Source organism: Tamandua tetradactyla, chromosome 7, assembly GCF_023851605.1.
Source record: "Tamandua tetradactyla isolate mTamTet1 chromosome 7, mTamTet1.pri, whole genome shotgun sequence".
Taxonomy (NCBI): Eukaryota; Metazoa; Chordata; class Mammalia; order Pilosa; family Myrmecophagidae; genus Tamandua; species Tamandua tetradactyla.
Window position 1 is genome coordinate 27,155,372 of NC_135333.1, and position 72,089 is coordinate 27,227,460.

Here is a 72,089-nt window from a genome sequence, read left to right on the forward strand (position 1 = left end):
CATTTCACATACTATTCCATTCCCTGAACTTGCTCTTGGTCCGCTTACAATCCCTGCAGCAATCCTCCAAGCCAACTTCAAGGATTGCCTCCCTTGGGATTCTCTTTTTGATGAACTCCCAACCTAAGACCTGTCTTCCACTGTACACCAGGGCATTTCATATACGTTTCCATTATAAACTTTGGCATACAGTACTGTGCTTCTCAGGACAGAGCCTTTATCTTGCTGTTCACCTATTAGCACATAATGTCTTCACTCTACTACTGGGTAAATAGGTCTTGGATCTGACCTAAGCTAAGTTTCTCTCTGAGAGCTAAGACTAGGAAGACAGAACTGGCCTTTGACTATCAGACATGTAGCAGAGGAACACAGAAAAAGACAGGTTTTGGACTGTGCAACAAAACTATCTGCAATGATGGAAATAATATATTCCTTTGCTCTGAGAAGAGCCAAAGCAATAACATACCAGTGGCAATGAGTGTACCTAACATCAAAGTTTCAGTCTCTAATATCATTCTGCAATAAAAGGAACCACGGATTCTTGGAGAAACGGCTGATTCTAAGATTATTGCAGTAAATATACAAGATCAACCTGGAGAATCTTCCTGTGCCTGAAATGAAGGAAACGTATGTAAAAGAAACAAAACAAAGATCAATACTGGGCTATGCCAAAGAGACAAAGAATCTGACAGAAAGAGGCACAACCAATGGCCAAAGATGGAATAATGTGAGAAACAGAAGAAATAAAGTAGAATTTTATTATAACCCAAAGTACAAAATAAATGTCCATGAATCCATAGATGTAAATAAATTATTAGATAAATAAATGAGAGGAAAAATACACAATTCTCCTATCTAGAAAAGTCCAAATACTGTAGATATTTCATCCTAAAGGAAGGGGAGTGTAGCTCCCAAGTACTGAAGGTGGACTTCATATCATGACTTCCCCCCAAAGAATACAATATGAAAAAGTGGGGGTGGGGAGAGAGAAACTGACAGCAGAGAAACCTGACAAAGACTACTCAGCCAGGTCATCAAGCTTAACAGCAAAAGTGAAGTCATGTTGATAGTATGTACCCCTGCTATCATGTGGTAAGAATGGTGCTTTTCCTCTGTATTTTCCCTCCCCAAAATTTCTGAATCACACCAATCTAATTATTAAAACCATCAGAAAATTCCAAGTGTGAATATCAACAAAACTGACAAAACTTTCATTAGACCAACCAAGAAAAATTGAGAGAAGACTCAAATTACTAAAATCAGGAATGAAGAGGTAAAATTACCATAGGCCTTACCGAAATAAAAAGGATCATAAGGAAATACCAAGAACTTTATATACCAAGAAATTAGAAACTTTGATGGAGTAGACAAATTCCTAGAAAGTCATCAACTACCAAAACTGATTTTAAAAGATATAGAAAATCTGAAAAGACCTACAACAAGTAAAGAGATTGAATTAGTCATTTAAAAATTTCCCACAATGAAAAGTCCAGGCTCAGATGACTTCATGGATAAATTCGACCAAATGTTTAAAGAAAAATTAATACAAATTCTTCACAAACTCTTCAAACAGTAAAAGAGGAGGAACACTTGCCAATTCATTCCATGAAGCCACCGTTACCCTGATAGCACAGTCTAAGGCAACCCAAGAAAACTACAAACAAATATCTCTTATGAATAGTGATACATGTAAATACGCAACAGAATTCTAGTAAACTAAATCCAGCAATATATTGAAAAGGATTATTCACCATGACCAAGTGGTATTTATCCCAAGAATGCAATGTTGTATTATAATTAATATAATATAACGCATCAATAAATAAAGATCAAAAACCACATGATCATCTCAAAAAACAGAAAAATATGTAAACCACATGATAATCTCAAAATAAAATAGAAAAATATTTGACAAAGTCCGCCATCCTTTCATGATAACAGCACTCACAAGCTAGAAATTGAAAAGGACACCTTCAAACTGATAAAGAGTATCTACAAAAACCCACAATTAACATCTCGATGTTTTTCCCCCAAGATCTGAGCAAGACATAAAGCGATGTTCATTCTCATCACTTCTACTCAACATTGTACTGGAGGTTCTAGCCAGAGCAATTAGAAGTAAAAGTCATCTAAATTAGAAATGAAGAAAAAACTATGTCGATTTGCAGATAAGCATGATGTTTTCTATTGATAATCCTAAAGAATCCACTTAAAAAAAACTATGATAAATATACAAAATACAACTGTATTTCTATACATATGTAATGAATAATCCAAAACTGAAACTTAAAAAAAATTCACTACATAATAGCCTCAAAATCTTCTTAAAAATAAACTTAACAAAAAGAGAAAAATAAACTCAAAAGAAATGCAAAACAATACTCTTGAAACTACAAAACATTGTTAAAAGAAATTAAAGAACACTTAAATGAATGGAAACATTGTTCATGGTTTAGAAGACTTAATACTGTTAAGAAAGAAATACTCCCAAAATTTATCTATAGATTCAACAAAATTACTATCAAAATCCCAGCTTCTTTTTTTGCATAAATTGACAAGCTGGCCCTTAAATTCATATGGAAATTTAAAGGACCTGATATAGTCAAAACAATCTTAAATACAGAAGAACCAAGTTGGAGGACTCACACTTCCTGATATCAAAACTTAAAACAAAGCTACACCAATGAGGACAATGTGGTACTAACATGAAGATAAACATATAGTGAATGCAATAGAATTAAAAATTCAGAATAAATCCTTACAATTACAGTCAATTGATTTTTTGAGATGGATATCAATGAAATAATAGTCTTCAACAAGTGGTACTGGGACAAGTGGATATCTACATGCAAAAGAATGAAATTGAACTCCTTCCTTATACCATACCCCAAAAAATAATTCAAAATGGATCAAAGTGGCAAAGTCCAGTGAGAAAAATTATGGAACTACTAAACTTTACCACAGGGAAAACTCCAGATACTGTGCCAAACATTAGGGACACTCAAATAAATAGGCCTAGCCCTTGATCTTGAGGCTTTCTCTTGCAAAGCTTATGTATATAGAGGAGAAGTTTAGCTTACCTATAGGTATGCCTAAGAATCACCTCCAGAGGACCTTTTTTGTTGCTCAGGTGTGCCCTCTCTCTCTCTAAGCCCAACTCTGCAACTAAAACCACTGCCCTCCCTTCTACATGGGAGATGACATCCAGGGGTGAAAGTCTCCCTGGCAGTGTGGGAGATGACTCCCAGGGATGAGCCTGGTCCTGGCATCATGGGATCAACAATGCCATCCTGACCAAAAGGAGGAAAAGAAGTATAACAAATAAGGTATCAGTGCCTGAGAGAGTGCAAGTAGAGTTGAGAGGCTACTCTGGAGGTCACTCTTACACCTGCTTCAGTTAGACATTGCTACCTATCATAACTTGCCAAATCCCAACCAAAACCATTCCTGCCAACCCTAAAGAACACCTAGAGCATTATATAACATTCCACAAAGCTTCCATGCACTAGGGTAACTTTCCAGAAACCTACAACGTCCAGATGGATCCCTGGACCAGATAATGAAATGCAGAGGGGTCAGCCTTTCTAGAACATCAACTAGTTTCTTCCCCCATCCCATATTATTGACAGCCCCTTCCAAAATGAAAAAGTTCCAAATACCACCAAAGAGTGAGAGAAAGATTAAAGTTGATGGTAGAGTTATACACAGAAGTTTGGGTTTAACAAATGTGTATGAGTGCTGAATCATTGTACTGATATTTCTTTTAGTCTCCAGTATCTTAGAGCAGCTAGAAATAAGAACCTAAAATTGTGAAATTGTAACCCATACCAAACTCTGAAATCTGTTCTACAGCTAAGTATTTCAACATACTTTGAAATTTATTGCTTTTACGTATGTACACTATTTAAAAAGAAGGAGTAAAACAGAGAAGATAGGATTTAACAAATAAGTATGATTGCTGAATCATTATATTGATATTTCTGTTGGTCTCCATGTCTTAGAACAGCCAGAAGAAAAAATGAAAAATTGTGAAACCGTAACCCATACCAAACTTTAAGATCTGTTCTATAACTATTTGTTAAAATGTACTTGGAAATTTATTGCCTTTTTGTATATATGTTATATTTCACAATAAAAAATTTTTTAATTAAAATTTTTTTAAAAAGGATCAAAAACCTAAATGTAAAAGATATAACTATTAAACTCCTAGAAGAAAATATAGGAGTAAATTTTCATGACCTTCAGTTAGGCAAAGATTTACTAGATATGACACCAAAAGCACAAGTGACTGGAGGAAAACTAGATATATTGGACCTCATCAAAATTTAAAACAGTTGTTTGTAAAGGACACTGTTTTAGTTTGTAAGCTGCCAGAATGCAATATACCAGAAATGGACAGGCTTTTAAAAAGGGAATTTAGTAAGTTGCAAGTTTACAGTTCTAAGAACATAGAAATGTCCAAGCTAAGGCATCCAGAGAGAGATACCTTAACTCCAAAGAAAGGGCAAGTGAAGTTCGGGTTCCTCTCTGAGCTGAGACAGTGCATAGCGAAGCCTGCTAGCTTTCTCTTCTCATTTCAGGAGGCTTCCCTGGGGCATTTTCCTTCTGCAACTCCTAACTTCTCTGGCTGTGTGGGCTCTTTTGGCTCTTTCCAAAATGGTTTTCTCTTAAAGGGCTTCAGTAAGCAGCCCCACCTTGAATATGTGGAGACACATCTCCATGGATACTCCCTAATCACCCACAATTGGGTGGGTCACATCTCCATGGAAACAATAAAAAAGATCCTACCCAACAATACTGAATGGGGATTAAAGAAAATGGTTTTTCTGGGGTATACAACAATTTCAAACTGGAACAGACACCATTAATAAAACTGAAAAGCAATCCACAAAACAAGATAAAACATTAGGAAATTATATATCTGATAAATTTAGAATATATAAATAATTCTTACAACTCGTTTTTAAAAAGTCAAATAATCTCATTTTTTAATTGAGCAAACTGATCAAACTGAAAATATGTTCAGCATCATTAGCCAGCAGGAAACTGCTAGTTAAAACCACAATGAGATACCACATCACACCCACTAAGAGTGTTATAATAAAAAAAGAAAAAAAGAAGAAAGATAACAAATGTTGCCAAAGACAGAGAGAAATTGGAACCATTATTCATTAACAGTAGGAATATAAAATGGTGTAGCCATTTTCAGTTTGGCAGTTCCTCAAAAGAAATTATCATATGGCCCAGCTATTCCACTCCTAGCTACACACCCAAAAGAATCAAAAACATATGTTCAGGGGCGGGCCGCGGTGGCTCAGCGGGCAAGAGTGCTTGCCTGCCGTGCCGGAGGACCCCGGTTCGATTCCCGGCCCCAGCCCATGTAAAAAACAAACAAACAAACAAAATATAATAAAACAAGAAAATGTTTAAAAATGTTTCCCTTTCTTCCATCCTTCCTTCCTTCTCTGTCTTTCCTTCCTTTAAAAAAAAAAAAACATATGTTCACACAAAAATTTGAACATAAATATTTATAGCATTAATATTTATTATAGTCAGAAAGTAAAAACAACTCAAATGTCCACCAACTGTTAAATAAATGAAATGTGGTATGCCCATACAAATGGAGTATTATTTGGCAATAAAAAGAATAAAATATTGATACATTCTACAACATGAATGAACCTTAAAAACATTATGATAAGTGAAAGAAGCCAATCACGAATGACCACATTTATATGATTCCATATTTATGAAATGTCCAGAATATCTACAGAGGCAGAATGTAAATTCATGATTGCCTAGAGCTGGGGCATTCAGGGGGAAATGGGGAATAACTATTAGCAAGAATGGGCTTTCTTTTGGCGGAGAAGAAACTGTTCTGGGTCATTTCCAGGCCCATGGAACTCTTTTTGTCAAACACCAGGATTATCAAAAGGATATAAAATGTCAACTACCACATTGGCATAAATGTCAACTACCATATTGGCATAAATAGTGCCAAAACAGAGCTGCAAGAAGGAAAAAGTCGGAGTCCGGATGTCCTTTGAGTGTCTAATACACTATGTCCAAAAGTGAGTTTGAGTCCTTGATCTTGCAATTGGACAAGCCACCAAAGACCCTTTTGCTTAAGCAAGTTTGAGTTGGGGGTTCAGTCCATTGCAACCATAGGATCTTGACCAATGCAGTGGGTCTGAAGATAATGGGCTGGAACCAATAAAGACAGGTTAAAGGGCACCTTTATTCTAAGTCTTTCAGTTTCTATGGTGAAATACCATCTAAGTAACTCTTCTACCAATCTTTTCTAGGTTTAGTGACATCATTTCTTATAGCTGATATCAAGAAAAGGAAATCAATAGGTGCACCTCCCTTTCCAACCTACCTCCAGCAAACCAGATATGTTCTCCAGTGTGGCCACCATGTGGTATAGACAGCAGGGTCAAGACCCACCCCGCATTCTAGTGGCAGATCTTAAGACCCTTTCTTCTCTGGACTCACGCTTCAGGTTTGTTAGGCTTAAGGTACCTATTCTGGGTAAGGGTGGCAGCTCCATTGATCCTTACCCTTCCTTGAATGCATCATCATACTGAAACCTCATTTGGGGGTTAAAATCAGGATGCTTGAATGTAACTGCAAATCCAACACATGCTCCTCAATCTAGAGTTCTCCGTAATCAAAGTGGTATTTTATCCTTCACGTGCTTGACACCCATTTCTCCTCTTGTTCTGAACTCTGCAAGAGAATGGGATAGGAGTGGGGTGCAGAGAGGAAATCTAGGATGAAACTTAGGGACATTTCATGACAGAGGTCATGCTATGATCCTTTTAGTACACCTAGCCTATATGTGAAGGAAATGTTAAGGAAAGTGTGTCTTTTTAAAACTATAAAGCAGGGGTGGTGCAAGGGTAGTTCAGTGGTAGAATTCTTGCCTGCCATTCAGGAGACCCGGATTCGATTCCCAGCCCATGTACTTCCCAAAGCAAACAAAAAACAAACAAAATTCAACAAATGGTGCTGCAATAAGATACTCACATGGAAAAAGAATGAAATGTGACCCTGCCACACAGCATACAAAATGTGTATGTAACAGGGATCAAGAGCTAGCTTCTTAAAGGATAAGCTCCTCTTATTATTGTGGGCAGCAATGCAACCATATGTACAAGGACAGCAGAAATGACTTTGATACCTTTTCTTTTCCCTTGAATGATAGCAAAATTAAAACAAAAGGTGAATTTGCATTGTACCTTAAATAAACTATAGTGGAAAGCTGTCTCAGCCTCCAGGGATTCCTCTTGCCCCAAGTCTTGAAAGGAAGGTATCCTACCAAGAACTAGTCCATCTATCCCTCTGTTCAGTGAGAATGGTAATGTCTCCCATTTTTAAATGAGGTGGCCTGTAAAAATCAACTTCGTTAATGCTTCCAAAGTGCTGGGCAAGTACTGAGAATTGCAATGAGAGAATTTGAAAGACAGGAGTGAAGTCTAAGGAAGCAAGCCTTTCTTTTGCATGAATAACTTGTGCCATTATCTTAGTTTCTCAAGTAAGAATTTCTTCTGTAAATAATTCACAGTAATAGGCAGTGAACTAGCTGAGAGGGAAAGTGGTAAATTATTTACAGTGCTGGTGGAATGTGAAACCTAACACAATCTGGATAGAGAATTAGGGATGTGTTAAGGATAAATGAGACAAGTTCCTATCGAGGAGAGGATGGTAGCAAACAAACTCAATTATATCAGTACACTTCTTAAAAGGCTAAGACCTGCTGGGCTTAGCTCCCAGAACAGTTCAGTAGCCAGAGAACATAGTTCCAACAGCTAAAAGTAATTTCAAGCAGCATTTATTTGCATGTTTTGAGCCCATGTAGGAGACACATAACCTAAATATGTACACTGGGTGACTTGTCCACTCAGCAGCCCTCAAACATTGAATCTGCTCATAAGAGATCCTGTACAAGAGGTAGAGATGGGGAGAAGGGAGAGACAGAAATAAGCTAAGCCAGCTTGGGCCACAGTGGCTCAGCAGGCAGAGTTCTCACCTGCCATGCCAGAGACCCGGGCTTGATTCCCAAAGGCTGCCCATGCAAAAAATAATAATAATAATAAGCTAAGCCAGAATCCATTTTGGCAACCAGGAGAAGGTAAATAATCTGAGAACACTCAAGCACTAATAATTTTTATGCTTTCACATTGAAATAACGTATCCATGGCACTCTGATCATGACTTTACCTGCATCATGTAATTATAATTCTCCAAACAGCCTTGTTATCCAGGTATTATAATCATCCTTATTTCGTAGATGAGCAAACTGAGTTTCAGAGAAGTCAGGAAGCTTAGCTGAAGTCACACAGCTAAAATGTGAAAAGGCTGGGAAGCGAGAGTGGCTTCACCACTATGTTTATGAAAGCACACCAGCAGATCAATGAGCATTTTCCGGCAGTTCAAATATGCACAACCCTTTAAACCTTCTTTCTTTATTCCCATAAAGAGATCCAGACCCAGCGTTGCAGAGTGGGAACATCATAGGCTAGAATAACCGTGAGCCTGGCCAAATCATTCTATTACCAAACAGAGGCGGTGGATTCTTTTGCCCAATGTGCTCAAATGACCAATTGCTGAAGCACTGGGATTTCAAAGAGAGAAAAAGTGTACTGCTAGGCATGTAACAGGAGATCATATGGCCTACCGTTTCCCTGAACTGTAGTAATTCTGATAGTTTTACAACAATAAAAAATGGGCAGTTTTAGAATAATGAGCACAATGGCCCCAGATGATGTAATTAGAGGTGATTTAATGTTTGAGCACACATAGATTGATTACATGCTTAGTTCGCAGAACGTAGGTAAGAAAATGGCAGCCTTTATATGATGATGGATGTGATTTTTACGATGATAATGAGGTATATGTGACTTGTAGGTTAAAGTCTAAGCTACTGTGCATGTCATGCAGGCCCATTTTGATCAGATCCAGTCTTGGTTATCAAGGAAATTTTGGATTTGGGATGGGTTATTTCTGGACTGACCTAGGACCCTTCAATAACAAACATTAAGGACTGTCATTAGTGGACACAATCCTCTAAATTTGAAAACTGGATAAATGGGTATAAGTGAAGTTTAGTCACAAAGGTTTTGCAAACACGGACACAAGATAAAGGCTATACAATCATTATAAGAGATCAAGGCAGCTGGATTACAATTCAAAGATTTCAGGTATTTCCCTCTGTCTACTCCAATACACCAGAAAGCAAAAAAGAATATCTATGCAATAATTTAGTAATCGAAATCATCCTTTAAATCCTAATTTCTAGGTTAAAACCTGTCTCAGTTGTCTCTCAATCTTAAAGGATATCTGAGCAATGATTCTTTTAACTTCTTCAAGGCTGAAAAGGAGTATTGTCATTAAGGAAGCTGGTTGCTGTCCTCTGAGAAACTGGTATTTCTGGGTTTCAGAGCTTATCTGGTATTGGAACAATCTAGAGGTTTTAAGTCTCTGAAAAACAAAACTAATAAGTAAAATTTTACAGAGCCAGGATATCTTTCAGGGTTTCTAGGAATATTGATGGCTGGGGGTTGCTATACTGTCACAGTTTGCAGTATTTGGCTGAAACTTGCACACGAAAAATCTCCAGAATGACCTCTTGGCTTGATTTGAAATCTCTTAGCCATTGAAACTCTATTTCTTCTTCCCCTTTTAGTCAACTAATACCGCAATGCCAGAGCCAGTTTCATCACTGGGAGTCATATCTAACATTGCTAGGGATAGGCATAACCCTGAGATTCATGTCCCACAATGCCAGGGCCTGGTTTATATCCCTGAAATCATGCCACATGTAGCAGGGGGATGGTCAGAGTTTGGCTTAGAGAGAAAACACATTTGAGTAACAGCAGAGGTTCTCTGGCAATGATTCTTAGGCATTAATTATAAGTAGGTTCAGTTTGCTAATACAGAAATAAGTTTCACAAGGGTAAGCCTCAAGATTGAGGTGTAGGATTATTAAATTGGGAGCCCCTGTTGCTTAAGAAAATGTCAGGAATTCTCCAGGTGAGGAAGTTTAATATTTCCATTTTTTCTGGCACCTCAAGGGACTTTGCAAATACTGTTTCATTTTCTGCCCCGAATACTCTGAAATGAATCAGAGAAACCTGGCCCTGACATCACAGAATTAGTTCACCAAAAGGGGGAAAAGAAATAGAGTTTCAATGGCTAAAAATTTCAAATCAAGTCAAGAGGTCATTCTGGAGACTATTCTTATGCAAGTTTCAGCCAAATATTGCAAACTGCCACAGTATAGCAAACCTCAACTAACAGTATTCCTAGAAATCCTGAAAGACATCCTGGGCTCTATACAATTTTACATATTAAGTTTGTTTTTTAGAGGCTTAAAACCTCTGACTGTTCCAATGCCAGATAAGCTCTGAAACCCAACAGTACCTGTCTTTTCAAGGATATCACGAATCCGCTCAACAACACCCTTTTTTTTAACCTGAAGATTTTAGAAGAGTCCTTGCCCAGCTATCCCTCAAGATTGTGAGAAAATTATCAAATGAGAGGGAGGAGTTGCAACCAAGAAGCTAGGATTTAAGGGATGATTATAATTACTAAATCATTATATAAATATTCCTTTTAACTTTCTGGTATATTAAAATAGATAGATGGAAATACCTGAAATCTCTGAACTAGAATTCAGCTGCCCTGATATCTAACAATGATTGTAAAAGCCCTTATCTTGTGCTGTTACTCCCTGTATCTGGTCATTTTCTTAAAGTAATTTGTAGGGTAAAGGCCTAATGGTAATGAAGAATTTGAATCAGCCATTAACTAGTTCCAGCCCTTTACATTTGCAAATTGTATCCACCAGACTTTGCTGTTTGAAGGACAACTCTGCCTCCCTTCCTTTCAGGTCACATTTTTGAAATAACTTCCCTTTTCTGCTTAGAACTTGCTATTTGAAATTGTAATGACCTCATCCTCCCTTGTTAGAATCTATAAAAACTTTGGACACATAGACTATCTGATCTCCTGCTACATGCCTAGTAATAAACTCTTTCTGTCTTTGAAACCCTGGTGTCTCAGGAATTGGTTATTTGAGCACATGGCAAAAGAATCCACCACCTTTGTCTGGTAACAATTCAACCTCTCTAAGCCTGTTTCCTTGTGGTTTCATCCCACAAATATTTAATTGAGTGGTCACCTGCTGGGCAATTGGTTAAACTTAAAAAAATAAATAAATAAAGGCCTGCCGTCATGGAGCTTACATTCTTGTATACACAGTGAAAGAATGGAGACAGGGGAAAGAGTCATAAGCAAACAAATAAAATATATAGCATATGTCTTAGTTTCCTAGGGCTGTGTGGTAGTTAGATTCAGGTGTCAACTTGGCCAGGTGAAGGTGCCTAGTTCTATTGCTGTGGACATGAGCCAATGCCATGTGAACCTCATTTGTTGCTGATTACGTGTGCAGTTGGCTAGGAGGTGTGCCTGCTGCAATGAATGATGTTTGATTTAATTGGCTGGTGCTTAAATGAGAGAGCTCAGCGTAGCACAGCCGGAGCAGCTCAGCATACCTCATCTCAGCAGTAGCAGCTCAGCCCAAACCTTTGGAGATGCAGAAAGGAATCATCCTAGGGAAAGTTGTTGGAGAGGCCTGAAGAGAAGGCCAGCAGAGATCACCCTGTGCCTTCCCGCGTAAGAAAGAACCTCAGTTGAAAGTTAGCTGCCTTTCCTCTGAAGAACTATATGTTAACTAAATAATTCCCCTTTTATTGAAAGTCAATCCACCTCTGGTGTGTTGCATTCTGGCAGCTAGCCAGCTGGAACAGGCTACCATAACAGAGTGCCACAAACTGGGCGGCTTAAAACAACAGGAATTTATTGTCTCACAGTTCTGGAGGCCAGAAGTCCAAAATCAAGGTGTCAGCAGGGCCATGCTTCCTCTGAAATCCATGGACTGAGTCTGTCCCCTGCCCCTCTCCCATTTTCGGAAGTGGCTTACCAGCCCCCCATGGTGTTCTCCGCCTCAGTTGTCACATGGCCCTCTCGCCTCTGCCTAACTGTGTGTCCAAACATTAAGGGCAGTCTAATATGACCTCACTGAAGCCTGCCTGTTAGTCTGCCTATTTCCTCATTTTAACCTGCCTATTTCCCTCTTTTAACAACCCCATTTCCAAATAATGTCACATTATGAGCTACTGGATATTAGGACTTTGACATGTCTTTTTGGAGGTGGGCATAATTCAATCCATAACAATATATTAGAAGATGTTTCGTGGTGAAGACAGAAAGGAATCAGGGAAGAAGAAGAGGATGCGTGATGGACGGGTTCATTTTCAGGTAGCCAGAGAAAGCTACATTGACAAGGGGACATTTGAGCACAGTTTTGAAGAAGTGAGGGACAAACTATGCCGATGCTGAGGTGGGGAATAATGGGGGGCTGGGAAGACTTGGGGGGTGAATTCCAGGCAGAGGGAAGAGCAAGGACAAAGTACCAGAGAAGGGGAACTGTGAGATGGCAAGAGCTCAGCTGTGGGAGGAGCAGCAAGACCACAAAGGCTGGATGCAGCAGGGGAGTGAGGGAAGAGACAGACGAGTAGGAGAGCTGGTCAGAAAGGTGATGAGGGGCAGGGTGGATCCAGGAGGGCCCCAGTGAGTGAACGGAGGAAGCTGAGAGGGTGGAACTGGAGGGGGAGCAGAGGAGAGACCTGATCCAACTTAGATTTTGACAGACTGATCTTGGCTGTTATATGGTGAATACTTTTGACAGACAGGATTTCCTTTCTGCCAGGTTGAGACAACAGTGGGGAGGAAATTAAATGATGTCTGAAAAGCCGCCGGGACACAGTAGGGCCCAAGGAGTGAGAACTATGATGGCCGAGATCAGTACGAGGAGATCATTCAAAGGGCTGAAATTTCCAGAAAACTGGGATATGCCTTTGGGATTCTCTTGTCATAGCCCCAAACCTGAATAAGAAAAACAAAAAATCTGCAAAGCCCTGTTTCTGAAGAAATATATGAACTACAATAAAGTGAGTTTCCCCTTTAAGAAGGGAGCTGCCTTTAAACAGCAAATTGCTTGGCAGTCTGGAATTGTTTGGCAAAGAATAAGTCCCAAATCAGATTACATTTCTACTTCATTGCATTCTTTCTAACTCCCTAGACTTCTTGACACCGGAGAAAGAATACAAAAACAACCAAACAAACCAAAAGTCCTTTTGGCCTCAGATCTGGTTTCCCATTTGTTTCTCTCTAAGGAATGATTCACATTAGGGCCACTTTGCTGAGTTAGTTTCAGGTTTGTGAAACATTTTTAGCTAATTACTTAAGCCATAAAACAGTGACAGTGTGAAAATCAGTGCATATTCAAAATCTTATCAGCAGTAAACTACACTTCTTTCTATAGGAGCATTGTCTTCAGAGCTGGGAAAAGCTCATTGTTTCTCCTTCTGGTAGAGAACAATGATTTTTCTGATTTCTACACCTGCTGCACAGACCTGTTTAATAAAGTGATTTCTGACTGTTTTTCTGAAATCTAAACAAAATGCCAAGCTTTTTTGTTTTATTATTATTTTGGACACTGGGCAGTTAATGAAACTGGTGGTGGTAATATCATCGATCTTGAATTTTGGATCAATCCAAGATGCATCGTTCATTTATTCACTCACTCCACAAATATTCACCAACCATCTGCCATGTGACACCCAATATGTGAGCGTGAGAAGTACAAAGCAGAAGAAATGCAGCTCCTGCCCTCAAGCTGCTCCCAGCCCAGTGGATAGAGAATCGAGCCAACAGGCAATTCAACACCGCCAGAGGAGCAGCCCTCTTAGCAGGCTGTGCGTAGCATTGTGGGAATGAGTCAGGAAAATTTCACAGCAAAAGTGGCATTTGATATGAAGCTTTAAAGATGAATGGGTGCATTCTAGGCCAAAATAAAATAAAGACAGTGAACTGCTGTCCAGAATAAGGAACGACTTATAGACAGGAGGAAGCCCAGCCCATGGAGAGAGCTACAAATATTTCTGTACAGTTGTAGTCAGCTCATCCCTTTGGAGTACATACACAATATGAGATGGGCTCCATGCCCTCAGATGTCTGTTCCAGCCCAGAAAATCTGAAGCTTAGCCAATCACCGAACGCGTGTTGAGCTTTACCATGCCAGATGCTAAGAGTTCATCGAGTAAATAAGAATGAAGCATGGGAACTTCCTTCCAGAGGCTCATGGTCTTGTCTTCTAGGATGGACTTCTAGTAACGTAAAACAAAGGATTGTTTCCTGTTTGATAAACCTGAGACTTGCTTCTGCCCCCATACCAGCTTACCACTGGGCAATTTACTTATCCTCAGTCACCTCATTTGTAAAAAATGGGCCAGTATACTTACCCCAGGAGAGTGCTGAAAGGATCAAATGATAAAATACAAGAGAATATCTAACTTCACAGCCAGCACATGGCAGGTGTTCAGCAAATGTTAATTACACCTTATATTTGGAAAAGAAAGAATTTCATTTATTTTAATTGGAAATTAAGGAGAATTAACTCGGTGTGTTCTAGGGCTGGGAAGAGCAAGAGGTGGGGATAATTAATAATCCTTTTCTCTCCCACCCAGCTCTCTATTGGAGGGGAAGAGACACGTGAGGGGGGAAGTGACTAATACTGGACAACGGTCCAGACATTGGGGTGGAAGGGAGATCTGCTTTGCTCATCTTGTATCCCCAGCATCAAGAGTAGTGCCTGGCCAAAAGGAGGTGCTCCATAAATATGTTTTGAATGATGAATGATCAGTAAACTGGCATCCAGCTTAAGCCACCATACAAATATATGTAGTGCTGGAATTAACTAATGCATATGTCCAATGACCAGAAACCACCATGAGAAATGGTTGAAGGAAGGAATGATGCTTACATCTGTATAAGAAACGACTCAAGAAGATGTCATTTCTGTCACCAAATATTTAAAGCATCATCTCATGTATATGACAGAGTTGACTTGATGTGAGGGGCTCTAGAAAAATTGTTAAGAGCAACAGGAGCCATGTTACATGAATGTAGATTTTAACTCAGACCTGCTTTGGGACAGGTACTCCAATGGATGTTTCTTTTGAGGGTAACCTCAAATGTTACTGAATTGTCTGTCACTTTGTGTTTTAGTATAAGATCATGTGTTGGGCTCTCAAGCTTCAGATGGGCAAGTGGACACAATGTCCTTTCTACTCTGCATTTCTCTAGAGGACACTTGTAATTTTAGTCTGTGCTGTATCCCTCCCTTTGGGAAACTTCCCTTCCACCCTCCAAGTGATTCTGGTAACATTTCCAATCACCACTGAAAGAGAGGGCTTGACCTGAACTGTGACAATCAGCATCTCTTTCTAAGGAATTTGAATTGTAATCAAAGGTTCATGAAGCCAGAAGGTGTTTGATATTGGTCATTTGCTGGTATAAAACTAAGAAACCAGTTTCTACTGCTGAGATTTCCAGGTGTGCTCTGGTTCTTATCCCCTGCAAACTGGCTCTTCAGCAAGCCTTTAATTTTATGAGTTACCCAGCAGTGTTACCAGACAAAGGTCAGGGATTCTATGCCAGACATGCTCAATAACCAATTCCTGAGACACCAGGGTTTCAAAGAGAGAAAGAGTTTATTACTACATATATACTAGAAGAGCAGATGGCCTACCAGCCCAAAATCTGTCTCCCTGAACTGCAATAATTCGGGTGGTTTTATTAGAGAAAAGATGGTCAGGGTTTAGGATAATGAGCACCATGGCCCCAGGTGATATAATTAGAGGTGTTCTGATTATTGAGCATGTGCATGTTGATTACATGCTTAGTCACAGAACACATCGGAATGAGGTATAGGTGACTCGTAGATTAAAGTCTAAGATACTGCACATGTCAGTCGAACCCACTTTGGTTAGATCCAGCCTTGGTCATCAAGATAATTTGGGACTTGGGATGGGTTAGTTCTGGGCTGACCCAAGACCCTTCATTAACAAACATTAGGGGCTGTCTTTAGTGATTACAAGACTCTAAAATTGAAAAACTGGATAAATGGGTACAAATGAAGGTTAGTCACGAAGTTTTTACAATCACAGGAGCAAGAGATAAGGGTTATACAACCATTATCAGAGATCAAGGCTGCTGGATTATAATTCAGAGATTTCAGGTATTTCCCTGTCTACTCCAATATACCAGAAAACAAAAAGGAATATTTGTATCAAAATTGTCCCTTAAATCCTGGTTTCTCAGTGTAGTAGCCTTCCAGTAAGTCCCCTTAATCAGTTAAGCTGGTGGGTCAATCTCCATTGCTTGCAAAGAAAGAACCATTACAGGGAGTAGTTCTATGACTAATTCTGCAGCCCAGAGCCTGAAGCCCTCCTGGTCCTCTGCCAGAGAGATGCTACAGAGCAAAAGGAATTCAGCCTTCCCCAGCCACATACTCACGTGTCGTATGTCAACTGGGCAAACAGCACATCTGGAAAGGAGGCACATTGTGTATAATTTCTCTATAATTTCCTTCGCATCCAATCTCTCTCTCTCTCTTCCTCTCTACTTATAATCTACATTTTCAAATGAGAAGTGGAGTTATCTAATTTTAAAAGGTGCAGAATAAAAAGGGTAGTGTCAGAAGAAGAAAGGAAAAAAGAAAGAAAAGAGAGGGGAGAGGTTTTGGGTGCTTTCACAGAGCAATCTCCCCCATGAGTGGTCTATGCAACAGTTACATTGCAGCCTGCATCAAAGCAGAAGAAGGAGTTATAACAGAGAAGAGAGGATTTAACAACTGATAAGTATGACTGCTGAATCCCCAAATTGATATTTCATTTAGTCCTCAGTGCCTTGGAGCAGCTAAAAGGAAAAATCTGAAATTGTGGAATGGTAATGCATACTGTTCCAGCCTGCCAAAGCTGCCAGAATACAACACACCAGAGATGGACTGGTTTTTAATAAAAGGGGATTATTTAGTTAAAAAAAACATATAGTTCTTCAGAAGAAAGGCAACTAACTTTCAACTGAGGTTCTCTCTTACACAGGAAGGCACAGGGTGGTCTCTGCTGGCCTTCTCTCCTGGCTTCTGGGTTCCAACAGCTTTCCCCGGGGTGATTCCTTTCTGCATCTCCAAAGGTCTGGACTGATCTGCGAGTGCTGAGATGAAATCTGCTGAGCTGCTTGGGCTGTGCTGCATTGAACTCTCTTGTAGAGAGCCGCTTTCCGGGTTTGGCCTAGTGAACATGTTGCAGCCTGCTTTAGAGTTCCCCCCGCCCATCGAATGAGCCAAGATGGCGCCCGCATCCTGCTTCCGCCTATGACACATGTATCCGCTTCACCCATTCCCCCAATCACCCCTGCACACGTAGTAGCTGTTCATTGGGTATGATCTGTGTATATAAGAAGTTACCCGGGTAGAGTGGGGGAGACAACCCGCGGAGAGCCGTGCCTGACGGCCGCAAGGAGGTTGTCCCCCACGGGGTTTCTCCCTGTGTGGAAACTGTATTCGAAAATGAAAGCTTAACCCCAGTAAAGATTAGCACTCGAATCGACTGTGAGTATTGTGTCCGTGCCTGTTTCCTTTTCCTTCCCTCCCTCGGCGGCGGGGATAATCGGAAGCCAGACGGAACAGCGCCGGACACTCTCTCTTTTAAGCATCCCATGAATTAAATTAAACATCACTCATTGAGAAAGGCTCTCCCATTAGAGACTGCAGATGTAATAAGCCATAGATGAGTTTCAAAAATAATGATTCAAATCTTTACATATATATATATATATATATATATATATATATATATATGTTATATTTCACAATAAAAAATGTTTTTAAAAATGCAGCCTTAGCCAACTAAATACCAATTGCCAGCCTGTTAAAACATAACCATAAAAGCTAAACTTGCCCATCCTGGTTGTCTGTCTTAAAAGAAGTTATAAAAGACTGGTGCCACAGCTCCTCAATCATGATGCTCAAAATAAAAGTATTAATTTAGCAGAGACCACGTGGCAACCTTTGAAATTGCCCTGATATTACCCCTGAAACTAAATGGGAAGGGCCTATAAAAAGGGCTCTATATCTCAAAACTCCTCATATTAGTGAGGATAAGAAGAGAAGAGGGAAGAGGAGTTCTCAGAAGTTAAGCAAGTCATTCCCACATCCTAACCTTTCCTAACAAAGTCAGAAAAAGGAGTGCACATGGCAGGAGAAGTGCTGGGTTTGGATTAGGCAGGTCCATCCAGGTTCAATCTTGGGTCATCTACTGAGAGTGCAAGGCTGTAGAAGAGGTCAACGGTTGTGGGCAACTCCAAATTCCTTTACTTTCCTCTTCCCCATTGGCCTTCCTTTTCATCAGAACTGGTCTTGACCCTAGGAGACATGTGGGAATTTAAGGGGGTTGGTGTTTCTGGTTGTCACAACGATGGGGTCACTCATAGGTGGGTCTTTGGTGTACTAGATACCTTGCTCATATTCATTCCACACAACAAGAATTGGCCTACAACGCTCCAGTAAACTGGAAGACATTCCTGTAGGAAAAAAAAAAAGTTTACAATTATCTGGGCTGAGAACCGAACTTTCGTACACAAAACCCTATTTTACACGAATTATCCAGAAATACAACTACCACATAAACCAAATAGTGTATCAGTTTTGTTCAGAACTTGCCCAAGATTTGATAATGAATTCACAGAATAACATCCCCAGTTAGCAGGACAGCTGGCAGCATTTGAGCTGGCAAAACAACACTCCTGGATCCTATGTCCGTCAAATTCATGATTATTCTCTAAACAGGCATAAGCATCTGACTGCTTTTCATTCTCTGATATCATTTCAACTGATACATTGTTATTTTATTAAATAGTAAATGCATTATGTTTTATTAAGCATTGCTTTGCTTTTATATCTTTTTTATATTAGAGTTCAGACAGTATATTGATTTTTTTCTTAAATTTTGGGTTGGAGTAAATATATTAACAATAAATTTCAAAACAAAGAAGCATAATAAAATATTTCTAATGCAGAAGTGTCTTAGACTGGATTTCCTGGGAAAAGGGGTCTGAGATGGAAGAGTTCCCCTGGGATCAGTTGTAGGAGCGTGAGGGGCGTAGGATGGGAAAGAGGGAGAAGCTAGGCTGTGATGCAGTCACAACAGAGGTCTCAGCCCATCCCACAGGGAGCTCTGGTACTGGTATTGCCCTTCAGATTTATCCTGCCTTGAGACAAGGGGCAAGGGGCAGTCATTGGAGGCAGGCTGCCCCTGGGGACAGGGCATACTTAGGTGAGGTATTTATATCCAGCTGAAGGAAATTCTTGGAGAGGGACTCAGCAGAAACCTCAGCTACCCTACTCCTAGCAGCCTAGGAATTGAGAGCCCAATCTTCCTGCAGGAGGATCTGGGCAGAACCCCACAGCATCCACTACAGTCCACCTTGCTCTGTCCAGATATGCTTGTATCATATAATTAGTTTGCGGAACAGTTCTTCCATGATTCTGGTTGGTCTCCTTACCTGAGGGATCTTTAAAAAAGGGTGAACTGCTGCATCTGAACCTTCCACTTCAATTGATACTCATCATATCATCATCTCTCCTCATTATCTCCCCTCTCTACTGCCCATTAGAGATTGCACTCACCATTGGCTAGCATCTCTTCTGGTCTAAAAGAATTGTGCTCCATCTTTTCATAATATCATCTCTAAGCTATTTTATCAGTTCAAAAGATCATTTCATCACTCTAACTGGCAGATTCTAGGTGGTACACGATGTCATGTGACCAGTTTAGCTCGTGGTCATGGGACCCACACCGCACCTCCATTGCTATAAACTGGATTCTTTAGTCCAATGTAATATTATATAGGAATATCCTGATAATAGATAAAACTCTGGAAGCTCTTAGATAGTGGAGCTGGCTGAGGTCGAGCAGATAGGAAAGACAAACTTATGTAAGTGTAAATTAAGTTCAAAATGAATTGCAGCCCTTTACAAAGTAGAAGACTAATGTAATCAATTCACTGCCAAGTTGCTGGCTGGTTTTCTCAAGAAATGGTGCCATATCAGGTGACCAGCATTTGGTCCCTGTTGCTGGCAGACTGAACATTCAGCCAAGGGAAGAGCTTGACATTGGAGTGAGAGCCCATTGATAAGCCACTATCCCAGCCACTAAGGCTACACATGACTGTGTTCATTATACCAGCATTGGAGTGGTGGTAACAGGTTGGCTGGCATCGACTGTTCAAGTTGGTCTATCCATATGGTTACATCATGACTCTTCTGTGGTGAGTGCTATGTAACCCACTCAGAACTTCAGGGTTTCATGTCAACAATCAAAGAAATATTCCCAAAAGTAAAATATGTTCTCTCAAGAATCAAAAAAAAGGCCTACCAGGCATTTTGCTTCCTTTCTAGTAGAATGAAAAATCAAAAGGCAATATTTTGTCCTTACTTTAGAGAGGGTATCCTGGTATGCTCCAGATGATTAAATTCTTAAAGAGTTCACCCTAAAACTTTGTTAGGTTAACCTAACCTTCTGGGGTTCATTTGTCTCACTAAGGCTTCTAATGTACTTGCTACTTCTTGCTCATCCGGTCTGGTTAACATGAGTTTGTTGATCTGATGAACTAATACAATGTTCTGTGGATGACCCCACCCCAAGTCTCAGGGTCCCACTGTTTCCCAACCAGGGCCTGATTTTGGCACAGAAGACTTGCCTGGGATGAGAATTCAATCTTCTCTAGGGCCCTGATTGTTTTTTCTTTAGTAAGTTTTATAATCATTCCTCATCTTCTTCTACCTCCAGGTCCAGGGGGAAAAAAAGAACATCTTTATCTGCTACCAAGAAAGATCTCTGACTTTCACACTTCACCTTAAATTGATGACTGATCACCCTCACCTTAGTTGAAGGTAGAAATGCAATGCTTTAATGTCATTCTAAATCAAAGAAAAGTAAAATTAATGTATGTTAAATAAAAGGGTAGGAAAGGGTAGGTAAAACATTTATGTATATCTTCCATAGACCATATTACACCTCATATGCCTCATTCCATTTATTCCTCACAAAACAATCAAATGAGTTCATCATTGTTATCCATATTTTACAAAACTAAAAGGAAACTAGTGCTCAGAGAGATCAAATAAGAATCCCAAAGCCATATATCTAACAAGTGGTAGAACTGAGATATGTCAGGACTGTCTTCTATTTTAAAGCTCATGATCTTTCAACTATATGGCAGAACCTTCTAGATGTGATTCTTCCTAAGCAAGCAATTTAGTTTTTTATTTCTTGAAGGATGAATGATACCTTGATAGGCAGAGATACTCTGAAGATGACTGAATAGCAAAAGCAAAATTCAGAAGCACAAAAGAAAAACACAGTGTGATAGCTAGGCAGAGTGTAAGCAGGGATAGGAACTAAAGCATGCCTACTCTGAATCAAGAGTCCTGAATCCTTGCACACATTACGTACTCTAATCAGTTCCTTTATACAATGCATGTACCTTTTTAGACTATCTGTTCCATCAAGACCAAAACCATATCCAAGTGAAATACTAATGCATAAATCAACCCTGATTGATCCTGCCACTTACAAACTGTTTGACCTAGACAGAACATTCAATAAGACTTAATTTCTTCAGCAGCCAAATGAAGATACTAATTCCCACATGGTAGCCATTCAAAAAATCTTATGACAATAAAATTATCTCACCAACCCCATATTCCATTATTCTCATTTTACAGACAACCAAATGCTGACTCAGAGACATTAAATTGCCCAGGGTAGCCAGGCAGTAATTAGGGAGGGAGACGATTTGAAATTGGTTCTTCTTGATGCCAAAATTTATGCTAAACATGACCTTCATGGGCTCCATGGATAATAGCAGATTTTGAATGCCAAGCAAAGGAATTCTGTATGCCCTGCCGCAAAAAGGCTGTGGTATTTTTAAATTTAGTGACATAGAAGTTTCTGGAAAGAGGTCTATAATTTGGAGAAGAACATGTTCGTTGTGTGGTTATGGGCCACACAAGCTTTGAAAAGTCTTCTATTAGTGCAGCTCTATGTTGCAGAAATGCCCCACCTCATCCGCTCAAGGCTTTCTACTTACCTAATATTTGTTATGAGCCAGCAAACCATTCAGCCTCCTAATGGGAAACAAGACACTGTGACAGATGGCAGTGCCCAGGATGAGGAATAAGTTGTGCTTTTTGGCCAGTAAAACTAGCCAGGAAGCAGGGAAGTTGTCACTGGTGGTTTAAACCCAGCGTCCTTGGGTTTGTTTGTGATGTGGAACACAGGCAGCAGCTACATTTCCAACAAGACGTGTTATCTAATGGGAGCAGGAGACCCTCCCCAACCTCTCTTGATATGATACAGAAATCCAGTGACTCCAACTAACAATCATAGTCTTGCATGGCAGAATTATTCAAGGAGACTTCATTAAGATTGTATATGCCCTGATACGAAGGCACGTGGCATAAATGAATAGGAAAAAAAAGGGAACTGTCAGTTTTATGAGAGGACAGTGTTACAGATTGAGTTGCATTCCCCAAAAAGACATGTTGAAGTACTAAACCCAGGACCTCAGAATGTGACCTTACTTGTAAATACTGTCATTGCAGATTCAATTAGTTTAATTAAGATGAGGTGATGGTAGACTAGGGCAAGCTGTTAATCCAGTATGTCTGATGTCCTTATAAGAAGAAGAAAAGAGGCACAGAGACAGAAGGAAGACAGTCACATGAAGACAGAGGTAAGGATTGGAGTTATGCTGCCACAAGCCAAGAAACACCAACGATTGCCTACAACCACCAGAAGTTAGGAGAAATACATGGAACAGATTCTTCTCTAGCACCTTCACAGGGAGCATAGCCCCTCTAACACCTTGATTTCAGACCTCTAGCTTCCAGAGCTGTGAGAGAAGAAATTTCTGTTGTTTTAAGCCACCCAGTTTTGGCACTTTGTCATTGCAGCCCTAAGAAACCAATACAGATAGGGAACAGTTCAACTTTTCCACTGATCTGGTTGCCCTAAAGAAAAATTTGAAAGCACTTTTACTCATCTCACAGACCAGACAAAACCCAGAGCAGTGACTTAGCAAACTCCAGAGAAATCTGAAACTGGATGGACAGATCAGATTCTAGGTTGGTTTTCACTGAGGGCTTTGCAGATGTCAAGCTCTTTTATGTTTGGAGACCTTAACTCACATATCTCACAGGTAGACAGGCCAAAAAATGCACCCACATTCCACATTAATATAATTTACATATGACAACATAAAAATATAATTTACATATGACAATATAAGAATAGAGTTGTAATGGGTAAATTGACCTAATGTCATATTCTCCATATATTTAACTAAATAGATATCAATTTTATTGAACAGTGTTATTTTACTATTTGTGTACTAACAATTGTTTTTCAGATCTCAAATATTTTTGAAGGCTCCTAAAATGCTTGTATACCTAGGCTTTGTGCTCATTGCACCAAATGGAAAGATCAGCTCTTCCATTTAGTAACAGGACCCTGGGAAAGTCACCCATTTAAGCCTTAGTTGTTTCATCCATAATACTGGGAGAGTGTGACATCTACCTTACACTGTTGCTATGAAAGGTCCTATATGGAGTAAAGGCATAGTACAAAAGAGTCATGCAACAAAATATGTCTTTGATTTAACTCTGAGAGTCCTTAGAAAACCAAAAAGGAATTGAGTGGGGAGAAAAGGGCCACCACTAACTTTGTAGTCTAGATATATGATAAAGATTCTGCAAGACCATTTGTCTGTGACACCTCATTTAGCACACACACCCCTCCCAGTATTATCACCATGGCACAAATGGGGGCAAAATGTCATGACAAGATTGGTCCAGGTGGATACAGAGCTGGGAGGTAGAGGTAGTAAAAGTTCAAGGAAGAGGCATTTTTGGAGAATAAGAAATGAGAGGAAGTTGAGTTTCTCTCTCACATCCTTGCCCCAGAACTGTGAAGGCTAAATTTCCATCTCTGTGGCAATGAAGAAGCAAGAAGCGGGAATTTCAAAATGTAGAGAGAGCTGAGGGTTATGCAAGAGTTCGTGTCTTTGGAGGGTCAATGGGCAGAAGTGCATTTCAACTTCAGCTCACACTCTCTCTGCTTCGTATGGCAGATTCAGAGGTGCAAACTGAACAGATGGTCCTGAGCTCAGCAGAAGACCTGTGACTTTTCCAGTGATGGATCACAGGTAGAAAGTAGCAAAAGAATAAAAAGGTTTGGGAAGAAAAAATGAGAGCCTAAAAATATACATATAGGCCTCTTTCTCATTAATATAGTGGCTACCTAGAACAGGAAAAAATTTTCCAGATGCTTTGTCAACTTGAGTCTACCAAGACACATGATCACCCACCTAGATGACTGAGCATCAGCTAGGATAAGTGACCTACACAAGTGATAGTCAAGATCAAGATCAGGGCGGGCCACAGTGGCTCAACAGGCAGAGTTCTTGCCTGCCATGCCAGAGACCTGGGTTTGATTCCCGGTACCTGCCCATGTAAAAAAATATATATATATGTCAAAGAAAGGGAGGGTGACTTATAGTTAGTGTACACATGCCATGTACTCCATATAATCCTTGTTTCCAGTTAGGGGATACAGAGTCTCAATAATTTTTGCAATTTGTTCAAGGTCATAAAACTGATAGATGGTAGAACCAGGGTTTGAACCTAGATCTGTCTGATTTCCAGATCCAAGTTCTAAAAAGTGTAAACAAAAGTTTATACTTTTTAGAAAATTATCTTAAGGTAGCCATGGGGCCTAAGCTCTATATTAAGTACTTAGCACTCGTTGATACTCTTGATCCTCTGCAAACACTATGAATTAAGTATTATATCTTCCAGTTTATAGATGTGATGATAGAGGTTTGAAATGTGTTTTAACTTGCCGAAACTCATACAGCTAGTAAGTGGCGGTATGGCGATTTGAACCCATGGCTGTTGACTTTAAACCCTATGTTGTTTCCACTCTAGAGAATATCCTTCTCATTTCCCTGAAGCAAGCCACATTATCTGATGCCCACCCAACTAAGTATCTATTTAAGTCAGAGTTCTGTGCAAGTAACAAGCAAGGTAAAACCCCAGGAACTTCTGAGGGAAGCAATGCAGGGTGCACTTAATTCATCCCCATTAAAATGCATGCATTTTTGAATTCTAACTTTTCAAAACTCTAAAAAGGTACATTGCACTGTCCTCCATGCTGATCTAGTAAGTGAGTTTCCATCAACATTAACTGAACAGAATAGAAGGTACTGGTAACTTCCAGCCTTAATGACAAAGCTATAATTGCATCCCTGGGCCAGACAGCTGCCAGCTTCCTGAGAAGATGATGTCTTTTAAGTTTTAAGGAAGCTTTGTTTAAAAATAAACCCAAAGAAAGTCTTGGTTCCACTCACTCTCATTACCTTGTCCAATGGGGGAGGAGAAGGCAAAGAAATTGTAATTGATCCAGGCATCTGCTAAATTAAATAACACAGGCATGCAGCTTTCACAGACATGCTAGAGGAGAGCCATAATTCAATATGAGTGGGTAAAAATGAACCAACAGAAATAGACTGCAACATACCAGTCAAGGTCATAAATAAAGCCAGAACCTCACATTAATGGACATGGCATGGGATATGAATTTTGATCCAAAAATCTGAGAGGCAGAAGAAGGCAAGGAGCATCTCTTGACTTGTTTTTGAGTGATGGCTTAGAAATGGTTCATAACAACCATGAATTTCAATTTGTCTTAGTAATTCTGTCCAGAGCAGAACCTAATAAGGCAGTAATCAGGACATCAGACTGCAGGAAACTTTGGAAGATTATGAGCAAATTATATGGATGCCAATCAATAAGTGGATAATCGTGAATGTCTTGGTCATGCACAGGAGGCTGTCCACCCCAAGATGAGCAGGGGCACTTAGGAAAGCGGGTTGTTAACTGGAAGTAAACCCAATGAAGATGAACAAAGAAAGGAGAGAGAAATGGAATGAGAAGGAATGTACTGGGGAAAAATATTTTCAATGTCTTTAGTAATAGTAACATCATGATGATTTTATAATCCCACCCTCATAAGCAGATGTATTCCAAAAAGCACTATGGCAAATGGCTGAGAAATAGAGAGGCTCCAGGATCCCTTTTCCATCTGGGCCTGGCGCCTACTGCTGTCTAGGAACTCACCTACTTTCCCGTCACTTTTAAAAGTGCCATCACCCACTCTGTCCTCAGGGGAGGTGCTCTCCCAAGGTTTCGTTGTAGAGTGGGACACAGGTTACTCAGCACTCTTCTACCAGGCTGCCTCTGAAAGAAATCCCATAGGCCTTTTTCGTTTTTGTTTTATGACTTTTACCATTGCCCTCCAAAGGGAAATGGGAGATAAAAAGTAAAAAATTAAAAACAAAACTGGGAGTAGTTTAACAAGTTTTGGAGAGTTCTTACCACTAAAGTTCTTGGCCAGAGATAACTGGAGGGTTTATCCAGTTACTGTCCCTCCAGTTACTGTCTCCACTGTAGGGTGGAGACAGTAAGGGCTGTGCAATGTAGTGTAAGAAGTTCCAGTTCTGGGGCAAGGCGGACAGGGTCTGAATCCCACCTCCGACCCCTGTTAATGGGGTGCCCATTTAACACTTCTGAACCTCATTTTCTGATCTGTAAAATACAGAAAATATTCTTCCAGGATGATTGTTTTTAGGATTTAAGATTATAATCAATATGATATATATGTATGTGTGCACACACGTGCACTTGTGTATATATATGAAGATTTGCGTGTGTTTACAGATCACATTCATAACATATACATGAGATGGTAGGTGTTAAATTAGTGGTAGTTACTGCTATGTTTCTCACCGGAAAATCCACTAGGTTTTTCTGCCCTGTTATTCTCCTTGGGGTGAACTCAACAAGTTTTCCCTTTTTTCAAAATTTACCTGAAAGTGACAAGCCAACTAGTACATTCATTCCTGACAACTCTTTTTCAGGTCTTTAAATGTAACTCTACCAGCATAACCTTGAGAAAAACATCAGACAATCCCAAATCAAGGGCATTCCATGAAATACCCAGCTACTACTCTCCAATACTGTCAAGGTCATCAAAAAGGAAAGTCCAAGAAATGGTCACCGACCTGAGGAGACTAAGGAGACAAGATGACAAAATGCAACATGGAATCCTGGATGGCATCCTACAACAGAAAAAAAGGGCATTAGGGAAAAACAAACAAAGTTCAAGCAGTGTGTAGTTAATAGTAATGTACCAATGTGATTTCTTAGTTGTGGCTAACGTACAATAGTAATGTTGGCCATTACTAATGGGAGAAATTGGACGAGAGTGATTTGGGAACTCTCTGTACTATCTTTGCAACTTTTCTGAGAATCTAGAGCTAGTCTAAAATAAAAAGGTTATTTAAATAAAAAAATTAACTCTAGCAGAGCATTAGTTGCCCCCAGATAAAGTGGATAATTTGAGTCATTTGTAAGTATAATTAACAATTACTGAGCACTACCATGGCTCAGAGTTGTAATAAACATACTTCCTGGCATCATTTCATTTAATCCTCCCAATCAACCTTTGTGATAGGCACTGATGCCCAAAAAGAGTGGCCAGGAGGATCTCTAAGAAGGGACTTACTTAATATTCATATAATATTTCCTTATAATATGACAGCAGTTCATAAGTCCGAAATATTTCCTCATGAGAAAAATATTATAAGAACAGAAGGCTTCTAGATATGGTAGTCCAAGTTGGTTTGTTGCTCCCCTCAACTCCCCAAATATAAAAATGCAAGATAAATATATAATAACAAAAATAGTTTAATATATATTTAACATGGGAGGGAAACAGGAAATTCTCAGTTTCTATGAAAAGGAACAAATCAGTCAAATTCTAAACTTTAAGAGTTTGAGTTAATGCTATAGTGGGCCAATGGCTTCCACCCCAGAAATAAGCCTAGGAGTTTGGAAGGTAAAACCTAGTGTTCAGAGATAGAACTTAGAACCTTGAAAGCTTTGGCACTCTGAAAAAAAAACAGGTCCAGCCAGGGAGGCATCAAGGAAGAACACCTTCTAAGAGAGAAAGATTTCCCTGTAGAAAATCACAAGTCCAAGTTGACTCCAGAGGTGGCTGTGAGGTCAGAATTTAAACTTCTCACAGGGTAAGGGAATCCCAAGCAAAGAAATTAAGGTGAAAACTAGACTTGAAACAGTGAAACCTCTGAGTCTTAAAAGAAACAAACTCAGGACTACTTTATATGGATACTTTTATGTCTAAGGACACAGTGTATTTCCAACCAAAAAATTAAACTGAACAAAAACACAACCAAACCTAGCAATCTATTTTGCCACATTAACAAATTAAAGGAAAAAGAAATTTGATCATAACAATAAATGGTAAAAACAAAATGCTACAGTTACACCAATGCATGAAAGAAAAAAATAAGTGCTGGCAAATCAGGATTATAAAACGACTTTCTTAAGCTCATAAAGGGTATATATAAAATGCTATAGCAAATCTGAACATTAATGATGAAGTTTCTTTTTAAAGTCTAGGATAAAGTATTATCTTGGGAAGTCTCAGTCAGCACAATAAGAATAAAAAAATAAGTATCAGATATGAGGATTAGAAAGGAAAGAAGACAAAAAAGATCATAATTCAAAGAAATAACTGTCTACATTAAAAAAATAAGATAATCAATAGACATAAAAAATATGATAATCAATAGACATATTTTTAGAACTAACTAGAGTTCAGCAATATTGCTAATTAAAAGGTCAACATACAAAAATGGAAGTTGCAAATGCAGTTTTACAAAAAACTACCAAGCTATACTTCAGAGTGGTTGTACCATTTTACATGGGCAATGTTTGAGTGATCCAGTTTCTCTGCATCCTTGCAGGATCTGTTGTTGTCACTCTTTTATTTTACGCATTCTGGTGTGGTGTGTGTGTGTGTGTGTGTGTATAGTTTTAATTTGCATTTCCCTAAAGGCTAATGATGTTAGACATCTTTATATGTAGTTATTTGCTGTCCCTGTGTCCTCTTCAGTAAAATGTCTGTTCATGTCTTCTGCCCATTTTCTAATGAAATTGTTTGCTTTACTGTTGAGTTTTGAGGGTTCTTTTTAAATTCTAGAAACTAGTCCTTGTTGGATATGGGGTTGGCAAATACTTTCTTCCAGTCTGTAACTTACCTTTTCACTTTCTTAACAGAGTCTTTCACAATACTTTTTGTATTTTTAATCTTTATGAGGTTCAATTTATCAGTTTTTCCTTTTATGAATAATGCTCTTAGTGTCAAGACTAAAAATTCTTCACCTAGCTCTAGCTTTCAAAGATTTTCTCCTATGTTTTCTTCTCTAATTATTAGAGTTTTTATATTTTATAATTAAGTCCATAGCACATGTTTAGCTAACTTTCATATGAGGTGAAATGTTTAGGTCGAGGTTCACTTTTTTTACCTATGGATATTCAACTTCTCCAGCACCATTTGTTGAGCCGAATATTTCTCCATTGAACTGGAAAGACAAAGGAGCCAAAATAGTTTAAACAATTTTGAAAAAAAAAATTTAAGTTACCCTTGGCCCAATGTCAAGATGGTTATAGTAATTAAGACAATGTGGTCCTGGTGGAGGGATAGAAACATAGATCAATGGAATATATTAGAGGACCCATAAATAACCACATTCAAAGTATGGCAGGCTAACTTTTAACAAAGGTGCAAAAGCAATTCAATGACAACAAGGCAAATGAATCTCAACCTAAGCCTCATACTTTATTCAAAAACTTACTCAAAATGGATCAAAGATTTAAATGTAAACTGTAAATATATAAAACGCAAAAGAAAACATAGCAGAAAATCCTCAGTACCTAAGGCTTGACAAAGAATTCTTCAACATGACACCAAAAATATGATCCATAAAAGGAAATGTGCGTCAATTAGACCTCACCAATAATAAAAACTTGCTCTGAGGCAGACCTGTTAAGAGGTTATAAAGAGAAGCTACAGACTGGGAGAAAATATTTGCCAAACTACATACTTTACAAAAGACTTATATCTAATATTTTAAAACAATAGTAAAATATATCAAAACTCAACAGTAAAAAATGAACAATCCAATTAGAAAATGAGTAAAATATCAACAGACATTTCACAGACAAGAAAATTTGGATGTCAAATAACTACCTGAAGAGATGTGCAACATTATTAACCATTAAGGAAATGCAAATTAAAACCACGGTGAGAGATTATTACACACCTATTAGAACAACTAAAATTAAAAAATAATGATAGTAAAAAAATACTGGCAAGGATGCAGAGAAACTAGATCTCTCATGTTGCTAATGGGGATGTAAAATGGTACAGCCACTTTGGAAAATGGTTTGACAGTTTCTTAAAAGTCTGGTGCTGTAAGTGTGTAAAATATAAACATCCATTATGGGGATTGAATTGTGGACCCCAGTTTGGAGGTGTTTTTGGTCTGCATTGTGGTGGATGAGGACAAATGGTAAATAGATCATTTCAAGATCTTACTTCAGTTAAGGTGTGGCCCAACTAAATCAAGCCGGGCTTTAATATGGATCACTACAGTTCTTTATAAGCAGAGTGAAAGCCAGAAGAAGAGAAGTCATGGGAGCAGCCAGAAGCTGGAAGGCAATGGAACCAGAAAGAGGAAGAAAATGCCACCGTGCGCATTGCCATATAACCGAAAAAACAAGGCATCTCAAGCAGTACCAGCAACCAGCCCTAGAAAACCACAGACTTTTGGGGAAAAAACATCACCTTGATGACACCTTGATTTTGGAATTCTCCAAGCCTCAAAACAGTGAGCCAATAAATTACTGCTGCTAAGGCAACCCATTGCATGGTATTTGTTTGGGCAGCTGTGAAATCAAAGCAATATACTACAACCCAGCAATTGCAGTCAAGGAAAGTTTTATCCCAGGAAAAAAATGAAAGTATGCCCACACAAAAATCCTCACACAAATGTTCATAGAAGCTTTATTCGTAATAGCCCCAAACTGTAAACACTCAAAATGTCCCTTAATGGGAGAATAGTTGAACAAACTGTGGTGTATCCATACCATGCAATGCTATTCAGCAATAAAATGAAATGAACTATCTTTGTTTTTACACACAAGCAACTTGAATGGATCTCAAGGGCATTATGCTTAATAAAAATGGCAATCTCAAAAGGTCACATCTGTATGATCCCATGTATACAGTGTAATATTCTCAAAATGACAGAAATACGGAGATGAAAAACAGATTAGTGGTTTCCAGGGGTTGGGGATTTGGGGATGGTGTTAGGAAAAGGGGTGGCATGAGAGAGATCTCCTTGGTGATGGAATAATTTCATGTCTTGATTGCATTGGTGGTTTTGCAAATCCACACATGGTACAAAATGGCATAGAACTATGTGCACACATTGTACCAATGTCAATTTTGGTTTTGGTATTGTGCTATGGTTATGTGAAATGTAATTATTGAGGGAGATGGACTTCCTGTGAATCTATAGTTATTTCAAAATACAAACTTAAAAAAAGAGAGACTATGGCAATTAATATCTCTTTTCTAGTATGCAAAATGCACTCAACTAATGTATTGTTATTATAACAGCAATGTTATGGTAATCAAATGCACAGTCAGCAACATAAAGGGTAAATTTACTTTTCTTCTGGCTTAGGAGATATTGGGGTTAACTAGAAGCAGAATGGTAAATCTGAGTGCTCAGTCACATATCACAGATACTGAAAGCAGCATGGTTAAGTGGAAGTGGCACTGAGGTTAGACCCCATGGACCAGCTTCTCCACCTGCTTCCTGGGTATCTCTTGGGCAATGCAATTCCTAGCAATATCGTCACTGTGGATGCCTTGCTCATTTCTGAAACCTCAGCACCCAGCACAGCATCTGGCACCAAATGGGGTCGCAATATATAATTGTCAAATCGAAGGTCCTTGATCTCTCTGAACCTCCATTCTTCCTAGTGAAAAATTACTTTTTTCTTGATTTTTCTGGTTGCCACCTGTTGCCCCCCAAGAAATTGGCATTTTCAAAAGCCACATTTACATATGAAATTGGCAAGATTAACACACTTATTTGTCTATTGAGAAAAGCAAGTAGAGTCACAATTCTGTATAAATGACAAAGGAAGTAATTTGGCCACAGCTGTTTTTAGTGTGCAAATGGGGTTTCTGACCCACACTCAGCAAGCCAGACCTTTGTATTTTGGCTAACACTCACCACTTCCTCCTGGGAAGGCTTTGTAAGTCACTGCTGATTTTAACCACTATTCACTAACCATCTAGCCAGAGACTGATCAGACCTTGGGTTCTTTTTCTCGTTTGGGTCCTTTCCTCTCCTAATACTTTCTCAACTCTTCTATTTCTTTATCTTCCACCTAAAAACGATATTGATTTCTTACAGGAATCAGAACCAGAAAACTAGAACAATCTTCAGACCTTCAATCTCATTAAACATACAAGGAATGGAGGCCTGGACATCAACATGGTTTGCCCAAATTCACTCTTCCAATCAATGGCAGAGCTGGAAATTCAATCTGGGTCCCCCGCAAACATTCTGTTATAACTATCAAAATGTCTGCATGTGCTGCCTCGGCATCCATGTTACTTTGGCTAAGCCACCTGCCTCCACACTGACCTTTAGCCTCGGTGATAAGCAGCTTCCAACCCTGGGACATAAACTCCCCCAGACCCCAGCCTGCATTTGTGGCTACCACCACACACTTCACCAAAAACACACACGCAGCTGACCCCAAATAATAAGTCAATCATCCCCACCACCTCAGACCCCGGGTCCCCAGCCTCTTTCCCTTTTGGCTGGTGTTTGCTTTAAACTAACCACCCTTGACTCCCACCAGAAATCTACCAACCACCACCCCTAAACCACAGTAAAGGCACAAAGGCCCCTCTTGCTCTGCCTGAGTGCTCCCTGCCTGCAAGTTGAGCCACAGGAACTGATCACACTTCCAGTCGACCCCTCATGGCCCCACTCTCTCCCTGGGACCTGAGACTAAAAACCTATCCTTTCTCATGAGTTACACCCTTGGTTTCCCATTGTGTTATACCTGACCTCCACCCAGGCCCAAATTTAAAATCCAACTTGACTAATTCAGAGCACAGTTCATGTACAATGAACTCTCTTGGGGAATTTCAGAGCCAAGATGCTCATCTGGGAAGTGATTATGTTCATCTTAAAAAGTTGAAAAGACACTAAGCTCAGCTCCTGGCAACCTTTCTTTGACGTGGGAAGAGGTAAAATTGACCAGTGTAATATGGTGCACACATTAAATCTGCACTGCTCTGTGTTTTGAATGCTCACTCCAAGTTCTAAAGAAAGTTGGAGGGAGACAATTCTGTTTATACTACAATATAAATCACTTTTAAGTACACATATAATAATTATATTGACAAAATAATGAAAATTAAAAGTTTTGACAGTTCCCACTGTGAGTAAAAATATGAGGACACTTTCAATCACTAGTGATGTACAAATTAGCACATCTTCTTTTAGAGAACAATCAAGTAAAACTAAAAGTGGATATAATTATAGATCTAACAATGCACATAGGACCTGTATGCTGAAAACTACAAAAGACTGATAAAAGAAATCAAAGATTCAAGTACATAAAAAGATATATTATATATATATGGATCAGAAGACTCAAAAATAGTAAACATGTCAGTTTGTTCCAAATAGATATATAAATTTAACACAAATCCATTCAAAATCCCAACAGGACTTTTATAGATAGATAAGCTGATTCAAAATGTATATAGAAAGGCAATGAAACTAGAACAGCTAAAACAATTTTGCAAGTGAAAAATAAAGTTGAATAATTTAAATATCTAATTTTAAGACTTATGTTAAAGTTACAGTAATCTAGAGAATGTTGTACTGACAAAGAAAAAGACATAGATCAATGGAACAGAATAGAGAGTCCAGAAATAGGCCCACACAAATATGGATAATTAATTTTTCAAAAACATGCAAAAGCAATTCAATGGTATGTGTTTCAACAAATGGTTCTGGAATAGCTGAATATCCATATGCAAAAAAGTGAACTTCCATCCATACCTCACTCTATATGCAAAAATTATCTCAAAATGGAGCACAGTTCTAAATATAAAACATAAAACTATAAAACATTTAGGAGAAAACATTGAAGAAAGTCTTTATGACCTGGAGTTAGGCAAAGAATTATTAGATAGGATACTAAAAGCATGATCCATGAAAGATAAAAAAGTATAAACTGGACAAAAATGCAACCCATAAAAGACAAAAACATTGTGACTTGGACTTCATCAAAATTAAAAACAATTACTCTGCAAAAGACATTGTTTTGTTAAAGGTCAAAAAAAAAAGCTACAGATTCCTGGGAGAAAATATTTGCAAATCACTTATAAAGTACTTTTAATACTTAATAAGAAAACAAACACCCAATTAAAAAATAGGCAGAAGACTAGAATGGACATTTCACCCAAAAGGATGTACTGATAACAAAATACATTTGAAAAGATGCTCAACATCATTAGTCACAAGGGAAATGCAAAAACCACAGTGAGCTATCACTATACACCTACTAGAAAAAATAAATTTTAAAATATTGATATCAAATACTGATAAGGATGCATAGAAACTAAAACTCCCATATATTACTTATGAGATGCAAAATCCTGAAAGTGGTTTTGCAATTTCTTATAAAGTCAAATGTATATTACCATATGTCCTAGTAATCCCACTTCTGGGTATTTGCCCTAGAGAAATAAAAACTTATGTTCATGCAAAAGCTGTACACAAATGTATACAGCTTCTTTATTCATCATCTTCCCAAACTGAAAACAAGCCAAATGTCATTCAGTAGCTGAATGAATAAACATATTGTGTGCCGTCCAATGGTCTATCACTTAGGAATACAAAGGAATGAACTACTGGCACATACAACAATTTGTGTGACTCTCAGAAACATTGTACTGAGGGAGAGAAGTAAACCTCAAAAAGCTACATGCTGAATGACTTCATTTCTATGACCATCTTGAATAGACAAAAGTGTAGTGATGGAGAAAAAATATGTGGTTGCTAAATGTTAGAAGTGCAGAGTAGGTGTGACTACAAATGGGTAGCAGAAGGTGGTTTGTGGGGATTGGTGGGACTGTTTGCATCCTAACTGTAGTGGTGGTTTTATGAATCTATAAATGCATTAAAAGTCACAGCATTGTACTTCAAAAAAAGACAATTTTACTACACAAAAATCTAAAAAATAAACTACAGATAGCATGTCATTAATGGATCTAGGCAATGATCATCAAAAAATAATAGGTAACTTCATAAGGATGACCAGGCTATTGATTCTAGAACCCTATCACTAAGCTAGGGGGAAGAGGGATAGATGTGGAAAGGGGCAAGTCAAAGGAATAAAAAGACACATTGACTTTATATTGTTCCACATACCATCAATATGCAAAGAAATGGAATGGAATGATATCTACAAAATCCTGAGAAAAGAAATAATATTCACTTTACAAATTGTCATGCAAATATAAAAGCAAAAGAGATATTTAAGAGCTTCTTTTCTCCTTTATTATTCTGCAATTATATATAATAAGTCTTGGCATATGTGATAGTTAAATTCATGTGTCAGTTGATTCAATCTATGGCTGATTACATCTGCAATCAATAAAGAAAATTGCCTTCAGCAATGAAAGAAGTCTTATCCAATCTATTGAAGGCCTTAACAGGAGAATTGGTGATTTCAACAATCAGAAAGAAGAATTTCTATCTCTTTTTCAGCTAGCCAGCTTCTCCTGCAAAATTCACCCAAACCTTTATCAGAGTTTCCAACTTGCAGCCTGCCTGTGAAATTCAAACTTGCAATCCCTGCAATCACACAAGCCAATTCCTATAATAAATCTCATAATATTTGCATATATAGATATATCTATCTATCTATCTACGGTTGATTCTATTCCTACAGAAAGCCCTAATTAATATTGCATAACTTCTTTTTTTTTTTCATTCTCAGCATTCTGGGTGTAAATTCCCAGAATTTACAGAATTCATGTCTTTCATAAATTCTGGGAAGCTCTCAACCATGAACTCTTCAAATGTTGCTTCTCTTACATCCTCTCTATCCTTTCCTATTAGATATCCATTGAACCTTCTCACACAAACCTTTTCTATTAATTTCTATCTAATATATATGTTTTCTCTCTTTACCTTTGCATGATGCAATATGGATAATTTCCTCACAATTAGCTCCCATTTACCAATTCTTTCTTCAACTGGGTCTAATCTGCTGTAAATCAACTACAGATTACTTTTTCATTTATCATTCTTTTTCATTACTATAAGTTCTAGTCTGCTCTTTTTCAAATCTACCAGAACTTTTAAGAATATTCATTTTTTTCATTTTCTAATTTTCTTTTATAGCTTTAATCAGTTAAAATATATTTATTTATAATTGTTGCCATACAAAAAAAAATCAATTATAAAGTCTGTAATGAGCTAACTAGATTGTTGTGTCTGATGACTTACTCTCCTTTGGTGTCTTGTTCCTTTGTATATTTTGCAGTTTTTTATTGTGAAATCTTCATTGGGACTTTGTGGGAATACTATGCTTTCTGTTTGGAGACTTACTTCTCAAAAAATGCCCTTATGTATCACAAAATTAGCACTTCACCAGACTACTTAAATAATTTCTCAGTTTGGGAATTCCTAGAGCACATAGGAAATAGTCTCATGTAGGTTAATCCTAAATGAGAACAGACCTATGATTACAGCTTCTTCAGGAAGCATTTCCCTACCAAGAACAAAAACTAAGACAGGCATTTTCCTTATCTCCTTAGGCTGGTGAGAAAACTTTTCTAATATACACTTTAACTGAGGATGCAGCCATTTGAGGGTCCTGGCTTGAGTAGCTGTTTCATTTCCAGCCAACCATCTCAGGGAGCCAAAGGCACATCTTTTATTTTTCCATGGCCCTTAAAATTTATTATTAAGCCCTAATTCCTCTTAGTAATGGGAACTAGAAAAGAAAAACAAGGCTGCTTCCCACTGTGGTTTCAGTTCCCTCTTCGTTTTGGCCCCATAGTTAAACTTTATATTCTTTTAAACTAACAATGCCTTTAAAGGCTGTCTATTTCATCCAATATACTAAAAGATTTGTAATGTCAAGTTTTTCAGATAATTTTATCTATTAAATTGTTAGAAATGTAAATTACCAAACAATATCAAATATAAAATTATTTAGTAAATTCAATACTTTTTAGCTCTTCTTTAAAAAAATCACAATATCAAATATACATATATCAATATCAAATATATATATATATATAGTGTGTGTGTGTGTGTGTGCGTGCATGTCAGTGTACATAAATAGATAGAAGATGCCTACAAATGTATATGCCATAATCTTATTTGGGGGGAAGATAATGGGAAGCCAAGGAGTAGTGAGAAAGGCAATATACATATAAAACATATGTGTGTGAAAGAGAGAAGGAACTTTCCTCTGACCCTTTAGCTGGGTGATAAAGCCTTTTGCATTTATATGAGCCACGCATTTATGTTTTAGCCATAGTGACAGGAAAAAAGCATTTATTTACCTGAGTTCTTATTAGAACACACACTTTCTTGTTTAGAAAAATGCCTTAATATGTATTTGCAATAGAAAATGAAATCCTCAATCAAACCTTTAAATAAGGGATGACACTGCTCTGCATTAGAAAAAGAGGAATTTGGACTTCCTGAGCAAACCCAAGGAGCAATCCGTATGTGTAAAACAGGCATCATAGATACCTCGTAAAGTTGCTTGAGACTTTAGAATAATGCAGCGATTTTTAAACTTTGGTGCACACTAGAATAATCTGGATTTCTTGTGAAAACACGAATTTCAAGGCAAAACCATAGGGACAGAAAATAGATCCATGGTTTCCAGGTGGAGGTGGGGGTCGGCTACAAAGGGGAGTTTTGGGGCATTATGACAGGATTCTATATCTTGATCATGGTCATGATTATAAGATGGTATGAGTTTACTAAAAATCATAGAAATGTACACTAAAAAGTTTTTAATTTTGCAGTATGTAAATTACATCTCAATGAAAAAAATGTAAGATACATACGTACATACACAAGCACACATTATGACTTTACCTTCAGTGAAGTTCTGCAATGGGGCATGAGAATTACATTCCTAACAAGTTCCCAGGTGATGCTGATGCTACTAGTCCGGTGTACCTCATTTTGAAAGCCACTGAGCTGGCCCAGGGTAGCTAAGCATTGTCATTATTCTTGTTGTTTTTTGCATGTACTGTTCCCTGTGCCTGTAGTGCTGTTCCCCCGAATATCCACAGGACACTTCCTCACTGCTTCAGGTGCATCTTTTCAGTAAGGCCGACCTGCAACCTCATCTCCCAGAGTCTTCTTACCCCTTTGTGACCCATTTCCCTCCATAGCTTATTAACTGCTAGTAGACTGCATATTTTACTTATTTTTCTTGTTTTCTCATTATCTACTCAACTAAAATATAAGCTCTGCAAAGACAGGGATTATTGTGTGCTATTTCACTACCCTGCCTCCAGTGCCCACAATCTTAGGGTTCAAAAACTTTCTTGGTTAATGATGGAATTATTATTAGCATATTAGTACTACTACTAATAATAATAATAACTCATCTGCCTCCATTTTTTACCCTTGGAATATGGTCCTTGATCTTCATCTCTCCTCGTATTTAAAGGAAGTCCCTCACAAAAGAATACAACACTGGAAAAGAATTGTGGCCTTGCGTGTCTAGCAATACTGAACAATGCAACATTTGTGAGCTTTGGTTTCCTCACCTATAAAATGTGAAAAGTAATACCTCTCTCACCAATAGAGCTAGTGGGTCTAGTTGTTCTAGAGGGAGAGGTACATGTCTGGTGCCCAACAGTTGGAAATGACTCTTGTTGGGCCTCCTTGGACTCCTGGAGCTGGAACTGTGCCAATTTGGGCTAACTGGACCTCCCAGTGTTTGTTTCTCAGCCTGAGTGCAGGGTTTAAATGGAGATGGAAAACCCCTTCCTCCTATCCCCACAAACAATATGTAAAAGAGGTTCCCTTCCCTTCAGTATTATTGAGCAAATTATTCCCTTCTCTGGGCCTCAGGATTTTCACAAATAGCAATGGGTTAAATAACCACTGCTTTAGAGATTGAGTCTTGTAGGAATTCAACAAAATAAGAATGAAAGCACCCAGCACCCTGTAGATCTCCAATAAAGGTTGGTGGGCCCAATGCTGCCTCAGACACATCTTTAGAGGTACTGAGATCCTCGGATGAGCTTCAAAATCTCATGCCAAGGTGGAGGCCAGACCTTGCAGTGGTTCAACTCAGAGGAAGAGGCTGTCCCCTCCCGAGAAGTTCCGATTTTACATCTGTGCTGAGAACTTAGCCCCTAAAGGATCTGCCGGGACACCTGCTCTTCCCCACCTCCTTGCCTGTTATGGGGAGGCCATGCAGCTGTGCAGCTCATCAGAACCAGAGCTTTTCCTTGCTGAATTTTATCACTAGAGCTCTGGGACCTTCTTAAAATACAACTCTGATACTTTGGGGCAATTTAATTTAAATGCCACTGCATTGCTCAGTCTTTTCTTTTCTGCTGGGTGCCTGCAGATTCTTGATGAGCTGAAGCAACATCAAGTAACCCATCATGCCAAGCATGTGGTGCCTCAATGTCTCCTGCAGATTGGGTTCCTTTGTAAATTGAGAGACAGTTAGCTAGCTTCTTTTCCTGCAACACCTTCATTTCTGCTCCAGGGTTTGTCAATCCCACAACTCAAACAATGAAATCAAGTGTCAAAAAAATCCAGCCCAAAGAAAAGAGCAGATGCTGATTTTCTTTTCAACACACATAAGACTTCCACCCAATCTAGGTTCTTTTTTCCTGATCCAAGCTGTTATGGGTTTTCTGGCAAACAGGAGACAATTGGGAGGATATCAAAAATGCAAAATGATTAAACAATGGTGGTGGGGTATGTATGTGTAGGTGCATTCCCTGCCAGACACAGCCCACAGCCACCACTGAGAGCTCTGCAGGGACTGTTAAAACCAGTCTGCCTGGTTATTTTTTATGAGATTGTCGGCTGTACTTACATGTGTAGGTATATATAGTCACTGTTGTCCCTCACAGCTGAAGACGTAGCTGCTAACAAAGTTATTTCCCAAGCAGGCGAATTAAGATATTGGTAATAATGATGCGCTGGGAGGCAGATCTGAGCTGCCCCTCGGGCTTCCTGGCTCAGAACAAAGCAGACCTGCAGCCAGGCCCTCATAAGTTCCTCCAGCTCTCAGCCCACACCAAGACTGTTTTCTTCCCTAAAGCCTCCTTTGCTTCCTCAGACCATGGGAGGGACTGTGTATTTGCTTTCTCACCCACAGAAGGAGAAATAAAACCAAACATTAAGTTCCAGGTATTTCAGGACCTTTTTATAATTGGGCCTTTGCCTTCCTTAATGCTTTGACCCAACAGTATTTGCTGCTTATACAGAGACAGAGGAGCAGAGAACAGTCTGACTTGCATTTGTCTTTCCCTCTCTTCTCCCTGATCTTTTTCCTTTTTTTTAAACTTCCTGCACCCCCCTTTCTCACCTTTCTTATATGATGTCGCCCCCTCCCCATCAAACTTCCTGCTCCGCCCAGGCTCACTGGCCGCACAGACCTGTCTCCTTCCACCAGACACATGGGTCCTGGTTTCCTGGCTCCTCTCTAGCCCCATCTCCATCCATGTCCATTATTGTTTTGGGGAGGAGTTTCTGAGGACTACAAGCCTGAGAATTCTCCTAATTGCATGGCAGGCCCCACCAGCTACTCCACAAGATACACCAGTGGTCCAAGAATCTACCGCCTCCTCAGACTCAAGTCCTCTGGGCCCTTTGGCACTTGGTGCTCCAGCAATACTGCCTGTGCTGGTCTGAATCTGTGGTGGACCCCAGAAAAGCCATGCCCTTTGATCCTCATTCAATATTACTGACTGGGTGGGAGCATTTTGATTGTTTCCATGAAGATGTGACCCACCCAGTTGTGGGTGGTAACTTTTGATTAGATGATCTCTGTGGAGGTGTGTCTCCATCCACTGAAAGTGGAGTTGCTTGCTGGAATCCTTTAAAAGAGGAAACATTTTGGAGAGAGTCCCTTCTGGTAGAGCCACATGAAAGCCAGCAGATGCCACTGTGCTCACCATGTGCCCTTCCAGCTGAGAGAGAAACGTTGAACTTCGTTGGCCTTCTTGAACCAAGGTATCTTTCCCCGGATGCCTTAAATTGGACATTTCTATAGACTTGTTTTAATTGAGGCATTTTCTCAGCCTTAGAACTGTAAACTAGCAACTTATTAAATTCCCCTTGTTAAAAGCCATTCCGTTTCTGGTATGTTGCATTCCGGCAGCTAGCAAACTAGAACAGTGCCCTTCTTGTCACGGACTTCCCTGCACCTCTCTGGGCCCTGCGTGAGCTGTACCCATACCTCATAATGTTCTGCCTGTCTCTGTTCCTTGCCTTTAAAGCCTTCTCTGACATCATCCCTTCCCCTTAGTCTAGGTTAGGGAATTCTCTTCTTTGCTCTAAAACAAGGGTCAACAAACTATGGCCCATAGCCCAAATCTGGGCTGCCCTGTTTCTATAAATAAAATCTGGTTGAAATGCAGCCACACCTATTGGTTTCCATATTTGCTAGCTGTTTTCACACTATTAGCAGAGTATTCACGACAGAGGCAGTATGCCCACAAAATCTAAAGTATTTACTATCTGGCCTTTTGCAGAAAAAATTTGTTGACCCCTGCCTTAAAACTCTCTGACTTCATGCAGGCCACACTGCATGGAAGGCTTCCTTTACATATCCATCCCTCCATTAGACCATAAAATTCTTGAATCAATGACTTAGCTGATCCATTTTTCAGCATAGCATGGTAGTTAATTGCCAGACTCTGAAGTCAGACTGATTAAGTTAGGTATTGTAGCTTTGCCACTTACTAGCTATGTGATATTAAGCAAGTCACTTCAACTCCCCATCAGTTTCCTCATCCATAAAAGGAGGTTAATAACAATACCCACCTCATAAGCTAGTTAAGAGTATTAAGTAAGTTAAATGTAAATTTCTTATTACAATAATGGCATACAGAATGTACCATATAAATATTAACCATTAACATCAATATTATTATTCCTTGGCCCTAAAAGATAGTAAGAACTCAAGGGATATGTTTGAACTATTCTGTCTTGATGATGCCAATGGAAAATCAGCAAATCAGAGAACTGTCTAGGACTAACATTTATAGCTCTTATCCTGAAGACCGTGTTATCACTGGCTACCACTCTGTTCATTAGGATTGGTTTATTCCCTTTCTTTCCCTCACTTTCCCTCATAGTCAGTCAAATCCTGCCAACACTAATATTTGCCAAAACATATGCCAAATCAAGTTACATCCCTCCAGAGTTGATACCATCCTGGTCAAAGTCATTGTGATCTTTGGCCAATACAGAAGGCTTTGTATCAGTTAGCTTTTGCTGTGTAACAAACCACCCTAACTTAATGGCTTAAAACAAAACCAGTTATTTAGCCTACTATTCTGTGGATCAGCAAATCAGGCTGGTCTCAGCTGGGTTGTTCTTTTATCTTTACTGAGCTCACTTATGCATCTCCAGTAAGCTGTTGAATTTGGCTTGGGGTTTGCTAACTTGGGATTGCTCATCTCTGTTCTAAACCCCATTCTGTTTGACCAAAGCAAGTCACAAGGCCAGCACAGAGTCAAGCAGTGGAAGCAGACCCCACCTTCTGATGGTAAGAGAAGGAAAATCAAGCTGTAAGAGCCTGTATGCTGGGAAGGGAATAATCATGGCCATATGCGCAAGCAAGTGACCACAACTTCCTCAGTGGTCTCCCTGTTCTGCCTTAATTTCTATGTCCATCCAGGCTCTCCACAGAAGTCAGAGTGACTTTATAAAATGTAAATCAGATTGGGTCATCCTCATGCATGAAATCTTCAATGGCTTTCCATTGCTCTCAGATTCCCTACCATGGCCCACAAAGCACACTTTTACCTCTTTCCTCAATCCCTTCTCAGCTGCTCAATCTGCTCAACTTTACCAGACTTCCCTGCTTCTCCAACAGGCCTAGCCCACCCCAGTCTTAGCACCCGAGGTCTGGCTTTGCTGTCTGTATCAAGGGTTCTTCCTTCGTTCCCACCTGGTTGGCTCCTTCTTGTCCCTAGAATTTCAATGTAAATACTTTCTCTTCAGAGATGATCACCCATTTAAAGAAGCCACCCTAAAATCTCTCTATCACATCACCTTGTTTTATGGATTAAATTGTGCCCCCCAGAAAAGACATGTTGAAGTCCTAACCCCCCACTCGTGAGAATGTGAACACATATGTAAATCAGAGCTTTGAAATTCTGTTCAGTTAAGATGAGGTCAAACTGGATTAAGATGGGCCTTTAATGAGAGGAAATTTGGACACCATAAGAGAAAGACAGAGACATAGAGAGAAATGGCCTTGTGATGGAGGCAGAGGTTGAGTTATACCATAAGCCAAGGAACATCATGGACTGCCAGCTACCACCAGAACCCTGTAGACCTGAGAGTCAGCCTGGCCTACCAACACCTTGATTTCAGACTTCTGACCTCCAGGATGATGAGACAATATATTTCTGTTGTTTAAGCCAACCGTCTTTGGTACTCTCTTACAAAAGCCCCAGCAAACAAACACATCTTATTTTACTCTTTGCATAGCATTATTATATTCTCTGGTGTATTCTTACAGATTCATTCTTTCTTTCTCTCTCGTCCCTTAAAATGGAAGCTCTATGAGCACAGGGGCCACCTCTAGTTTGCTTATAGGCTCAGAGTCTGAAATTGCTCCCAGTTCACAATAAATTCTTAATAAGTACTTATATAAAGGGTAAATTTACTGAATCGTAGGATATGCCAGACTTTGAATTAAACACTTTATTTTTATTATCTTATGTAATTTCCACAGCAACTCCATGAAGTTAATATTTTTCATCCCAGTTTTACAGTTGAAGAAATCAAAACTCAGAAGAGTTAATGTTCTTTTTAAACTGCAAAATATTATTAGAACTAACCATTAACTTTTCTCAGCTGCTAAACACTTACTTCTTACAGTGTATTTCCCTTATGATGGTCTGTTTGCTTGTTTTGTTCTCTTTTGTACATTAGTGCACAGAATTGGATCAAACTTAATACTTGGTCCCTGATGCTGTTTCTTTGAGGTGTCCACTTTCCTGTTGACTTCAGGAGGTCAGCCTCTTAAAAGTGGAGGTGGTGTTCATATACCACTGATTCACTGTCTCCCCATACTCTAGGTTTAGGTTCTTTGTGACATGGGGGTATGAAATGTGTCGTTAGAGATAATGTATAGTTTAGAAAATTAACGAATGTTCGAGACACAAGGGTACACTGGAGGCCATCTCAACATTATCCCTGACACTACAGATGGAGTAGCAGGAGCCTGAGGTATGGGCAGTGACTTTACCAAGGCCACCCAGTAGGTTCTGCTATTTACAGCCGATAATGCCAAGGTCAGGTCTTTCATCTCTTAATTGGGTTCTTTCATTCTTTGATGTTTCTTTCATTTTCCAAAGAAAGTAGAGACAACCAAAGGGCCAAAGGCAAATATTGAGTTGTTTTAAGTATTTTTTCCTTTTACCCCCATGGAAATACTCAATGTCCTTGAAATTTATTCTGATGCCAAGTAATGAGCACCTCTGTGCAATCAAAGTACTTTAAAGCTATCAGATCTGAAAGCTTTCCAACCAACAGAGAACATCCCCATTTTGTGTTAAATGCATTTGCACAGTCCCTTCACACACACCCTAAATCACAGATGGCACTGTGATTATTGCCAAGTTCCCACTATACTGGCATCTCCTAGATTTATTCACTTCTTTTCACCCTGCCCCCCCACTGCTACCCTAATTCAAGATGCTACCTCGCCCTCCAACTGGTCTCCACACCTACTTTGCTTCTTTTCCCCCTTTCCCTCCCCACACAGCAGACAGGGCAATTACCACCATGCCTCTGTTTAAAGTCTTCCATTGACTTTCTGCTCCAAAAATAGTTAAAATATCCTGGTGCAGCCCTGGAAACCATACAAGCTGATCCCCTCTCTATACTGGAGGAAACCATACAAGCTGATCCCCTCTCTATACTGGAGCCACCATTCTCATCACTCCTCCTCTCCACTTTCTAGTTACAGGAACCTGCCTTTACTCTTCATGTATGCTGCTTCTTCCAGGCTGTCCCTTCTATCTAGAACCATAGACACCCTTCACTCCAGTTCCCCACATCTAAAGATCCCTATCCAACCTTCTGCCCTTAGCTAAGTATCACTTCCTCTGGATCAGTCCCTCTACTATCTCTAAGCATTTCATGTGGAGGATCTACCATAACAAGCATTTATGTCCATGATTATCTGCTTAATGTCTGTCTCCTATATTAGACTGTAATTAGTTTGCGGGCACCAACCCTGGATCTTATGCTAATCACTGTACTCCCAGAACCTAACACTCTTCCTGGCACACAGAAGACATTTAATAACTATTTCTGGAGTAAGGAAAGAGAGAATGGGAGGGAGAGAGAGAGGGAAGGAGGAATGCCTCTGTTTGGAGGCATTTCTATTACTGCGATCTGCTCATTTGACAGGAGCAACGGGTTCAAAGCCCAATCAGAATGAGGAGAATGGGAAGAGCCCAGCAGGTAGACAGTAATGCCTGGTGGTTATAGCAAGGATCTAGGGCCACTGACTCTCTGGGTTATGACTGAGCTTGGTTTCAATCTCTGTAAAAAAAGAAATCATCATTATCATCATCATGCTTTAGAACTTTCAGAAGATTAGAATGTTTCTGGAACAGAGTAAGAGCTCCACAAGTATTAGTTATTATGGTTAGTATTATAATGCATCAGGATATCAATAGCAAAGGATCATTTTTCTAAATGAGCAAAGAGCACAGTGGAAATATTTCCACAAAAGATTGGGAAAATCTCTCAATCTCCAGGGGCAAGCAGCAGTCAAGCCCTCAGGTCACCTTGGGACCCAGACACTCTGCTTAATCAGAATTCCACCTTCCTTGTCTTCACTGTCTCTGCCCATCTTCTGCCTCTTAAGTACTTGCTTAGTAACTGCATTCTGTCCAGCAAGTAGATGTGGGATGTGTACCTTCCAAATCACTCCACAGTGTCTCATCTCATCCTGTTCCTTCTCTCCTTCCTAACTACCCATGCCATTGCCAATTAAGCAGATCTTTTCCTGAAGACTCTCAAGTCTCCAGGAGTAGGGTAGAAATACTGCTCTTATTTCTAAATCTAGAGCACTGTTTTTCCACCTCCACCAAAGACACACTCCTTGTTTTCTTCTCCCCTTTCCCATTTCCCTAAACTGCTCTTTTCACCTCAACCTCACCCCTCCCTTTCTGGTACTTTGAACTTCAGGATTCCAAATCCATGTGGACAAGGTGCATGAGTGATCTTAGTTGTGTGATGTCCCCTTACTGTACCCCAGTTCGCTTTTCTGGAATGTGAGGCTGCCAAGCAAATAGAACTGGTTTCTCACATAGTGGTTATGAGCATGAAATAAGATAACCTGCATAAATTGCTAAGTCTAATGTTCCTCACATAGTAGATGCTCAACAAATGCCTATTCCTATTTAGGTGTAAGTATTTTCTAAGGTGCAAGTCAGTAATTAGGCCAGACAAGGAACAGAATATTTAAAATTGGGGCTCCTTGACGAATCTGTTTAATCCCTATCTGTGACTCTGGCATGGTTTCTGGCAGTTTGCTGCACCAGGACTAAGGAATTCTCACAGTTCGAAGCTGTTATGCACCCCAGAAAAGCCATGCTCTTTTAACCAAATCTTGTGGGGGTAGATCAACTGTTGATTAGGTTGTTTCCATGGAGATGTGGCCCCACCCATTCAAGATGGGTCTTAATCCATTTATTGGAGTCCTTTAAAAAAGCCCAGAGAGTTTAGAGACGCTAAGAAGAAAATGTTCCAGCAGAAGTCAGAAGGACCCCCAGATAGCTGAGAGAGCCATTTTTGAAACCAACCCAGGAAAGAAGGGCCATCAGATGCCACCATGTGTCTTCCCATGTGACAGAGGAACCCAGAGGCAATCAGCCTTTCTTCAGTGAAGGTATTCTCTTTTTGATGCCTTAATTTGGACATTTCCATGGCCTTAGAATTGTAACTTATAATGTATTAAATCCTCTTTGTAAAAGCCAGTCCATTTCTGGTATACTGCATTCTGACAGCTTTAGCAAACTGAAATAACCCTCTACATCACCCCCATCCACACCAATCTCAATAAGATTATTTGATAAAAACGCACAGGGAGAGGAACCTTGTAAAGCTCAACTTTGCACCTGGGCCATGGCCTGAAAACTAGCAGACAGATAAAAGATTGTCTCATAATCATCCCGAGGTTAACTGGTGCCTCTACAGTTACGTAGAATGGATCATGACCCTCACTCCAGACTTAGCAACTAGGCTGTGTAATTATCTCCTAAGACAGAGACTAATACCCTGGGAAAAGATTTTTGTCACCTCCTTGGTGAGGAGTAATAAGGAGTTCCTTACAGAACTTAACAGGAAAGCATTTAGGGTCTGTGGCAAAGAAGTCAACCAACCTAAACTGAAAATCAGCCCCACAGTATCCTCTTTTCAAACTGTGCATTCTGTCATTCCCAATAAACCCTGTTTATATTGCTCTCATTAAAATCTGACTTTAGAAAGACCACTCTGGGTGAATTTGTAAATAGCTACCTCGACAGGGTAGAGTCTACCTCTTAGATGCAAGAAGGGGCCTGAATGGACCACATCAGACATGAAATGCTATGCCAATCAAATCGATAGCCATCATCATTTACTGTGTGATACATTTGCTCAAGAACAATGTCTACAGGAGGCAGGAAATCAGTGAATTTAATAAACCAAACCTTCTCCCTCTCACCGAATCATCCATTCTTTTCTTCCCTTCCTTTGCCCACTCTCCTGCCAATTCTTTATACACTGTTTACTAATTTGTCTACTGCACATAGAAACTGGCAAACCAGAAAGTTTCGTTTGCAACAGAGAGATTTCCTTTTGTGTGCAATTCTGTCCCCTCCCTTAACCCTCCTGCTTTCCCCTGACACACACACACACACACACACATACTTACCTCTCACCTTCTGAAGTCTGTGGACTTTCAAAGCAGCCATTTCCACATAAGACTATTTACCAAAGCAAAGTGGAGCAAACTCACACCACAAATTGGAGAAATCCTGTTGATCTCCTCAAAAGTCACATTATTGGGCAACAAAAAGAGGTTCATTAAAACAATGGAATATCCCAATGCAGCTAATGTGCTTCCTCCTGTTCTAACAAGCTCATGAATAATAGATGAAGGGAGTTTCATCTGTTTTAATTAATTTTGTCTTGAAATAATTTCGATCCAGTAAGAAATTAGCAGGCAATTAAACCTCATTGGTCTAACTGGACAAAACTATGCCAATGTTCTTGGCTGAAAAAACAAGCAGGACAGGAACAAGGGTTCTAGTTTGCACTCCCAAACCAGAACACCAAAAAGTAGCTTCACCAATGCCCGTGAGACCACAACTTGGTTCCCCACACTGATCTCATAATTTAATTTAAATTTCCACAACAGGCAGCAATTTCAGCATCTATATATCAGGAAATTCTTGAGGGAGGTTCCAAATGCATAGCAAGATTGCTTTTGCTTTTGCTGTGCTTTGTTATTTGAAACCTCCAAATAATTTATGAGAAGTTACTATGTGCTAAGCCATAGGATATAATAGCAATTACGGACTGTAATACTTGGGCACATATAATAAACACATTTGGTTCTAAGAAATGATAACAGTTTGTTAGGTACACGAGTTTAGCAGATTCTTGGTCCCATTATCCACTCAGCAATTACATAGAGTGTTATAATAATAGTTTATCTTAAAATAGTGCATTTCTTCTCAGGATCTTGGCGTGCTTAAGGAGCACATTTTTCTTAACCCTTACTATGCCCTTCAGAATCAGGAAGATATAAGTATTGTTAAAATTGCTTTGAAAGCAAAGATACTAAGGTTTATAGATGTGGATAATTGCAGAATTAGATGTAGCTTTAAAAGACATTTACTCCAGCCATCTATCTGGTACTTGAATTCCACCAGTCCCTTCTTAAACACCTCTAGTGATGGAGGACGCATTCCTGCATGAAGTTGCTTTATTCCATCTTTCAATAATGTGAGTATCAGACTGGTCTGAAATTTATCCCCAGTAGATGAAGACTATTGCTACTTGGCATTCTCTTCCACACAGCACCTATTCTCTAATTCTCTAGATTTTCCCATCTCCTCCTTCCCTCACAACCCCTCCAGTCAATCTTCATGAAATGGCCCCGAGCTCTTCACCATCTCAGTCATTCTCCTTGGAATCAGCTTCAAGGAACAGTGCAACGCATTAGTGGAAAGTATCGGCTTGGATACTTTCAGCAGAGCTGAAGCTCAGTTCTGAGTATCTGACAGTAGTTGCATGCTTAACCCTCTGAGTCTCAACATGCTCATCTGTACAATGTGGCTAATAATGCCAACCTTATAGGACCATTAGGAAGATTCAATAGGATGATGTAGGAAGAATATTTAGCATAGGTCCCAGCACATTTAAGTACTCACTAAATGGTAATTGAATAACAATTATGCTTAATTCATGAACAGCACATATAAACACATTCTGTACTAACTCATTTGCACATCTCAACATGTCATGAGATTTGTTACTATTCCTGTTTTATAGATGAAGCAACTCATGCACAGAGAGGTTACATAACTTGCTCAAAGTCACAAGGCCAGTGGGAGTTAGAGCCAGGACTTAAACCTAATGTATAGCTTCAGGGTCCATATTGGTAGCCATGTCTGTCTTAAATTATGGTCCCCCAAACCAAATGCTTTTCAAATGTTTTATCCAAGCAGAACAGCAGAGCAGGATCCTAACCTCCTCCCTGCATAGCTCAAGATCATATTATTTTTCTTTCTTCATTTGGGCTTTCATTTACTCAGAGCTCCCCTTCAGTGTTCTCACTGCAACTTATTGCTCAGCCTTGACTCCCTAATTCTTTGTTTGTTCCGCTGCTTTGTGAACACAAGTGCAAAACTTAAACTTTAGCCTTTTAAAATGCCTTCTAATTAAATTTGTTCCAAAATTCTAATATGCCGACATCTTCCAGGATCCTGACTCTCTCATTCAACACATTTTCTTTCCTCCCAACTTGAGGTCTTTCACACATTTGCCTTTAGACTTCATTCCAGACACTGATAAAAATATCAGGTCGGACAGGGCACCCTGCCATTAGAGTCTTCTCTCCAAGATGGCACCAATCCATTAATCAGTACCATCTGGGCAAGAATCAGTCCTGGACAAATATAATATGATTCACAATTTCTTAAAGACCATGGCTTTTCTTCTTATGTTATTTAATCTTTTCTTTTTATCTCAGCTAATTTTGGTCAGTAAAACATGTAAAGTCAGATTCATAATCAAACTGTATAACTAAGGGTGCCTCCTGTTTGGGACTTAGTCTACCCATCTGCAAAATGGGGAGGAAATTAAATCGGTCATGTCCAAGAACACTTGCAGCTCTAACACGCTGGGAAAATACCAGGGTGTGCCAGAAGTCAGCAGAGTCTGGACTTGGCCTTTCTCACAAGTCTTAAACCCTGTCACTCTTCTTTTATATAGTGTAACCTTCCAGCCAACTACAAAATTCTTATAACCCCATGATCACTTTCTCTGATATTTCCTACTACCATGATTTTTGCCCCCGTTGTTTCCTTTGCCCACCCTGCTTTCACTTGTCCAGTTGGTGACGTCCTTGTTATCTTTCATAACCAACTCACATCAACAAATGGTTCTGGAACAACTGACTATGTCCACATGTAAAAAGAGAACTTAGATCCATACCTCACACCATGTAAAAATTTAACTCAACATAGATCGCACACATAAATGCAAAACATCAAAATATGAAAATTCTAAGGGAAAACATAGGGGAAAATTCTATGACCTTGGATTAGGCAAATATTTCTTAGTTTTGCCACCAAAAGCATAATATATTTAAAATAATGATAAAAACTGGTGATAAATTGGACCTTGTCAAAATTAAGAACATTGCTTTTCAAAAGACTCTCTTAAGAGAATGAGAAGACATGTCACGAACTGGGAGAAGGTCTGCAAATAACCTACCTGATAAAGGACTTGTATCAATGAATAAAGAACTCCCAACTCAATAACAAGAAAACAAACAACCCAATTTTTAAAATGGGCAAAAAATTTGAACAGACGGTTCACCAAAAAGCACAATAAAAAGATGTTCAATATTATCACAAATTAAAACCACAGTGAGATACTAGTACAATCTTATTAAAATGCTTAAAATTCAAAAAAGATTGACCATACCACTAATTGGTGAGCATGTAGAAGAACCGGGACTTTCATGCACTCTTTTGAGGATTGTAAAATGGTATCATTACTTAAAGAATTAAATAAGCAATGCCATAGGATGCAGCCATTTCATTCCTAGGTATTAACCAAAGAGAAATGAAAACATGCATTCAAAAAAAAGACTTGTACACTAATGTTCATAGTAACTTTAACTGTAAAATTCGAAAGTATAAACAAACCCAAATGCTCAATGGGCAATGGCTAAACAAATAGTCGTGTAGCCATACGATGAAATATTATTCAGTAATAAAAAAGGATGAATTATTCACTTATGTAGTAACAGGAATGAATTACAAAATAATTTTGCTGGGAGAAAAAAATCCAGACTAAAAAAGTACATACTTTATGGTTGCATTTGTACATAATCCTAGAAAATGCACACCATCCTGTAGGACACAAGCAGATCAGCGGCTGCCTGCAGCTGCCACCCCATTACTTCACTCCCCTTTATAGACAAGCTCCCTAAAAGAATTGTCTATATTCACTGCCTCCGATTCCTCTCCTTCCATTCTCTCTTTTTCTTATAGCAATTATGCTTTTATTCCTATCAGTTCTGTATATCAGCCCTTATCAAGGCCATCAGACACTTTCTCATTTTTAACTCCAACTGTCAATTTTCAATCCTTATGTTTTCCATTTAAAGGCCATCTTTTATATAACTTGCAACTCTCCTTCCTTGAAACAATTGTTTCACCTGGCTTCTGGAAAAAGTTATTGCCTGGTTTTCCTCTTATCTCACCAACCACTTCTTATTCTCCCTTCATGACTCCTCCTCACTTCTCCACCGATATTGTTGGAATGCTCTAGGACCCACCAATCAGACCCAGTCTTCTCTTCCTAAAAATCACCTATTCACTGAAGATTCCCAAAGTTAAATGTCCATCACAAACTTCACCCTTCTCGAAACGCATACATCCAAATGCCTAGTCAATATCTTCACTTGGATATCTAGAAGAACATCACAAACTTAACCAGTCCAAAACCAGTTTCTCTGTTTTTAATAGTCATTTAAAATATACATTTTAAAATATTCATTTAAAAAACAGATATTTACTAAACATCTGCTATGTCATGCATAGTTCTACATCCTTGAGATTGAATAAAACAGATAACAGTCCCTACCCTCTTGCAGTTTACATTCTAATACAGGGAACTGATATTCTCAATAAACAGCAAATTTGGAGATATACATGACACATCTCGTTCTCTCATACCTCATCAGAATGTCCTATTAATTCAATCTTCAAAATATATCCAAAATCTTCACCCTGCTCACCAGCACCACTGCAACAACCTAGTCCAAGCCACCGTCTTTTTCTCCCAGATTATCACAGTAACCTCCTAACTGCTCACCCTGCCGCAATCCTTCTGCCTTTCAGAGTTTTCTACAAATGGCACCTACAATGATCCCTTTAAGACCTAAGTCATATCCTGGCACTCGTTTTCTGGATACCCCCAGGGTCTCCCTCCCTACCTCAGAGTAAAAGCAAAGGGCTTTACTGTAGTGCCTGACCTGGCCCAACCTGATCTCTTCCTTCCCTCCCCCTAATATTTCCAACTACCGATCTACCCTCCCCTGCTCTGCTGAACCTGCACTGGCCTTCTTTCTATTTCTCAAATAGATCAAGCAAGGATTCTGCCTCAGGACATTTGCACCTGCTGACATCCCTGCCTGTATCTCTTTTCTCCAGGATATCCATATCACATATACCTTCATTTTCTTCTCCATCAAATGTTACATTATCACTGTGTCTTTCCCTAACTACCCAATATGAACTAAGAATTCATCTCCCAAACCCCTCTAGGGTTGCCCTCAACCTCTCACCCAGCTCCCCCGCAATGTTTATTTCCATCTCACAAAATATTGATTGATTGATTCTATGAGCCCCGATAAGGTATTAAGCTTCTATAGAGCACAGGTCTATCCGTTTTGTTTTTGTTTTCAGAGATATGTTCCTAGTACCTAAAACAGTGCTGAAATATGGAGGTAATTAACAAATATCTGTTGAATGAAAGGGTGAGCTGTTTTGAGGACGGGTTATTTCTTTCTGCCTCTAAGGACTCAGCACGTGCTGAACAGTCTCACCAGCAATCAGACACATCAGAGTTACATTACAAGTGCTCATGAAACCCAGCATTTGCCACTCTCGTAATAATACCCACCATTTACTGAGCCCAGTCTCTTTCACTGTCCTTCCTTCACATTGATGCTTGCATAAAAATGTAGCCCAGAGAATCAAAGAAGGAGTTCCAAGGGACTCAGGGACCATACCTGGCTGTCTCTTTAAATTCTAGTCCTGCCAATTGCCAGTTACGTGAGCTTAGGTGAACCACTTAACCTTCTACACTTCAGATTCCTCACCTGCACAATAGGCATGTTGGAATTGTTATGAAGATTGGAGATAATGCTCTCTGAGCACAAAGAATTGTGTCTGATATCAGGGCATCTATTATTAAGGGAAGCTCAAAGAGGTAACAATGGAGGGGGCATTTCAGGTTGGAGTAATCATAAGGATAGGGCACCACCATGGCATAAACCTGGTAAAGAAAGTGGCATATTGTAGAATCTGCTATGAGACCAGGCAGGACCCAGGAGGGAAACAGGTTTAAAGGATGTGGAATCTGTCTCAAGCACTCCCAGCTACTGCGTGCAGACATGAGGATCCAGAATAGGGCTAACTATAATATGAGATCCCAGGAACTAATATACAGCCAGAACAGGTAATATTTAGAATGTATGACTGTGTTGGTAATTGGAAGACTTAAATTCAGATGCCAGATTCTTACAGAAAAAAAATATATCCTTTTGCAATTTCCTCATGGAAGGCCTGATTACCAAGAGAGGAGATTTTCACAAGGTCTTCCAAAATATAATCATTGAAAATCCAATCCAGATTTTCATCCAGCCCTCTGGATTTAGGAGACAGGATCAGTGGTAATGTGGCTTCCAGGGAGAATGAATGTTTTCAATAAAGGGGCAACCTCTTTCCCTTTGTGGGAAGTTAAAATATATTCCTTATCATCTTTGATGTTCAGACAGAGTCAGCAAAGATGTATTTATGAGTAAGGAAAGTTCATCAGAGACTGGAAACCCTGCTAGCTTAATGATTTAGTAGCAAACAATGGTACAAGTTCATATTTGGGACTCCATAGAGAAAACTGAGCTCCTCTTCTCTGCTGATACTTCCAAAGCAAACCTGGAATATCACCTTCCACGGGGGAATTTGATGGGAAAATTCTCCTATGGAAAAAGAAAAACCCTCTCCCTCTTTCCAATTTCCTCTCCCATTTACTATAAACCATCCCCAAGCCTAACACACACCCAAACAAAGACACACCCTAATACCTAAAATTCAGCCGTTAAGAACCTACCCCTTCATGTTATGGGCTGCTGTCTTCCAGCCATCATTATTTAAAATGCAAATATTCCATGAGGGTTAATAAAAATGCAGCTTACATTTAGTTAGCAACTTTGGGTTTTTGTAAAGAACTTGCACTTCCATTCTGTCTTAAACATAGTCTTGGACTCTGCATATCCAACACTAGCACATGACAAAGTCTAGGTGCTCAGTAAAATATCTCTTGAATGAATGATTGAAATGAATGAATGAACTGCTACTGTGAAATTTGTAAAATAGAAATCATTGTCTCTACTGAAACCTAGAGTCCAAAAGGCAAATGAATTGTCCACAATCATAAAGGAAAGAAGTAGTAAAGTCTGTCACTTGAACCCCTGGTCTCAACACCAAAAGAAGCTTCAAGTCCAACCAACCACAGTCTTTCCTTTGGACAAAGTGTCTGAAGCCAAGTGAGAGTTAGCAGGAATAGCAAGGTGTGGCATGGGTGGATTTTTGGGGATCGGGGGGCAGAGGGGTGGGGAGTCAGATACTGGGCTTGGGGCTTAAAAATCTGGGCTGATCAGGTAACACTGAACTTAACACTTCACTTAGCCTTTTTTTCCTAAATTGCAAAATGGAGATAATAATATTTTAATGTGAAAGGATGTCATGAAGCTGTAATATATAGCTATTTTATCACTTTGCAAAATGGTAAGGAGTCATGCAGATATTAATAAATAAAGAGCTAGAAGGCAATCCAAAACTGAAAAACCCATGATTTAGTTGCTGACTTTTAATATCATTAAAAAGCACTCTTAGGATTGAATGCAAGCGTTCAACAAAAACCTGTACACAAATGTTCATAGCTGCATTATTCACAATAGCCGAAAGGTGGAAACAACTCAAATATCCATCAATGATGAATGAATAATCAAAAAGTGATCTATCCATACAATGAATATTACTCAATCATAAAAAGGAATGAAGCACTGATATATGCTACAACATGAATAAACCTTAAAACGTTATACTACGTGGAAGAAGCCATGCACAAAAGGTCACATATTCTGTGGTTTGATTTATATGAAATATTCACAATTGGTAAGTCCATTGAGACAGAAAGCAGATTAGTTCTTCCTGAGATATGGGATAAGGGTGAATGGCAAGTGGCTGCTTGATGGGAACAAGGCTTTCTTTTGGGGCGATGAAAACGTTCTGGAACTACGTCGTGGTGATAGCTGTGCATATTGTGACTGTTCTAAATGACATTCATGGTAAATTCTAAATGTATTTCACCACAATTAAAAAATCAATCTTAATAAATTTCTAAATAAATAGAGGAGAACATCTTTTTACTTTTTATTCTTACTCCATCCTGTTCACTCCCATGACTAGTTCTGCTTCGGCAGATTTGCATATCTGTTCTTGTGTGATTCTTTCTGGCAGTCCTTTATCTACCATTTGATACTCAGTGCTTTCCTTGTGTGATAGTTGTCCAGTCAACCACCGGCCTGCTTGCTGACAGGAGGGTAACATAGGTGAGATATGCATCTACAATCAGCAAATGAGATTGCCCTCAGCAATGTGGGAAGTCTCCTCATTCAATCAGTTGGAGGTCTTAAGAGTCAGGACTAAGAATTTCAGAGGTCAAAAGAACTTCTGCCTCAACTTCAACATCAGGTCTTGCTAGATTTTCCAACCAGCCAATTTCCTTTGGGGAATTCAGATGAAGCCCTTCAACATCATTATCAGAGTTTCAAGCTTGTGGCCTGCCCTATGGAGTTTGGACTTGCCAGCACCCATAGTAACACAAACCAATTCCTTAGAATAAAATGGTTCTGTTTTTCTGGAGAACCTTGACTAATACACCTCACAGCACACAACCTGGCTAATTTATTATTGCAAATTTAATTTTCATTGACAATTAATGATTAAGAAACAAATTTTACAAAATGAGCTACAAGAATGAGAAAGCAAAACAAGATACTCACACTTTACTGCAAATTACTTATTCCAACGGACCTGGGACAACATACCCTTAAACACACCATGGCCTGGTCCCCAACCTCTAGCTGGAGGAATAGCCCAGTTTCTGGGTTTATGATCAGACTATGGCCATCCAAATCTACGCTACTAAACCATCCTGTCCCCAGAAAATCTTATGTCAGGGTAAAAGACACTGCACATTTGTCTGTTTAGAGCCTGCAAATAATTTAGTTTGTGTTTTCTTAACAGCAAAATTTATTTCCTTATGAATGGCACAGCTCTGTAGGAGAACCCAGTCCTCTTGCTCTTCCAGGAAGTATGGTGCTTCCTAACCAGTTTTTTAGACTGCAAACATGTTCAGTTCAGTTAAACTCAGAGAGCTCCCATCCTTTAAGACCAAGGAGTTGGGGCGGGGGGTGAGGGGCAGTTCTTGGCTCAAGTCGTACAGCTGGAATCATAAAACCGGCAGGAAACAGCAAGACCCTGTACTCTAATCACCCTCCCCATGAGTATCCTGAGTTTCAGCTTTCCTGCCACGCATCATTCATCCAGCCCCTGCTTAACATCCCCAATAGTGGTGAACTCACCATCTCCTGAGGCAACCCATTCCATCTTGGTTTTAGCTCTGATTGCTGGGAATATAATAACTTCAATCTCTGTTTTCCTTTCTCCCTCCCACACTGTTTCCTGATTTTTCTCATTCACTCCTGGTTCTCCATGTACGAGGCCACACAGGGCAGGTCCTCTCCAGTTGCAGGGCCAGAACTAGAACCTCCCATCACACTATCCTACCTCCCTCACCCTAAGCGAACACAGGAGAAGGCAGGAAGGGTGGCTTCCAATACTGTCTTTGGCACCATGTTTCTATTTCCTTCTTTGTAGTTTTAAACTATCATTTTCTATTCATTCATTACATTTATTGAATATATACTACACCATGCAGTATGCATTAAGAGAAAAGGACCCTTGCCATTTAGAAGCTAGAATGCCATCTAACTAAAATGCATTTTGATAAGGGCTAACCCAAGCAGCTCTGCAAGATGCTAAGAGGGCACAAAGGAAATTGTGGCCAATTGGTTGGGAACTGCTTTACCAAAAAAGTCATCTTTATTGCTGTCAAATGTTTGAATGAATTAACGAAATAATATTTACCAAGTTTTGAAAGATAAATAATTGCTCCTGTGTTAGTTAGATTCAGTTGTCAACTTGGCCAAGTGAGCATACCTAGTCTTGTTTCCGCAGACATAAGTCAACGGTACGTGAACCTCATCTGTTGCCAATTACATCTGCAGTCAGCTAGGAGGCGTGTCTGCTGCAATGAGTGACGTTTGACTTAATCGGCTGGTGCTTAAATGAGAGAGCACAACGTAGCACAGCTAGCAGCTTGGCATTCCTCATCTCAGCACTTGCAGCTCAGCCCAGGCCTTTGGAGATGCAGAAAGAAGTTACCCCCGGGAAAGTTGTTGAGTTGTTGGAACCCAGGGGCCTGGACAGAAGACCAGCAGAGACCATCTTGTGCCTTCCACGTAAGAAAGAACCTCAGTGGAAAGTTAGTTGCCTTTCCTCTGAAGAACCAACAAAATAAATCCCCTTATTAATAAGCCAATCCGTCTCTGGTGTGTTGCATTCCAGCAGCTAGCAAACTAGAACAGCTCCCAACTTAGAAAAAGCAGAAATAGCCTGCAAGTTCTTTGGGATGCTAGGAAAGGAGATTTATTTAGGATATCTTAGGTAAAAGGGGAGAGTTTATTATTTAAAAAAAAGAAAGACTGATTTAATGCTTGTTATGAGACAAACACTGTTCTAGGTCCAGGGGACGTAGAGACAAATACAACCAACAAGGCACATTGCAGTGGAGGGGTGAGGGGAAGGACTGATAATTAACTAACAAGTAGATAAACAGGAAAACACGGATGGTGCTGGCAAAGGAAGAAAGTCAAGGGAAGTGATAAGTAGTAGCCACTTTAGATTTTAGATTGTGCAGTCAGGGAAGACTTCTCTGGGGAGGTGACATTCAAGATGAGATCCAAAAGGGAAACAGGGATCAGGCAAAAGGAGTATCCTCGTTTCAGGGGGTTCCATGGCATACTCAAGAAGCAGAGAGAAGGCCAGTGCTGGGGCTCTGTTCCTACCTCTGCAGTCATTGCAGTTTCCTCCTGTTACCAAATGGTTAACATGTTCTGTATTATCTCTTTCATCTAATCAGAATGAGCCAGTCTGATTGGTTCAGTTGATTATCTGCCTGGCTGAGACCTGTTTGCCAGGCCACCTCCTGGGGGCTCAGGATGGGCTGTACAGTGACTCTTTCTGTATAAGGCCACCTGCCTTCAGGCAAAGGTGGATGGAAAGACCAGTTTTAGTCAGAGAGACAAGGGCTTGTCAAGTAATGAGACCCCACTGTAAAGCGAAAAGGCATTTGCAGACAGAGGGAGAGAGAGCAATGCATCCACTTAGAGGGTAATCGCAATGGGGGTGGGGGTGGAGGGAGGGCTATTTATGAACCACAAACAGCAATTCAGCCTGACTTTAGCAAAAAATTAATTTCCTGGCAGGATATGGGACAGTTCACCGAATCACATAGAAAGCTGGGGAAACAGGTCTTGAAAAGAGTGGGAACCAGGGCAATTCTGGGCATCTGGGAGGCAGAAGCAAATGGATGGCCTTTGTTAGAATAAATGGGTGTCTGCTCAAGATTCAAATTGCAAAGAGAGAGCATCTGACTAGCCATGTTTGAGTGTCCTGCCCATCCCTTGTCCACGGCAAGCCACTATGATTGACAGTTCTGCCAAGACCACATCCAAGGAGGAAGAGAACATTTCCCAGTAAAAACCTAGTTGCTCTTAAGGAAGAAAGGATAGTATTTATCATGCAGGCAAAGCCCACAGTGTCCTCCATAATTATCAGGAAATGAATTTCACGGACTAGGTCCCATTTAGATAGAAGGGTCCACAAAGCTCTGTAGAAGTTTCTGGATTTACTGATTAGTGCAAGGCTTTTTACCTATTTATTTAAAATTTTCTAATTTCCAGTAGTCACACAATTCATTTTTCTTCAGGAAGTCTTATGCCACACTGGAAGAATGCTTCCTTTCCAGTCAAACAATCTGATGAGTAAACACATTGGCATTTGAAAGGCCGGGTCTGTGAATGGTCTCTTTTTCCCAATAAGTAATCTTCATATTAGAGACCTAGTGAAGGATGGGAAAACAGCATGCGCCAGTGCTGAATGACTTTGAAACTCAATTCTGTTAGCAGGCTCTGGGTGTGACCGGGAGCGGATCTTGAACTAAACAGTAACTTTCTGGCAGGGACGCCAAATCCCAGTAATGCCTGGAAAAAACTGAACTGCCTGAAGTGGATTCTCTTTCCACTCATTTCTCAGGGAAATATCCACATTACTCCAATGACAATCTCCTCCTCCCCACCCACACTTCTCCTGGAGAAAATCGCCCCAGTGAAAGAGACAGATGTCTATGCGGATATGAAACTCAGTGGACACTCTCCAGCCTGGCAGTTGCCTTCTGATGAGAGCAGAGCCCAGGAAGAGTTCAGTGCTAACGTCTCCATTCATCTCAGGATGTTATCCCTTTCCACGATGTTAAGGACTGACTGCTTCATTAGCTGTTCAGGTGCCTTGGTGTTCTAGTTTGCTAGCTGCCGGAATGCAATATACCAGAAACGGAATGACTTTTAAAAAGGGAAATTTAATAAGTTGCTAGTTTACAGTTCTAAGGCCGAGAAAATGCCCCAATTAAAACAAGTCTATAGAAATGTCCAATCAAAGGCATCCAGGGAAAGATACCTTGGTTCAAGAAGGCCGATGATGTTCAGGATCTCTCTCATCCGAGAAGGCACATAGTGAGCACAGTCATGGTTTCTCTCTCGGCTGGAGGGGCACATGGAGAGCAAGGCGTCATCTGCTAGCTTTCTCTCCTGGCTTCCTGTTTATGAAGCTCCCCCGGAGGTGTTTTTCTTCTTCATCTCCAAAGGTTGCTGACTTGAGGGCTCTCATGGCTATGTCATTCTTCTCTGGCTCTCTCTGAATCGCTCTCATTCTCCAAAATATTTCCTCATTTGTAGGACTCCAGAAACTTCTCAAGACCCACCCAAATGGGTGGAGACATGTCGTCATCTAATCCAGCTTAACAACCACTCTTGATTAAAGCACATCTCCAGGGAGATGATCTAATTATAGTTTCAAACATACAGTATAGAATAAGGATTATTCTGCCTTTATGAAATGGGATCTTGATTAAAACATGGCTTTTCTAGGGGACATACATCCTTTCAAACCAGCGCACATGGGCACCAAGGGAAATCTTTGTGGACCCCTAGGGCAGGGAAGTCATACTTCCTAGAGCAGGAAGGGGACTTCTTCCACTTGGAAGCTCACAGCAGTGACAAAAAACAGGCTCACAGTCTGTGGAATGAATGGCACGCCTGCCATGGCCACGTCCTCACTGGGTGACCTCTAGTTTTCAATTTTCAAATGAGAAGAGCAAAAGCCATTTCCATTTAGGGTTGTTAGGAGGAAAAATTAATTAATAGGAGCAAGGCACTAAGCACCATGCTTGATGTATAGCGTTGAATGAATGATAGGCATGACTGTCACATCATTGTCACCAAAGAGGGGCAAGCAACTTAACATCCCTTCTCTAATCCTGAGCTTTTATATATTGAACCAGATCCATCTGAGAAATAAGAGGAGCCTGAATGATGGTTCACAAATGGTGACAATAAACAGGTTCCCTTACCCCTTCAACCACCTTTACTAGCCAGGTCCACTAAGTCCCATCAAAGTGGTTTCTGCATTGGTGTATGGCACCTGACCAAGAATTCAAGCAGAAATTCAGTCAATCTTAGCTGCTGTCCAGCCCTGAAGACAACCTTTTTTTCTCTTAACTCAGCCCTTGGATGGTATCCTACTATGCATCCAATAGGCCATCCAAGAGAGAGTTTGATCAAAGGAGAAAACACAGACTTTGGCCTTGGCATAGCTGGTGAAAAAACTTGCTAGCTATGGTGACATGGATCAATTTAACCCCTTAGATTTGCCTGACTTTCAGAGGAGTTGCAGGTTTTAGAAATAATGCATATGGTGTAGTTGGGGTCAGGAAATGGTTCTTTCTCATACTAGATGTTTATTTCTATGTGGAAACGACCTCTTAGTCTCTCTTCTCTAGAACCTCACTTAACCCTTCCCAAAGAAAAAGGAGGATTTTGATCTAATGGTATGTTAAATATGAGTATGTGTATGTGTGTATGTGTAGATGGACTATAATAGGTGATAGATAGATAGATAAATGATATAACTAGATTAGCTAATAGATGAGAGGAAGAGAGATGGACGATAGCCTGACTATTCAATTTTTCTACTCTACAGCTTCACATAAGGAGAGTCTGCTCCTCATGCTGTAGATTTTCCAGGAACCTAAGCCTACAATCATGTTCTGCCTATATATGGGTGTTAAGTCTGCCATTTATTGAGATTTCCAATGTTCTAGTTGGCTAGCTGCCGGAATGCAATATACCAGAAATAGAATGGCCGTTAAAAAGGGGGACTTCATTAAGTTGCAAGTTCTAAGGTCTTGAAAATGTCCCAATTAAAGCAATCTAGAAAAACGTACAAATTAAGGCACCAACAAGAGGTTACCTTCATTCAAGAAAGGTCAATGAAGTTCAGGGTTTCTCTCTCAACTGGAAAGGTACATGGGGAACATGACAATGTCTGCTAGCTTGCTCTCTTCTTGTTTCATGAAGCTCCCCTAGGGGCATTTTCCTTTTTCATCTCCAAAGGTCTGGCTGCATGGGCTCTGCAGTTCTTGTGGCTCTGAAAAGGGACTGTCTCCAAACTGCTTCCTCTTTTAAAGGATTCCAGTAAACTAATCAAGACCCACCTGGAGTAGGTGGAGTCACAAGTCCATGGAAGCCATCTAATCAAAAGTTACCACCCACAATTGGGTGGTCACATCTCCATGGGAACAATCAAAAAGCTCCCAGCCAGCAATATTGAATGAGGATTAAAGGACATGGCTTTTCTGGCGTGTCTAAAGGACCACAGATTCAAACCAGCACACCCAACATCATGTATATGAGCCATGAATTTTTGGAAGGAGACACGAAGAGGAATTTGGGAAAACTTTAGTCCCTCTATGTCTATGGCCCTGGTGCTAAACCATCAGAAGACCCTTAATGGGTGCCCTGAAACCTGCATATTCAGGTAGACTGGACACCGAGGCTGTGCTGGGCAGGCTAAGCATTGTATCCCAGGCCTCATTCGGGCCTCATTCAGACCCCAGTAGAAAATGATTTGCAGTTAAGGAACAAGGAACTGATTCAGAGAGAGAATCTTTACACTCTCTAGCCTTGAGTTCTAGACCTTGGCTGCAAATTGGAATCCTCTAGAGAGCTTTTAAAAACATTGGTTTCCCCCAGCCCACTCCCAGAGACTGTGACTGGATTGGTTCAGGATGGAGCCCCCAGAGTATTTCCTTAATGCTCCCCAAGTGATTCCAAAGGGCAGCCAAGGTAGGGACCACTGTCTGGGGTGCCCTCAAGGAGTTCCTCTGATGCAGGATGAGAAGTGGGGTCCAGCCCCGGACACAGGCCCTGGGGGATGGAGCTCCAGAGGGAGACTCAAAGGAAGTTAAAAACTATTCTTTTGCTGGAAAGTTCTCCTCATAGTGCCCTCTTCGGGGATTGTTTCACCCTCTAAGAACTGCCCTCCCAAGCAGCTGAGGGACCAAGAAGGAGAATCACCACCATCACCACCACCCTTGAAGGACAAACTGGAGAATGAGGAGCCCAGAGGAAAGGGAAAAAGTGGAACTTCCCCTCCAGTCTGAGCAAAAGTAGTTCTCACTGCCTCAAAGCTCAAACCTCATCTAAACTAGCTTGCCCCAGAAGCGAACCTCACAGAAATCTGAGTCCAGCACCCAGCTGGGTACTGGGAATGAAGGGCAACCATTGCCTCCACTGTCTTCTGCCCTCTTGAGGCGGTGTATTTTATGAAACTATTTGGGGTAAGGGGATGGATGGGGTTTTTCTTTCTTCTTTGTATTTCTTTTTCTGGAGTGATGCAAATGTTGTAAAAATGATCATGGTGATGAATACACAACTATGTGATGATATTGTGAGCCATTAATCGTATACTATGGATGGACTGTATGGTGCATGAAGATATCTCAATAAAAATGTTTAAAAAGAGAAGAAAACGATACTGTTTTTTTCAAACAGGTTTGAGATCCTGGCCAAATATCTCTCTGTCAAGGACAAAGCAAAAGAGACAGGTAGGGATAACAATTTTAAAAACTGGGCGGACAACGGTGGCTCAGCAGCAGAGTTCTCGCCTGCCATGCCGGAGACCTGGGTTCATTGCCTGTTGCCTGCCCATGTAGAATAAATAAATAAATAAAAACTATAAATGAAGCACATACCAAATGCTACCAGGAGCAAGATACTCCTTAAATGCTCAGCAGGCAGCAGCCCATTTGGAAGCCCTGCCACCCACACTTTGACGTGTGTATGATCATATCCATGTTACAAGTGAAGAAGCTAGAGTCAGAGAGGGCAAGTAACTGATGCCACACAGCTAGCAAGACATACAACCAGATCTTTAATAGCCCCATCAGATCCCTAAGTCATTACAGAGGTGGGCCCTGGTGGGAAGCAACCAATGGAGAATCTCTTGAGGTTGTGTTTTTAGAATGTCTCTGCTGGAATTCCTCATCCCCACTCCCACCCCGACACCTGAGCTGTGCCCTAAGGGTGCCAGAAGATAAGACCATCTGATCTGGATATTGGGAGCAGTGTGCATCTGTCAAGCAAGCCCAGAGGAAGTCCTTTTGATTTTTGGGGGTTTTTTTCAGTTTTCTGGTGGTTTTTGCTGTTGTTGTTATTGTTTGCTTTTTACTAAGAGGATTTTGGAAAGTTAAGTGTTCACCGTCAACAGGCTCATCAGAGAGTGCCCTCCACTAGATGGTAAATCAGAATGAAGTCCCACCAGCTTCCAGCCCTGCTGAATGTGGAGCCCAGACTTCATTCAGACTCCAGGGATGAGCTGAGGGCAATCAGGTTGGTGGAAGAGGAAGGCGAAAGGGAACCCTAGGTCCCTGCTTTGTGGAAGCTGCTCCCAGGCAGAATCAGGAGGTTCTGCAGAGGTTGATGGCTTCTGTTTGTGGATTTGAGCCCAGAGATCTTTTCTCTCCCCAAACACACCCTTGACATACACTGTATTTGGGTCTAATAAAAATTGCATGCTGGAGTGGATGTCCATAGCTCTACATGCTTTTCTGGTCTTGCCTGCCAGTTCCTAGCAGGACCTAATTACACAGTGCACTGTATCTTATAGATGTGCCCTTTGTCTCAGCTTGTTCAAGGTCAGCAGCAATCTGCAGCACAACCCCCGGCCTTTCTGGGGAGTCTTTGCATCAGATTCTTTGCCCGTGGAGTTGCTGAGTAGCTGCTTTGAATCAGCGGGGTATGTCTTTCTAGTTGGAAGAATGAACAATTCACTCATGAAAGTCTTTTATTACCATTGAACTGTCTGAAATTATCTGTTTATCAAAAAGAAACACAAAGTGGCTCCACTTTCCCTCTATCATACCGGTTTCTTCAGGTTGCTCTCGTTCCAGAGGGCAAGCAGTTGACTTCCAAGAACATGCTCCAATTCCTCACACCCAGCCCAAATCATCTCTGTCTCACCCAATCATGCCTTACTCCAGCCCTGGCTCTCTCGCACCTTCTCCACCCCCCTGACTTCAGCCTCTTTCCTCCACCTAGAGGCATTCGCTGGCTGCCTCCCCAGTTTCCCATCTTTGGCTTCATTTCCTAAGCTGGCCCATCTCTTCCCTCTGGCAGAGCTCTTCATAAACTGATAATAACCCTTCAGGTTGGCCTGGCCAAAGCAGTTATACATGTTATCTGATCAGAGGGGAAAATTCCCAAAGCACTGGTCCCATCATTTCCCATTCAACATAACAGCTGGATAATTTTGAATCCTGAAAACTTTTCAATTTAATTATGTATACCCCTATTATTTACATACCTGTTACATATATCCCTTACATGCCTCCTATGCCAGGAGTGGACAAATGGCTTGGAATGTTGAAACTCAAAGAGACCAGAAATGGAAATTTTCATATGTAATCTATGGACCCATACCTGAGGTTTTGCGGATGGCTCCAAGTTCTCTGAAAATGAAACACAATCTTTCATAAAGTTCCCTCATGCTGTGTTGTAAACTGTTTTTGTGGGAAAACAGTTTTAGGTCAAATTATATTTTTAAGGGACTGTTTCATTTCTGACAAGTGTTGTAAACATGGTTGCCATTTTATGTCATGTAGAATAGGTTCTCAATGTTGGAAAAGAAAACAACCTACCTGCAAATAGAACTCCATCTTGGCTTGTCTATGTCAGTCCCAGCTTACATTGAAAAATCTCAGAAAAGTTCACATTTTCTTTGCTCATATTTTCATCTCCAAAAGTGGTAGGGGTCTAATGTGGCTGTCCTTTTGTGCAACCATGCTCTCTTTCCACGCTCTCGCCAAGGAAAGCTTGGAGCCAAACTTATCAAAGGGTACTGACCCTTGGCCATCCTGATGTCTAACATCTAACAATGTGGATCACTGGCAAAAGGGCAAAAGTGGGCCCAAAGCAAAGTCTGCGGTGCTCTTTCTGAACAATAGCAGCAGTGGCGGCAATAAGAATTTAAAACCACACAACAGGAATAATGGGTAACATTTATCGAGCACTTTTAATGTATCAGGCATTGCCAAGGACTTTACATGCCATAATTCACTTAACTCTCCTAACTCATTGATTAGATATTATATCAATCCTTACATTTTTGGATCATAAAATTGAGTCCTAGAGACATTAAATAACTTGCACACAGCTAAGAAGGGGCAGCACCAAGATGCAAGTTCATTTTCACTCATCTCAGAGCACTGAACCACAAAGCTATGGTTCCTTGCCCAAAACTCTCCTTATTCTTTGGAAGGAAGAAGTTTTATGTTCCATTATCAGTGAGAGAAAATTACTGGTGAGCGGATGGATGATACCTTGATGCTGTAGCCAACTGGGCTAACATGGGGGTCCAGGGCTGCTGAGAAGCTGGGAGAGCATTCTTCTCTCTTTGGCACAATGAAGGGAGCATCAGTCCCATCCTCCTGAGCCCACAACTAAGTCCTTTGTCCTCTTTGGTGACCTGTTTTCCAGCCACAGCACTGCCAGCCTCTTCTCCTGTCCCAAGAATAAGTGCAAGTGGGCCTCTCAGAGTCTACTGCCCAATGAAACTAATTAATCATATTGTATAGGCCTCTAGATAGATCTTTTGTGCTGAATTTGAAAAATCTAGAACATTAATGAAACTTGGACTTGTCCCAACAACAACAAAAAGGCCTTATCTGGAATAATTGTACAAGGTTCATCTGAGATGCTTTTCCCCAGATTTCCCAATCCTACCCTCCACCTACAACCATCCCCTACCATATTAACCAGCAGCAAAAACATTCTATATGCCCTGCCCTCTGTGTGGAGAGGCCATACAGCTTAACACAAAAAATGAATTGTTTCTCAGAATGCCTATTGTATGGCTACTATAGTGCCAGAAGTCTTGCAAGTCAAACACTTGAGAGAAAAATCAAAAGCTGAGTCCTCAGCAAAACAGGGCATCGGCATTAAAGATTCAGAAGACTCAGGAAGGTGGTAAGGTATATTACCTGGGCTAAAAGGAGGAATGGTTTGCCAGAAATTTGATCAAGGGAAGTGAGAGAGTTAGATATTGGAACAAATCCCAGAGGAAGGGACCACAATTTTTATGCTTTCCAGTGACGGAAAATTGGGAAGGAAAAGGTGTTCATAAAAATTACGAATGATATGAGGAGATATCATTGCAGAGAAGACCTGTTCCTTGCTTTCCAGTGTTCTCTGGAGAGTCTGCAAGCCTTCCAGAGAAAATATAACCAGCAAGATACAAGAAAGGTGTTTAGCAATGCTAGAGGGTGTAATCTTGGTAGATGGGCCTGAGGGTGGCCTCAAAGTGTCCCACACACTCCAATATAGTGAGAAGAAAGACACCAAGAGTTCCAAAGCCATCAAGAAGTGCTAAGATAGAGGCGTTAACCCCAAGAAGTCAGAGGTCAAGACAAAGAGGTCGCAGCATGCATGGCCTGACACCAAGAGGCCACAATAGGACCACAGACCACAGTAGCAAATGTGACCACATGATTTCAAGGACCAACTTGGTTAAGACATTTCATCAGAGGTCAGAACAAGCAGAAGATGGTCATAGACTACAAATTTCATGAACCTCAGATGCCAGTCCCCCAAGGGGAAGCACAGGGAAAAGGAGAAGACAAGCAGCCTGAGTTAATTGTGTGTTTATCCAAAGTAGGCTGACTTTTAATCTAGACTTGACTGAACCTACATGGTTTTTCAACATTACATTTTCCATCATCACTGGAATCAGAGACATGACAGCTAAAGCAAGTTACATTTTTGCAAGCTGAATTTTGAAGCCAGTATTAACTATGAAAATTCAACCCTCAACATTTGTCATGGCATTGCCAAGGGAAAAAGCCATACAAATGAGATCAGTGTGATGTCATGGTCAGATTGCTTTGGGTCTTGGAGCATTGGAAGAAAATAGAAGCAGCCTCTCTTTCAAATGGCACCACTCCCAAAACATTACATTTCCTCTAGTGTTTGGAAGCAGATCATGGAATTGGCAGCTATTTCCTTTCCACTTGCAGCAGGAGGCAACTACTGATGTCTTTCAAAGCAGCCAACTCCTGGTTCTCATCTATTTTCACTTACTCTGTCAAAAGAAGAAGTTTTATTTTGAAAGTCCCATTGTGAAACTTCATTGGCCATCCACATCTTCAAAATGATGAATAGTTTTTTTGCCAAGCAAAATTTCACCTGGAAGAAAAAGAATGGTACTCAGAGCACAAAAAGGAAATCTTCCAATGGAGAAACACATCTGGGTTAAGGGGAACCATTTTTCTCCCTCTCAAAGCATTCCCACCTAGGCCTCTCAAATAAAATCTTCAGCCCCTTCTTCCACATTATTCTTTCTCTCCTAGACAGAAGAGGAAGTACCTGACATCCATTGGCCCACATTCCCCTGCCAAAGAAGAGGTTGGAGTATCTCCACTTGTCCCCTTCCTTTTGTTTCCTTGTCTCTAGCATTCACCTACCTACAAGCACATACATTTTTTTAAAGTCCCTGCAAGGGGATATCTCCAATTCCAGATGGTGACTTTAATCCCAGGGTAGAAGAGGGTTGTAGAATGTCTGTTCAGGCTACAAACGCAAGCCATGTTCTCATTCCAGCTTTACCATCAAAAAAACTCATCTGCCCCATTTGACTCCTATGTTCTTTCATGTAATTCTAAATTCAGAAATGAGGCAAAGCATGTAGTTTATTGGTGGTCATAAGGCCTTAAAAAGGCTTGTTTTGTGCTTTGTGAATGCAGTGGATTCGAAAAAAAACGGCCACAAATTCTTCTCCCTATATCCGCATCTTCACAACGTAGCTTGTCCATCAACAGTCCTGTTCCATGTATGGAATGCAAGCTGTCCATGTGACTCACTTTGACCAGTAGAATGGAGGCAAAGGTGATACAAATGAAAGTTTGAAAAGCCCTAGGGTTCATTGTCACAGGCTTGCTCTCTGGCTGCTCTTGGAACCCAGCCACTTTGAACAGGCCCAGGAGAGCCTGCTGGAAACCATTTAGAGAGAAGCCTCAGATATCCCAACCATCTGAGACAGGCTCTTCTCAGCCCACTCACATCAATTCGGATGAATAGGAGAACCCGGTAGAGGCGCTGAGCCCAGTCGAGACCAGGAGAACCACCAGCTGAGCCCCATCCAAAGTGTCAACCTGCAACATCATGAGCCCAATTAATGGCTGTTGTTTAAGCTAAGTTGGGGGGTGGTTTTTCACACAGCAAAAGAAAACTGACACAGTGAAGAAAGAAATAGCACATAGCAACGCCTCTCATTGCTTTCTCCACAAGTGTGCTTGAGTGTCAGGTCCAGCCAGTCACCTCAGAGAACTTCCCACAGCCCCCACGTAAACCACCTTTTCAGTTTTGTTTTGTTTTTAATAAAGAAATAAAGGTAGACACTGAAGGTTTTCTTTATAGAAATTTGCCAGCCTTTTTGAGGACAACTCTTGAAGCACCTGACTTAATTCCTAGCAAAGGGTTATGCATTTTATGGATTAAAGAGTGTCCCTTCTCAAGGAGGAATTGATTCATGGGGTAGTTTACTTAGTGGATATTTTTAGCAACTTGAATAAGGCAACACTTTGAATTTAAAGCCAACATTCACCATTAAGGATACTTCCCAAAAGCCACAAGCCATTCAGTCATTTTCACTGCTCTGGGAGAACTGGGAGTTAGAAAATTATTAAATTTTCCAGGCTGGAAGAAAGGCATTCATGGACTGTTGTCCAAAGTGACAGAACCCAGTCAGTTTCTCTGCAGGCAGATATCTGTAGGCTTCTGGAAATATGGCAGAATCCTTTTGACATTTACTATTGTGTAGACAGCCTGACAATTGAACCGGATTCGTAATCCATGTCTTGCTGACATAGACAGCGTTGAGAATGCAGAGACCTTGCCAAAGATGACCTCATTCATTCTAGGACAAAAGGGATTATACAAAATAAATTCAGAGAGTCTTAGAGAGTTCTGAGGCTCCTTGACCCACATCTAACCTTGTCTGGCAAAGTTAGACGAGCTCTGGGAATGTGGATTCCGGTTGTTAGTTACCTTTGTGAGTCACTATTCTGGGACTTTGCTGCCAACAAAACAATGCCGAAATTGATTAGACAGCAAAAATGTGTTGTCAGGCAAAGACAGCTGCAAAATTCCTATTTCTTATTTAATCAAATAACGACAGGCTTCGTGCTCAAATTTACATTTCGGCAGAATTAAAATGTATAATTTTTAGTCATTTGTGAAATTGGGATTTATTATCTTTTAAAGAAGTGGCCATTAATGTTTTACAGTTAAAAAACAGGGGAAAAATAATTCTTTATAAAATTTGCTTTTATAGTCTGTCCATATGAAGGCAATCAAGTTTCCTTGGAATGAAATAAACCACATGCAGAATTCTTTTGGCATGTATTTCGTTGCTTGTCTCTCAGGGAAAGCCCAAGAGCTTTCATCAGATTCTCAGAGAGGAAAAAAAGGATTAAAAATAATTGTCATAGAAAGAGAAGGGTAAGAATACAGTGGATAGAGAATGGGTTAAGGGGTCAGGTTTTGTTTTTTGTTTTCTTTTGTTTTCCTTTTATTTTATTTTGTCTTTATCTTTGCCACTTATTACTAGCAAGATTTAGTGAAAATAAAAAGATGTTGGAGTTTTGTTGGTAAGAATGTGACTATTGAAGCTTATGAAATAGGGTAGTTGCAGAGATTTCATGAGATAAGGTATGGAATGGCACCTGGTAGGTAATGAATAATCTGCAGACCTCTCATGCCCTCTCCTGAAGCCCTTTACATTATATTCAAAACCACAACTATTGGGGCCTAACTGCAAATTTGCAAGGCTTTCATCTATACATCACTCCTTACCTTTTGTCTGATACTCTAGCAAACCTGGCCTGCTGTGTGACCTCCTCCAAGTTCCTTAGCCCCTTCTTATCTGTAAAACTTGCCACATGAAGCTTTCATGAGGATTGGGTGAGATTACGTTAAATACCTAGAACAGTGCCAGCCTTATACTAAGCACTCAATAAATGCTAACTAGATCTAAGACTTATTAACCCCATAACCACTATTACACATTACCACTAATACACATGCCATCCTCCTAATTCAGCCTGCCCTCTCCCTTCGCCACATCATCAGAGAACCTGCTTTATTCCTCTCTACTTTTCTAAATGCTGTTCGTCTTTAAGTCCCAATTCATTGTTCCCTCACAGGGCAGGTCACCTCTCCAGGATTCTGGCCACATGCCTCCCCAGCACATGTGCCATTTCCTATCAGAGTTACTTGTCCATGTGTCCGTCTCTCCAGCTCAACTGTGAGCTTCTAAGGGCAAGAACAATGCTTTATTCATCTCTATATTCCCAGGACCTAGCACTGGGTGTGGCACAAAACAACTGCTCAGTGAATATTTGTGCAATTGAAAGGATGAAGAAATGTTTGGATTTCACCCCTTCCAGCCTGCCAAGCCATAGTCCTTATTTGAGTTATTCATTTTTATTCTTATAAATATTTATATGTAGAATAAAAA